General features: G+C 40.8%; 3 protein-coding genes across 4 annotated transcripts; 1 reads left to right on the top strand and 2 right to left on the bottom strand.

Moving 5' to 3' along the window:
• Positions 1-14,597: 14,597 nt before the first annotated feature.
• wnt4 (wingless-type MMTV integration site family, member 4) lies at positions 14,598-38,189 on the top strand. Its single transcript, XM_069677622.1, has 6 exons — positions 14,598-14,674; positions 34,240-34,321; positions 35,249-35,402; positions 35,733-35,864; positions 36,201-36,343; positions 37,281-38,189. Exons 1-6 carry the CDS (start codon positions 14,598-14,600, stop codon positions 37,749-37,751), a joined length of 1,059 nt encoding a protein of 352 aa, XP_069533723.1. The 3' UTR covers positions 37,752-38,189.
• A 12,102-nt stretch (positions 38,190-50,291) lies between these two features.
• Positions 50,292-63,740, bottom strand: LOC138606272 (cell division control protein 42 homolog). 2 transcript variants are annotated; one of them, XM_069678736.1, is made up of 6 exons: positions 63,668-63,740; positions 58,074-58,214; positions 57,626-57,698; positions 57,271-57,380; positions 56,767-56,964; positions 50,292-52,049 (listed from the first exon to the last, which is right to left on the bottom strand). In XM_069678736.1, exons 2-6 carry the CDS (start codon positions 58,176-58,178, stop codon positions 51,960-51,962), a joined length of 576 nt encoding a protein of 191 aa, XP_069534837.1. In that variant the 5' UTR covers positions 58,179-58,214; positions 63,668-63,740; the 3' UTR covers positions 50,292-51,959. The 2 variants fall into 2 exon arrangements, with proteins under 2 accessions (XP_069534837.1, XP_069534838.1); XM_069678737.1 differs by lacking the exon at positions 50,292-52,049 and adding an exon at positions 52,656-55,386.
• Positions 63,741-64,464: 724 nt separating this feature from the next.
• snrpe (small nuclear ribonucleoprotein polypeptide E) lies at positions 64,465-69,591 on the bottom strand. The gene is made up of 5 exons (XM_069678317.1): positions 69,434-69,591; positions 68,395-68,421; positions 68,232-68,294; positions 66,551-66,629; positions 64,465-64,672 (listed from the first exon to the last, which is right to left on the bottom strand). Exons 1-5 carry the CDS (start codon positions 69,485-69,487, stop codon positions 64,617-64,619), a joined length of 279 nt encoding a protein of 92 aa, XP_069534418.1. The 5' UTR covers positions 69,488-69,591; the 3' UTR covers positions 64,465-64,616.
• Positions 69,592-72,089: the final 2,498 nt, after the last annotated feature.

Raw genomic sequence — 72,089 nt, 5'->3', positions numbered from 1 at the left:
TTTGGGAGTAGAGAATTATCATGTGTTTAGAGGTGCGGCCTTTTCTTTTCTGTGGTTGGATACTTTGTTTTACTCTTGGTGGTTTTCCTACTGTTGGGTATCTCAGCTGTACAGTCAGCATGTTAACATGTTTACACTGACACTGCTAATGTTTCTTATCTTTGGCAATAACGTCCTGCCAAGTCTCGCCCTACTGTGCTGAGATTGGCTAGGAAAACAAAGAGATCAAACATGGAACTTCATCCAACATCCAGTAGACTGGATCCCGAGGAAAATAATTCTCCAGACACAAATACTGAACTGTACTTCAGGGTGAAAGAACCTTCCGGAAGAAAGCCCTAAAGAAAAACTTTGAGGCAACAAGTTCTAGCCAATCACAGCACATCAGGTTGGGGTTTAGGGGTAGCAATTCAATTTAATTTTGGTGCGGTGGTTGGCACTATTGCACCACAACAAGAAGGTTCCTGTTTCATTAAATGCATTTATTGATACCTATCCAATGACTGCCCTCCATTCTGAAGACCAAACAGTGAATTCCTATATACTTTTACTTAACTCTTACTTTATCCCCTACAGGGCAATATACCATATACTATGTGTGTACATAAGTGTAAGTGTACATGTTTTCAAATTTTCCACAAGACTGAAACTAAACATCAATCCTGCTGTCCCTTACTGGCAGTACTGTGTGTGTATTGTATGTGTGTGTGTTTTTGTTTTTGTGTGTCTGTGTATGTGCTGGTAATTGGGGATCGTAGGGTTGATGCTGCGGTTTTCCGCGGAACTGTGATTCCAACTGGAAATACCAGAGCTTTGACCTCACACAGCAAAGACTCTCGACCCTAAATCCCTGTCTGCCATATGATAGTCCAACACAGAGACACACAGAGGTGTACGCAGGAAAACCACAGAGAGCGGTGGTAAGTTGGAGATGTAAGAGCACAGCTGATGGGACAGAGAGCGATGATAAGAGCAAATGTTGCATAAATATTAACCATACTTTTAAATGACACATCAACACAAACCTACAATCATTTTAAGCATATTGCTAAAGATCTAAAGTGATTGTTGCCGACATTTGTTTTATTTGCATTTGTGTGCATAAGTGGGGAAGCTAAGTGAACATGCACATTGTTTATGTCTTTTCTGGTTCAAAACCCCAGAATACTGTTTCAAAACCATTTTTATGAAGCATTAATGGTAAATGGACTGTACTTATATAGTGCTTCTCAATTCTTCCAATGACTCAACGCCTCGCTTTACCCCTATCCCCCTAATAATTTGGGATTCGGTGTCTTGCCAAAGGACACTTTGATGTGGACTGTAGCAGTCAGGTATCGAACTCCCAACCTTCCGATTGAGAGACGATCCACTCTACCACTGAGCCACAGACACCCCAAATAAACCATAATGATTCCTTATTGACACCTGAGGCTGTAGGGAGGAAAACATCATCTGGTGCTCACACCATTAGGTACGAAAAAGTGTCAAAGACGGTGTCGCTGTGCCCACTTTCTCCCCAGCATACTCCATCCCACCCATATATAAGGACGCCCTCAGCAGCTTCAGAGGGCTCACAAATACAAACCAGAAAATGTTAGGAAAATCACAAAATCAGGAATAAATTTTATGCGGCTCCTACAATATTTTAATGATTATAAGTTTGGCTCTGTGTGTTCAGGTTGTGTCGCTCTGCACAGAGCAGACAACAATTTCTTTTTTGACTGCTGTCATGCTTCCCTGGGATTCACTCAACTGCTTATGAGCAGTAAGACAAATGTAAGACTTGATGAAAATCTGTATGTATTTTTCAATTACTGCACTCTCCGGTCATTGGTGTACTAAATCCTGCTTTTTTGCACTTTTCGTTGATGTAGTCAAAAAAATACCAGGTAAGTTTTGAGACGCCCACACACCACATGAGCCAGAGACCTACCACTTTAGGCTGGTAGTAGCACTTGTGCAATTGAAATAGAGCCCATTTTTATTTCAATCTCCTTGGTCCTCCAGACTTCTCAAACCAAACTGTAAGTGTAAATGAACTGCATGAGTGTGTGTGTGCAATCACAAGCCTGTGCAGAAAAAGAGAAGCACATTGTGGTAAATCCCTGACGGCTGACTTGTGGTGACAGTCAGAGGTGACGCGGTTCAGCACCCTCAGAAAACAGAGCAATGAACCAAATTAAATTCAGCTGTGTATGTGTGTGTGTGTGTGTGTGTGTGTGTGTGTGTGTGTTAGTATAAGTGTGTGTATGTGTAAGTATGTGTGGGCCAAAATGACACTGGGCTGGATGAGGAAGGGAAACTCGTGGTGAGAGGGAGGCAGGCTGGAGCTGTCGCTGTTGTTGTTTTCACACTGCTACTGTGGTTAATGCCTGGCATACTTGGACAAACCTTTGCAGCTCAAGGCAGCTAACAGATTTTCTGTCCGCCGAAGGACTCAACGAGTTTACACGTACACTTACTAAGCAATACGCCCCTCGTTGCCTCATCAATAGCATAGGGCAGCCCTGTCTATTTGCAAGGGTTACACTGGAACTTGCAGTACAAGCCCAGGCCTGCAGAACACCCAAACAGTTTTCCTCACTTTGTACCTGCAAGTTAGAGAACTGTACACTGCTGAGTGACGCTGGAAAATAAACATACTTGTGGCTTCTGTCACAGAGGAAGTCACAGCCAGTAAATATGATGGAAGAGAGGGCCAACCAACACTAGAGCCAGCACCTATGTGGTCAACATCGCAAGGGCCCACGCTCCCCTACCTAGTTTCCCTGTTTTTCTGTCATTGTTGAAAAATCAGTGTTTGTGACCCAAGCTGGATAGAAGTTACACCGAACTCTACGAAGCCAGGCCACAAGCCTGTGGGAGTGGTGAGACATTATGAAGAGTACAAATGGGGGTTGCTGGGGCACATTATCAGGCCACATCTCATTGAAAGCATCCATATTGCACTTACCCAAATAAAGTGGAGTATATTGTAACAGATTTGTTATTAAAGGGTAGCTTGCACTCTGCCTAACCTGCATGTCTTGCTCCAGGAAGAAGTCATGATTGTTAAAAGTTTGGAAATGTTATATTCAGATGCAGTCCCTTTTTTCCTTATTTTTGTACATTACAAAGTAAATGCTCGGGAAAAATAAGAACGTGAACAACTGTAGAGTCACAGATCTGCCACATCCAGCAGTCCCCCTGGCTTCCATCTTCAAATGAAATCGTGTTAACTGAGACGGTATGATGTAGCTATTATTTATGTCCAGTCTAATGCATCGACTCAGCATCATCTATAGAGGTAATTTTTTTCTTTCGGTACATTTTAAAAAATGTTTTAGCCATGCTAGTGGCAAGTCTCTAGGGATGTCATCAATGTTGTAAAGTGGTCAGTTTGTTGGTCCATTACCGTAGGTAATAGCCTAAAGGTCATAGGCTATAGCTACTTATCAATAAAAACTTGTATACAAGTTATTTCAACACTATTTCAATTTATTTTCCTTTATAAAACATTCAAAACACACACAATCAGCCTAACATCTGCTTTCAGCATGTCGAGTTTGCAATCCTGCTAGCTACAGGTGCTGTAATAGCGGTAGCTGGCAGCCTACGGTAACATTGATTGTTGTGAGGGTGGCGGCTGCAATGGCGATCATGACTGTGTCTGTGGCGAAGCATTAGCAACAATCGCTTAAAACAGTGAGGAAAACAGCACTGCGGCATATTGTAAATAGGAGACGTTGTAGCGACTCGGACAAGGAAACAGTTTAATCGTCTGGGTAAAATACGGTAACACAATAACATACCTCTCTGGATTTTGCACTGGTATATTGGTCGCATCGGTATATAGGACGCAGCCCACTTTTTAGATAGAAAAAATGTATTGAAAGTGCGTCTTATACACCAAATGTTACGGTACGTGGGTGAAGACCAAAACATCTTATCAACTATTGGTTGGAAATCCATTAAATTTGGTACAGATAATCATAGTCCACAGAGGATGAATCCTATCGTCTTTCATGTTAATCCTAATTAACATTTTACATCTTGTGTCATTATTTCATTTTGACCAAATACCTACACAACAGGTTTTTAGCTCAAAGCACATCTGTGCCTTAGTAAAGGCTCACAGAGACACTCGCATGGCTGCAGTGTTGCCACATCAAGCAAGGACTTTTTTGAAGAAATAAGGTCAAATGAAATGGAAAAGTTTTGAGCCTTCATTTTTTAAAACTGTAACAAGTGAGTGTTGTAGGCTAGCTAAAGTTGGAATACTGAAAGGACGCAGGGGAGAGTATTGTTTCAGTGCTCAGAGCCAGTAAAATGGCTAAAGTTCTCATTATGTCACATTTTCTGATTGTCTCCAGATTTCCTGTATGCTTGTTAGTATCATAGAAACATGATTTTCGAGGTCTAATTATAATTTGATCTGTTTCCACCAGACTGTGCAGGACTGTGTTTTGATTATTTTTGTGTCACATGTCTGAGCATGGACATCATTTCACTGTGGTGTGGGAGAATTTTTCTTTCAGGTCTATAAAACTTGCAGGGAAACTTGCCTCGCCCTGTCTGCAATCATAACTTCGAAAAATTCACCAGCATGACTGTCAGAGGAGAGTTTAAGTGTTCCTTCATGGTCAAAACCCTGTTCCGGGGCATTTCCGCCCGGACAAGAGGAGCACTCTTTGGCAGCTGATTTTTCCAGTCTTTATGCCAGCTTGAGTGTGTGCTCGTTGATTGAAGTGTGTGGTCAGTGTTGGCTTTTTGCTGAAAGCCAAAGCTCTTCCAAAGCCACAGACAAAGCCACAGCAGGTGGATGGGTAGCAGGGTGGAGGAGAGGAGGGAGGGGGCCGAGGGGTTACAGAGGGCTCAATGCCTCTCCTCATCACGCTCCTCGACTCTGAAGAAAAGGCTGATTAATCGGAGCCTAATAGGATGGAGGGGCCACACTCGTCCTTTTACTGATGCCGGACCGGCCTGCAGGACACCGACTGGCTGACAGAACAACAGACGGGAAAGTAAAAACTTCTGAGGATTTGAGAAAGGATTAGGAAAATAATGCTTCACATCAGCAGAGTGCATAAAACACTTTTAAGGCTTTATTTTTTTATTATGTCCTTTAAAATATGACAAACCCAATAGAACATTGATTAACCTCGGCCATGTGATATTGTTAAGTCAAGTACTATTTAGATGAAAAAGTTATATAAGTGGTTCGACACTACGAGGTAAATCTGATTGGTCCCTTCCATGGTTAAAATCTGTTTTTAACCGATTGGTTAAAGCTGAATTTTTTGGGGGGTCACTGGACCACCAACACTGACATATTAACACCTAATAAAGTTGTTTAACACTTGAGCAAACAGAAGCAACATTTGCATTTGAAGTTGTGTTTTTGGCCAACTTAATAATGTTAAGTCAACTCTTCACTCTCCTTTTAAGTGGTCGAGTGTGTTCCCCAGGAAGGTGCTAACTGGATCTGTCGGGACATTCGGTGGGTTTATTTGTGCTTTTCCACTGAAAACCCTGCTGCTGGTGGTGAGACTGAAAAAGCTGTTAAGTTGGAAGTTGGAAAGAAAAATTGGTGACAGAAACTCTGTAGAGCTGAGCGAGAATACGTGCTGGCAGCTAATTGTCTGTGAGTTTGTCACTATGACCAACCCCTTTCACAATACATAGTGATTAGGTCCATTGTTAAAATACAAATATTTACAATGAAACTTGTGAAAAACTGTGAGAATGGAAACAGATTTTTGCCCTTTCCGATATGTGACAAAATTTCCATCGCGCGGACCCTCGTAGTTGCACTGACATGGAAACATTTCAATTGCTCAACAGTGTAACTCTGGTGTTTTTAAGCCTGGGCCTCATTTTTCCATATTTTTTGGGTCTAAATGACTAATAGATAAACAAAGGATATACCCCAAGCCGACAGCCGAAATGGGCTGCGATGGCTTCAATGTGAACATTGCAGGCAAGAGGTTTATTGTGTTGTAATACAAAATGCGTATCATAGCAAAAAAAAAAGTACATTTAATTGATGAAGTTTGATTAGATGCGGTTCACAGTAAGGATAACGTTGTGGCCATTGCAGTCTGATTATTGCTGCTGGCTGAGGTGAGATACTGGACCAATTTGAAAACTTTTTTGTTCATATTAGACATTTGGACCCCAAAATATGTTCAGTCAATGTATTACCATTTATGTCAGAAAACCTACATGAAATAAAACACGCTTTTGTTGTGCTACTCCATTAATCAATTTTTAAAACTGCAAAAAAACTGTATTAAGCCTTTTGTGTCTCTAGAGGGACCTTTGCAAACTCTGATAAATGTGCACAGCTGACTCAGCATAGGTTATATCTGAAGACGACAAGTTTGAAACTGAAACAAAATTGGGCGTGTGGAGTTAGAAAGAAGTGACCTCTGTAGCTATTCATCTGAGCTGCAGGCAAGAGGCTGCATTAGCTGCTAGCATGAGACACATCTCCAATAAAACTGTCAAGATGCATTCTGGGTGACATTGGTTTTGGAAGGAATAAGAATGTGAATAATGAAAAATAAAATATTTTTAAGCTTAAACTAAACGGTCTGAGTGTGATGCTAGCTTGGTAGCATCGTCTTTGAATGAACAATTACAACCTTGTTGTACAACTGGCTCAAGTCAGAGACAGTCCACACACACAGTGGCACTAAATATCTCTGCACTCTGTAACAGATGAAAATCTTTTTCATCAACATATTTGCTGATGAAGCATCATCCTCCGAGGCTGACCGACGGAGTCAGTGACAGGCCCCAAGGGTGACTCATTGACTGCTGTGGTCCTGTGACGCCTGCCAGGCTTTGTAATGGGTCCAAGCTCAGTCTGGCCCTTGGACCCTTGCGAGGCCTCTGGGAGCCCGCTGTCGACTCCCCATTGTCTGTGTAAGTGTGTGTTTGTGTGTGTGTATGTGTATGTGTGTGGTGTGTGTGTCCAAAGGGGTCTTTGGAGGCCTCCTGGGGGCCGGTGACTCCTCTTTGTCTCCGGTTGGCCTGCTGTCAGAGTGTCTTTGTTATGACAGTTGGGCTGCTTTTATACAGACTAAATCACCGCTCTCAGCTGTTCATTTACTGGCCTAACCCCAGACAGCCCTCGTGACACCTAACACACACACATATACATAGTCACACACACACACACACACATCTCATCCCCTTCTACTTCATTGCATCCCCACTTCTTTCACCAGAAAACATGTCCACATCCACCCTGTGAAAATCTCTGCAGGTTCATCTAAGTAGAAAGAGAAAAGAGGAAGAAACGAAAAGGAGGATGAGGAGGAAGCGTAACAAAGCGAGGGAGGGGAGGGAGGAGGCCAAAGGGCGTCTCACCTCCGACCTTTGTGTTGTGGCTGGGGCACTGGGGGTCAGAGGACGCAACAGCCCAGGGTAATCAGTAACTACAGGCTCGATACGACACACAAACAGAGAGAATAGAAGCACAACAAAATTAAATCCAATTTAAATCTGTTTCATCGGTGTGACGGGAAATGCACCTGTGTTGTCAAAGCACTAAAGTAGCAATTAAAGTTATATTATAAGCATAGCAAGTACATGCTGATTCCCTCTAAGGCGTCTTGATCACTACAGCAGTGAAAGTACAGCTATAATAAGGCTCATTGTGAAAACAGAATATAAGCAGAGGACTTAAAAAAAAAACAATAAATTAAGAATAAATACGTCACTGACTTTAAATTAAGTCCCTTTTCTTGTCGCTTGCTTTCTTTCAAAATAAATAATACAATTGAAGTAAAGTTGTAATCAAGCTGTTGTTTTACTTGGTATTACCTGATATGATCTTCCCGTCAGCGGATCCTTTTCACTTGTTTGCAGGGTACTTAGACTTTAAGCTCCATCTGTATAATTAATGGCTGATGAGTCAGAGTGCAGAGAGAAAGAGAGCATAATGTCATCGCTGATATCTACAGTCAATATTGAACAGCTTCTTGTGTTTAAAGAGAGACGACAGGAAATGTCACTCAACATGTTTTGCCATTGGGGCGCTGGTTCAGCTCGGTTAGTAGAGCAGGCGCTCCCATGTACGGAGGCTATCATCCTCGTCGCACTGATCGCAGGTTCGACTCCCGGTCTGCTGATCATTTGGTGCATGTCATCCCCCACCCTCTACTCTCCACAATTCCTGTCTATCTTCAGCTGTCCTGTCAAATAAAGGCAAAAAAAATGAGTGTGTCTCTGAACACAGAGTGTGTTTACATGCACACTGGTATCCTGATTTAAGATACTACCTTCTTTATTTTAAAGTATTTTCAGGATAACTTCCTGTCCGTTCATCTACTTGTATACAGGATTCCATTCTGACATCAAAAGCGCAGGCATGTCTGTGACCCCGTTCACACAGGTTATTTGCTTCATGTTGTCAGAACCAGAATACGGTAACTTACAAACTAACCACAAAGAGTTAACACACAGCCATATTTTGTTTACTGAATGCATGCCTTTTGCCAATTTTATGCCTAACATTCACATTATTCTTATTGCTGAACCTGTAAATCAGTATGCACCAGGTAACAGCCGTTAAATGCTGTAGTGCAAAGTAGTTATATGTGACTTCCATATTCAGCCTGTAATCTGTCATTTGTGTTCCAGATGGTTTCCCAATGTCTGCACTATATTGCTGTACCTAGCACTTTGCTTCAGACCAAGCGTAAGAATAATTGGAGGAGAGGGCATTAGATTTATCCGGGGCTGGCACACTAAATATGTACTTTGAATTGCACCAGCAACCAAATATAAGCTCACAGCATATGCTTCATGTAGCCAGCCATAAAGATACATAACTAATACAACCAAATGAGAGTAATAACATTTCTGATTTTTTCAAATTATATGGGCTACCTTGGGCAGTGATTAGTGCTGTTGCCTCACAGTTGGAAGGTTCCCAGTTCAAACCCCGGTTCGGACCTAGGGGGCCTTTCTGTGAGGAGTTTGCATGTTCACCCTGGGTTCCCTCCGGGTGTTGCGGCTTCCTCCCGCAGTCCAAAGACATGCTCGTTAGGTTCATTGGTGACTCTAAATTGTCCGTAGGTGTAAATGTGATCGTGAATGGTTGTCTGTCTCTATGTCACAGCCCTGTGATTGACTGGTGATCAGTCCAGGGTGTGACCCCGCCTCTCGCCCAATGACAGATAGGCTCCAACCCCCAGCGACCCTGAACAGGATAAGCGGTAGAGAAAATGGATGGATGGGCTACCTAGAGATAAATGTAGAACCCCACTGTGTTTGAATTTTAAAAAGCAGTTATTAAAACACAAACAGAAAAACATGATATGAAACAAAAAAATGTAAACAAAATAATTAAAAGGTCGTGAAAAGTTGGAAAGAATAAATCACCTGTGAGATATGACAAAAAGTTTACCTTGTGGGTCTGCAGGTACCCCAGTCAGTAGGATTAAGGTTAACAAACAGTGGGAAACAGAGGGAGGAAGAGACCTGTCAGAGCTGTCATAACTCTCCCAGGGGTCACACACTGAGTGTGTGTAATTCACTTGTGCACGACTGTGTGTGTTGCCCGAGAATAAATGTTAGAGGGCCGAGCAGCATTAGTGTTACCGGGGTGATGGCACAGGAGTGTAAAGCCAGGGGCAATATAAAACCTGTGTTTTCCCAGAATGCCTTTGTGCCGGGCGTGTGTGCCAGCTCCTGTTGCCATGGGGATGGAGGGGGGTGTCGTTAGGGTAACATGTCCTGACTCAGACCTTTTCTCTCTCATTACTTTCTTTCACTTTGTCTCATGTGATCCACGAGAAAACACAACATCCCGGCCGGCCCGTCTCTCACTGTCATTACCTGTCACACACGGTCATGTGCACATTTGTGTCTGTGTGTGTGTCTGCGTGTGTGGGCTGCTTGTGCGCCGCATGTAGTGAGCCTCGATGTCGAGGGCTCCTTTGGAGATAATAGTTTCTTTCACAGGCAGAGTGTGTGTATGTGTGTGTGACGGAGAGAAGGAGAACGTGCATGAGCGTGTCAGCTGGTGTCTCCCTCAGCAGCAGCAGCACATGCTCCCAGCGATCTCACCTCAACAAACTGAATGGGAGTTAGTTACAGCACACACACACACACACACACACACACACACACTCAGCACTGGGGAGGAATCAGTGGGGTGAGACTGCTGAGTGTTGGCGCAAGTGCTCGACTCCTTGTGTGTTTTGTACAAATTAGATTTGATCCTGATAGTGAGCAGCAGAGGACACTTCAGGACACATCAGGAGCTTATTTTACAGCTGCAAACTTAAATTCAGTCAAAAAACTGTCAATTTCATTATTAGTATGTAAAATATGCAGATTCCAACACAGATGTTAATTGCACTAAAATGCAACGCAAGTCAGGAATGTGTCCAACATTCATAAATACTCTTTCTTTCCCTGTTTACCAAGTGAGCAGAGCAACACGAGTTCAGAATCTGTCAGCTTTTAGGGACGGCTGTGGCTGAGGAGACACAGCGGTTCATCCACTTAAACCCCGGCTTCTCCAGTCCACACATCAACGCATCCTTGGGTAAGATATTGAACCCTAAATTAATTATAAAGCATCGGTGTGTGAGCGTTTGTGTGTGAATGTGTCGATTAAGTTTGGTCCTGACGAGCAGTTTGTTACCATGCATATCAGCCATCAGTGGAAAAAAGTGTGTGCAGTCCATTCACCTCAAATTACCTGACAAGAGTAACAATTATCAGACATCAAATTGTTGCTTAAAACAGTTTCAATTTGATTCCACTTCTTTCCATTTGACAGGACGGAGTCTCTTTTAGATTAAAACTCTCTCATGAGCTTGAAGAGAGAAAAAAATATGCAAATTGCTGAAAGTCCACCATTTTAGAGACACAAACAACTTTGTCCTGTTATTGTGTTATGGGAAAAAATAGTTTTTATTGGTGGAACTTTGAGAATGAAAGTCTAAAAATTCCTAAAGTCTCCTCATTTTCTGAAATATCTCTCTCTGTGATTCTCAGTTATTTAAGAGCACCTATGAACTGTTGATTTCCCTCTAATCATAAACAAGCTCCTTTACTCACTTCCCCCCTCTGTTGGCCAATCAGCAGCAGAGCTGATGCATGTGACCTCTGGGATTCGACCTGGATGCACTCAGGGATGTTGTTCCCTTTATTACATTTCAGGGCTGGACGCTGAAGCCTCCACAGCAGCAGACTGCGCGGCGGCACTCGTACTCTCTCTGTAATACACGGTTTGCTTTTTACACACACCCTGAGTTCGGTGCAGGTGCCATCTGTCTCATTGTGAAGCAGGAACAGTTCAGTGGGAGCAGAAGTTTGGAAGAAGCTGTCGGAGCAGAATGTAGGTCAGCAGGTTCCCACACCAGCTCCGTTCTGCCGTCCAGAAGCTCCGACTCTGAGGAACCTGAAGACTTCCCACTCAGATGAGGAGAAACTTCAGCGCCGCCTGTCAGTTACAGTTTGCATTGTTTAACTGTTACTCTTTTTTGTGGGCTCATAATCGACTTTCTTCCACTGCCCAATTTATTTAGTCTGGCTGCTGCGGCACATCTCCCCGCAGGGATCAATGCACATTTATCTTATCTGTAAGTATCCAAAATCAGTCGGATGACTTGGCTTACCTAATGCTACACTGTGTGTGTTAGCGTGTGTGAGTGTGTGTGTGTGTGTGTGTGTGTGTGTGTGTGTGTGTGTGTGTCTGGCAGCCAGGAGCCACACTGCACACAGCTGGTGGTGCAGCTGCAGCGTCTCGTCCCAGCCTCATGTATTCTTAGCTCCCTAAAACCCAACAAGTGAAATGAGATTAGACTACACAGTCGCACACATAACCCAAACCTCAACCGCCAGCACCACACACACATAAACACTCACACACACGCACACTCACATACACACACACAAGCTTAAGACTGAGCCTGAGAGGAGAGAAGAGCGGCTGCTGCTGGAGTCTCCTGTCTGTATGTGTTTGCACATCTGCAGGTTGTGACTGAAACCAGCTCTGATGTCACACGTTGACACACGTGTTCATTGTCCTTTACCACAAAACACACAAACTGACTTGTTTTACTGACCCCTGAAGTAAATTAAGGGTTGGAAAATGCATCTTGTTCCACACTGACAGTATTATAAACTATATTCTCTGCATTAATTTGTTCTGGCTCTTCATAGAAGCTGTTTTTTTTTTTCATGGCTGCACCATTGATGCATTTTCAACAAAATCCCTCCTGACACACTTGGTATCTTTGTTTCATGAAATACCAGAATATCAAATAAGATTTTTGAACAAAGTTTGAACTGACACATCCACCGCCAAATGTGTAAGAGATGAACATAATTGATTATGTCAGGTAATATGTTTGTATAGTCCAATATTGTATTATTATTGTATTGTCTGATATTTTTGTGCAGTCTTATGGTTGTTTGCATCGTATTTCATCTGTTCTACCATCATACAATATTACATTAAGTGTCTAATATGTCACTAGTACACACTGCAATAGATTAGCAATTTTGTATGTATTGAGTATTGTATGTAAATTACTTAATTTGAAATTCTGACTTGTTTATCCTGTATTTGACTTGACTAATGTATGTTCTTATTGATAAGTATCACGTTATGTATGTTGTTTATTTCTGACAATATTTTCTAATAATTCTTTATTCTTTGTATTTGAGTTTTTTTGCTTCTGCAACACCCAAAACATCCTCTGGGGACCAATAAAGGCTATACATACATACAGTATATAGCATACGCATACTTGACACACAAACGCACTTCTCCACACTAGTTTTAGGAAAGTATACTGTCGATGTCTAATGTTTCTTTTATATATTTTTATTCTAATCCTATAGTCCTCCTTGTCTTCTTTTTGTGCGGTGTAACATTGGTGCCAGTGAAGTTTATTGTTGTCCAACCTTATCTTTCACATAGCACATTTAAATGTGTGTCTTGTGATCGAATCTCTCCTTATATGCACAATATCTCTTTTACTTTGAATCTTGAGGGTCTTGATCACAATAAAAAGTTTTTGTGTTAAATAATGTTTTTGTTAAATTTAACTCTCAGACTCTTACCTGTCAATCACCGTCCCTTAAATAACTTTAAAAGTACAAAAAAAAGTATCTCAGTGTCATTTCATTAAACCTTCTTTCCTTTTACTGAATCTAAACCTCATCTAAAGTCGTGCTCTTTATAGTTGCAATACGTTAAATAGAGATCCCCCACATGTTTGTGCATCTTTTTTTAGGCTACAACTTTCCTCATAATTCAGTCTGACATGTTTGGTATATTTGGAAACTTTGGGATTCTCACTGAGTTAAAAATAAAGTCCTGCAGGTTTGAAAAAGTAATTTGTACTGATGGACTAAAGCGGCGTGGATTCTTGTACAATAACTAAAGTACATGTTTTTTTATTTTCTCTAATTTTTTATTGTTATGTAAATATAATATCATCTTTCAGTGTTCAGTCCTAATTCTTCGCCAGGATCAGGTGAGTCATCCTCAGTGGTTTTACACAAGGCCAGTATGGCTGCCTCACCTTATTATCCTCCTACAATATTTTCATCAATCAATAGTGTGAAGCTGACATTTGTCATATTATTGGGATTTGCTGGTTTCAAATGCAGACGTTTTGCAGCCAAGCTTTAAATAGCCTGTTGACCGCAGAATATTTGGTTGAGTGTGTGACAGGCAGAGTGAGGTGCTGCCAAGAAGTGTGTGTGCGGTTTGAGGGGAGTGTGTATGTGTGTTAGTGGGAGAGCGTGTTTATGTGTGTGTTGGAGAGGAGTGGAGGGTGGCTGGGGAGGGCATTAGTGAATGGCTGTGCTATTGCATCCTCCCAGGAGACCTCTAAAACACACACATTGTCCCGTCCATAGACACACACACACACACACACACACACACACACACACACACACCACCTTAGAAGCGCACTAAACCCGCCTCCTCCATTCCCAAAAAAACTCCCATCTCGCTGCCATACCTCTATATCCTCGCACCGCCCCTCCGCTAAAGCAGCGCACACATCTCCACTAAGCCAGACGCACCGAGAGACGGTGGTGTGTGAGGAGGACTCGTGCGTATTTACGCTCAGTGTGTTCATGTAAGGTGAGTTGGAGAGCTCGCGTCGCGCAGACAGGAGAACCCCGCGTGTCTGAGAGCTGGACCTTCAGATAAGCCTTCAGAGAGAAGAAAGAACATTCATTTGGCTTTTAATTTGACTGCTTCTCCACGCGCTCTCCCGGCTGGCGTTAACGCGCAGCGGAGAAGGAAAGCAAACAAGTTGATTAGGAAGAAGGAGCCGATTCAGTCCGAGCGGCTCCAGAGTTTTGATCGTATTTTTAGCATCCCTCTTTTGCCCCCTCTGCCCGTCCCTTCTGAGTGCGGAGCGGCAGAGGGAGGGACGGGAGAACCGGGCGGACGGCTCGTGAAGCTGCGCGTCTCCCCGGTGGATGATCCACTGGATGCGGAACGATGGATTAAGAGACCTCCCCGGACACCGCCGCTGCTTCTTCTTTTTCACCGCCAACCCCTTGTGCACTTCGGGATTATTTCAGCTCTCGGCGACCTCCACTCCTTCCCTCTCGAGATGACCGAGGAATATGTTTTGCGGTGCGTCCTGATGCTCTGCTGCGCGCTCCTCTCGGCCAACGCGAGTAACTGGCTGTAAGTTGGACTCCACGTTTCTAACCATTTCAGAAAGTTGACCACATCTCTCAGACCTTTTTGCCTCTACTGCCACCATTCACCTGAATCCTCCTGTTCTCTCTCGTCCTCACATATCGACTCATCTTCTTCTGTCCTCTTTCTTTCCAGCTCAGTGGCCGCTCAGGTTAATTGTTAACCATCACACACACGCGCGCGCACTCTCCCTCTCAGACTTAATAATTATTCAAAACCGCTACATCCCCCCGCGAAGATTCTCTCAAAAACGTCACCCACGATGTCCCCTTTGAAGAAATGCAGGTTTCCATAGAGGAGAATTGTCTTAGTCTTCGATATGACATTCCATTGTGCACGTGGAAAAAAAGTTTTATTGCAGCAACGCACATCAAAGGCAGGTGGGATAATACATGTGCAGATGGAAGAGAAAACTTCTTAAAGTTGGTATCAGATGTGATTTTGTCTTAGTTAAGAGGTCTTAATAACACTGAAACCATTTATTTTATTCATATCTTTTTTTTAAAATTATTTTTACTGATAATCATAAAACATAATGTTCTTATTTGCTTATAAAAATGTTCCGAAACAAATGTAACATCTGACCTGCATCCTTGGTCCTAAGTTTCTTACTTTCTCACCACCAACCCACCAGTCTATTGCGGGTCAAGTCAAAGACATTGATGCTGTGAATATCAGGCAGGTGAGGGTCAGTTCAGCCGCTTTTAAGAATTTATTTAACAAGAACATACGCTCATTTTTAACTATTAGAAATGCATCAACATAAGAAAAATAAGACCACTTTAAGTTTACGATTATATCATGCAGCCTTACACCAAACAAGATATTGAGTTATCTCAGGAAATAATGTAAAATGTAAAGTTCAACAAGGTCGACAACATGTATGTTTTAATAATGTGTCTCATTTGAGGGAGATGTTAAAGATGTTGTTGTCTGTCAGACTACAGCGGCTCTAAATCCCCGTTGAGGGTAACACACAGAGTGACTCTGTAGTAGAGCTGCACGGTGCCACCTCTTCCTGGGGCCGGTCGGTTGGGTCGCATGTGTGTGCCTGCTCTCCCGGCAGCCTGTGGGAGGTGGTTAGGTGGGTTTCTGCATTCCTCCGCAGGCTCCGCTCCATTTTCTGCTGCCATTCATCCCTCAGAGCTTCAGCAAATTTACAAGCAGCGCTCATCATTTAAGGAGGACTTTGTTGTTTTCCTCCAGAGAATGGAAGCTCGGTGTGGTGTGAGTTATACCTGATGTTGATTGTTATTGTTCTCTTGATTTATAGTCTTTCATGAGCACTTAAACTGTTGCTGCTGTGCCAAATAGTGACTATAAGTTGACTTTCATGTTAGTATTTTCATCGTACTTCCCTGTATTAATACATTTATAACAGGATATCTACAGCCCGGTGCTTTTGTCTACGGATCGCTGCAGACAGCCTAACTGATATGGTTGACAGATTCATCAGAATAAATCAAATGGCAGCCTTGCCAAACAGCACTGCCTACCTTGAACTCTGTCACTGAGTGCAGGGTTAATTGTGCTGTTTGGGGCTGAAGGCGTGGTGACAGCAGTACAGAGCAGGCATGTACAGGCAGGCTGCCGAGCTGCCAGTCTGTTCCACGGGATTTCACTGTTAGGAAAACGTGTGTGGGGCTGTATGGACTGTATCTCAGCACTTCAACAAATCCTCAAGTTTCAGTTTCACCTTCACACAGAAGGAGATACAGTCAGGGTCAAAGGATGGAAAGCAATTAGGATAAAGATCGTTGATCTTAAGTTGGGCCATAAAACCTGCAGCACCTAACCTACTGTACATACAGAGCAGTTTACCTCAACAGCACTGTTAGATACAGTTACATCTCTCTATGTGGCTGTGTGTCTTCATCACATCGCTGTGATGCCATGCAAATGCAGGGTCATGATTGCATTGCACATTTTTAAAAAATGATTATAATGCGTTGAGCGTATATGTGAATGCTAAAACTCCTCTCTGTGCACAGTGGCAGTGGGCATGTGTTGTGTTGCTTCGTAGAATTTCGGCAGCTGCTGCTTGTTTTGATCTTCCATCTTCAATTTAATATTCAATATACATATATTGTATTTTTATTCCTTTTTATAACAGTATGATATAGCAACAGTTGTTGTCTGAGTGTGGCCACTCACAAAAAGGTGTGTTTAAATCAGGTTTGTAACACCTGTTTTGAACATACAGGGAGTGAATGAACTATTGTGGAACGTGATGAATTGTCCAGATATACTATGAACCATGCTGCAGCTTGAAGAAGGGGTGAGGTTGTTTTCTGGTGTCAGCTGTGACCTCTCCTTCTGCTTAAGAGAAATGTGCAGAGATAGAAGCAGCGTGAGCAGCTATTCAAACAAGAGACAGAAAGCTTAGCCTGTTAGCTGCAACACGGAGTGGGTTAAGACGTCTTCATGGAGGAAAACTGAAACAATCTAATTATTATCTCTTGCTCTCTCGTGTGCAACGCTGCCAGTTATAAATCAACTTTCAGAACAATGAAGCAACAATCAGCTGCTTTTAAGATCACTGGAGAAAACTGCAAATATGGTTTATTATTACTATTTTCTTATCTGATATGTGTGGTGGATTTGGTGCTGTCAGGCATATCATCTCATACATTTGGATTACGCTCCCAAGCTTGATAAATTTAGTATGAACCAATCAGATGAAACTTTTAACTCATACCACAATAATTTAAGTTTAGTTTAGTTTAGTTTATTAGTTGACAGGGCCTGTGCACAACACAACTGTTGGGCCAGAGTTAGCTTTATATCTAATTTACATCAGTGGTCCCTGGGCAGGAAGATCTAAAAGACACACAATACAATACAAACAATTATACAATACAAATGAACAATTTTGACAAACAGTATGTGACATAAAAGCAACATGCATTGCAAAGCTACCTTTCCTTCTCTCGATGTTGGTGGACGGTTCCATACAAAGGTTCAAATCAGTGATCACGACTGGTTTGCCTTCAGCCATGTTTTAAGTTTTGTTTTTAATTAAGCTCGTGCAGTCCCGGATATGGGTGGGAATTGAGTTCCACCTTTCTGTTGCTCTCACTGAAAATGCTGATTGACCAAAAGCGGTTTTCTTAAGTGTAGCTAAACAGTCCCTCTTGCTGATGCTCTGGTCTCTCTGGTATTGTTCCTGCAGAGTGGCACACATTGTTTAAGTGGTGGGGGTGCATGATCATGAACTAATTTATACATCAGACACATGTCTGCAAAACAAAGAAAACTGTCAAAGGTCAATAAATTATACTAGTACTAGTATTAGCAACTGGAAGTATAGAAACATGACAAAATGTGAGGGCAGCATGAAGTCCGTATAGCTTAAAGGGGCACTCAAATGATTGAGTATGTGCTTGCAAGCAGATGGAGGATTCTGAAAAGACAGATTCAAGAATTATTCGACAAAATCAAAGCAGAGGAGGCTGAGATGTGCTGACATAGAACCCAGAGTTTTAGTCAAGCTTCAAAAACACAGGATCCGGGGTGCTGCTGTTTAGCCAAGTTCTCGACGCAGCGGCTGCAGATTCGACCCCCACCCACGTTCCTTTGCTCCACATCATCCCCCACTCTCGTCTCCCAATATTTCCTGTCTCTCTTCAGCTGTCCTATCAATAAAGGCAAATATGCCCCAAAAAATCATCCTACAAACAGTATCCTACATTTCCTATATTGCAACGTTAAAGAAACCTTTAATTTGCTCATTGCTGCCTGTATAATGTCCATGTCCTTTTGGTAAAGTAGATGTATTTTGCTTTAAAATTAATGGATAATTTACATGAGATTAGTAGTAGTTTTTTTCCATGAAAACATCTGGTACTTGAACACTCTAAACTTTATGGAGTAAAGATGTATCAAACTGTTGCAGTCCTCACTAATGTTTGCAAAGCATCGATTAATTGTGCCAAACATTCCCTGGCTCCAGCGGCTCAAATTTAAATATTCATGCTTTTCTTTCTTCTGTAATCTAAACACCTTCGGGCCGTTGGACTTATAAAATAAACAATTACAACACGTCACCTTGAGCTCTGACAAATTATGACAGCAAGAGTCTATTTTCTGACATTTTATATAAAATATTGTTCATTTATTCGTTTGGAAATACTCAAGATCATGGTCATTATTGTTAGCTTTAGATGTGTTCATAAGCTGTTTGGAAGAGATCTGACAGATGATTATTGCTTCACACATTAAACAGTCTTTAACCTCTGCATTCCCTGACCGTGATTCACACAGTTAAAACATTATGCTACCTCTCAGCTGTTCTTACGTCACTTGAAACCGCAGCCTGAACCGGACTGTTTGTTTACCTCACCTGCAGCTCTCTGCCTCTGCCTGTCACCTGCAGCCCGTCAGCCAGGATGTGCTGCTTTGCCAAATCTCTGTGGCTGCTGAGTCCTGTTCAGCGTCCTGCTGTGGAATACGGATTTGCATATTATTTTTCATTAGTTTGTCACTCAACAAACCCCCCCCACCCTCACCCATCTTGCCCCGCTCCGACTGGTTCTGCTGCACCTGCACGCTACTCCACTTCCGCTTGCGTGTGTGTCGATCAGTGTGTGTGTGAGGTATTTGTTTGATGAAGCATGTAGGCTGGTATCTTCCCTAACGGTGGCACACGCACAGTAACTGCCACACTGATGGCTGACGAATGGCTGCCACTTCCAACGCACCACACATCTCCATTTTACACACAGACGCATGCACCACTGAACACAATGTCAGAGAGGAAGTAGGAAAGGAGTGTGCATGTGGATAATTAGGACTCAAATGAGAGGACTTCGCTATAATCTTTATACAAAATTAAATACATTTACAGAGTTTTGCAGTGGTGCAAATAAAGCAATCCAGACTGTGTATGTGACAAATATGTCCAGAAATTAACATAAATACTTTAGTTCTTTATTCATTTAACAACAAGAAGACTAAAGTGTATACTAACGACCCTGTAGGTTAACATCAGCATGCTAACAAAGTCAAAGGTAGACAAGCAGCCCCTGTGTTCAGCAAGTCTGGTGGCCCTTCTCCGGCTTCCTCCCACAGCCCAAAGACATGCATGTTAGAGTCATTGATGACTCTGATATTGCCCGTAGGTGTGAATGTGAGCGTGAAAGGTTGTCTGTCTATGTGTCAGCCCTGTGATTGACTGGGCAGCCGCTCGTCGAATGACAGCTTGGATTGGCTCCAGCACCCCCGCGACCCTGAACAGGATAAGCGGTATAGATAATGGATGGATGGATGGATGGATGGATGGATGGAGTCTGTGTACTGAGGCATAATGTCTGTTTCTGGTTTTAAAAAAAGCTTCTTACTCTTAAACAAAAAGGTCTCTTCAGGGATCCTTTCTTGATGTTTTCAGACACTTCACAGAATAATAATCTGGGCCTGTCAGAGGCAAAAAAAAGAAGCACTTTTTTCTGGCCATATTTTGATCAGGTACATTTGCCCTCAATGATTATATTGCAGCCAATTTCCCGTCTGAAGCAGTTTTTGGGGAAAAATCAAATCAATCAAGTTATTACAATTCAGCCCGAGGGGAACGTGAAGGGTTATGCTAAATGTCATAACAACCTGTTAGTCAGCCTGTACTGCAATTTGTCAGTACTTGCATTTTGTACAATGACATTAAAGCCAATTTAATCCGATCATTGTTCCTAGAGAATGAATCCAAATGATCCTCTTTCTCTAGTACCAACAGCAGGTCAAAGGTTTTCACCACAGAGAAATTAAAACATGAGTCTCGTGCAGGCTGATACATGCCTGACCTGAAAAACAAAACAGCCAGGCTGACCATTTCATGATGTTTAGACAGTAAAGGGCTCCTCCTCCTACTCCTTAGTTGATGACCACCAGCCATTGGCAGCTATTGAATCATCAATCAAAAAATAGATCCTTCTGTCTCGTTTATTCCATCTAACTTTCTAAAAAGCAATGTTTTTTTCTTTTAAGATTATTTGTTGGTCTTTTGCCTTTATTGCACAGGACAGTGGATAGAGTCGGAAAATGAGTGAAGAGATAGTGGCGATGACATTGTGTTGGATGCAATCTTGGATCCCATCGGTGAAAGTCTGAGACGATATAGCCTCTGGGGACACCGGTGAACGTGCCGAGCGGCAAGCGATAATCAACTTCCAATCAAGACTTCCTTTTCTGCGTGCTGCATTGTTGCAGAAAGAGGAACCGTTTTCTTGTGACTTACTTGTCTTACGTGTCTTACCTTTGCCGAAATTTTAACATCATGATGCAGATTTGTAAGATCAGGTCAGGTCTGTCCTCAAGAGGAGAATAACACTTTTAAGATGCTTGTTTGTTGAACAGAGGTGGGATCGATCTGATGCATTCGGGGAAGTCGGGAAATCTGAATGTGAACAGCTTTCATGACACAGTGTCAAGGGAATTCATCTCAAGTTAAATTTTAGATCTAGAACAGATTGTTAGCTGAACTACTGTGGCCTCTATACAAGCCCCCCCCCCACGCCCCATATACAGTTCTTGTCGCAGCAGCCGTAGGTTTGACTCGTGTCCTCGGCCCTTTGCTGCATGTCATCCCCCACTCTCTTCTCCCAATATTTCCTGTCTCTCTTTGGCTGTCCTATAAAGGCCCCAGAAGAAGATCTGAAACAAAAAAAGACAAGAAGGGCCTTTTCTGGTCTTTCTCATTTGTTTATTTAACCTGTGAAGAATCTGCTCTGAAGAAAGGATTCATTGAAGCTCATCCCTGTTTTTTGGATGTTATTTTCTGCCCTTAACATCAGTCAAAAGATTTGCCAGCAAAGCAACCAGAATATGGAAACAAATGTGGTCATAAATACAGTATAATGTACCAAACAGAGCATTGTGTCAGCAGCATCATAGTTATACTTATATCACTGCTAACTCACTAAGAGCATGTCATCAGTATCTGGTTTAAGATGTAGTCTCCTTGGTGTCTCTCTTTGTCTTTGCCCCCTTGTGTGTGTGTGTGTGTGAGTGTTTAGGTGTGTGAACATACGTGTATATGTCCTGGACATCCATGGTAAGGTGCTAAAGAGATGGCAGCTGATGGGTAACCAGAGAAAGCAGAGACCTTGGCATTGCAGTCCATGCTGGCGCCTCACACTCAGTCCGCTCACACAGACACAAACACACACACATGCATGAGGTAAAGCTGTGGCATGTTATTTCGAGCCCTATGTCACCAGAGTGTGTACAATTATCCTGACACACTTGGAGCTGCAGGATGATCAGATTATCACCAGGACAGGTCGAGCCTACGAGGAAACACCGAGGCCGCTGAAAGATGAGAGACAGTTCTGGCAGATCTACAGAGAGGTGCACAGGAGCTTTTAAGAGACAGAACATATTCTCTGGTGGTCATGTTGGAGGACTTTGGCTCCCGGGCAACAATAGATACAAACAGCTGATTACATTTCTGAATGTATACAGCATCTTCTGTGGATACAAAACAGGGACATTTATTGTCCTTAAAAAGATTAGGAAACGTCAGGACATGCTAACGCAAATCCCGTAAACATAAACCAGAGTTTCTTAAAACACTGAGGGGGATCTGGTAGGCAGGACACTAATGGAGACAAAGCTTTGAAGGGAAAGGTGCATGCCCGTGTTCCAAAAAACAAACTGAAGTTAGTTACTGTATGATGCCCTGCTCATCAGTATGGTCACAATTCCACAATTCCAGCTGCAACAGAGGAAATTGAGGAACTTTGAAACCCTCTGCACATGACTGCAGCTACGTGGGTAAAAAAAAATGCACAGTGTCTTATAGTCAGGTGACAAGACATGAGACATAAGATGGATTTAAATTATATCTTTTACTTAAAGTAATAATCTCAAAGATTTTCACTGAAAGCTTCTGTTTTTCACTGGATATGAAACATTTTTAACGGCTGAAATCTCTGATGGGGGGGTAGGTGTCAGACGAAGCGATTAACTGCACTCTGCCTTTAAGTCAGTGATACATATGACATTTTTTGGTTAAAAACCACCACTTAAGCATGTACAGGACAAAATCAGCAAAGAGATAAGAGGTATGGCTTTGTCCACAGGGGGCGCCAAAATCAACTCAAACCTAAAGTTTCTCACAGGAGCTTTAAATAAAAGTCACTATCTATCATAGAATGAGGTAACACAATGGTCATTGAGCCTTAGCCCATCGATGAAAGCCTATGCAGTTGCAGAATTACGCTGAATTATTTTGCAGAAAAAAATCACAGTTAGTGACGCGTTTTCCATCAGCCAGCAGTGGTTGTTCTGCCAGAGAGGGTAGGCGGAGCTAAGCAGCTGCTTTTCCGGTCTCTGCAAGTGTTGCGAGTAAACAGTAATCTACTATGGCTGAACAAACAAAGAAAAGATCGATGACTACAGATACAACTTCAACAATAAGTGAAAATCCAAAGAAAAAGAAACAAATTCGACAGAACTTGCATTTTTCCGAAGAATAAAAGTAATGCAATGCGAGTCATCTGTACATCCATGGGTACATTGCAAACATTGAAGGCTGTCAGGAGTAGTTGGAAAGGCTGGATACCAGATAGGTGAAAACCATGCTGAACACTCTGACCTCATACACTGACTTCTTTATACACACTTGTAAACAACTCATAGTTTATACATGTGTGTTAACTGTGTAAATAGAAAGCAGAAGCATTAACGGTGCATGTCCTAACCTGCACGCTGGACATGAATGATTCACAAGCAAGCTTATCTTTGTATCAGCATATTTGCTAACTCAGTTTGAAACTAAATACAACCATGAATTCACCTTTCCCACTGTTGAAAACTCATAACTAATGAAAAGACATAAAAATCGCATACTTTCAAATAACAATTAAAGACATAAAATCATCATTCTGCATTGTGTAAAGCCATCCTGTTCACTCACTCAGTTTGCTCCAGCTTCTTTTGAAACACTGCACTGAATCATTTTCTTCATATTATTAACTTGTTTCTTATAGCAGCTCTCTTGTCAAATAGGCCATAATAAAATCTTAAAAAAATAAATGACCTCAGGTTTACAAAAACTACAGACCATCTTCTAATCTCCCCTTTCTTTGCGAGCCACTGGACGAGCAGTTTTGAGCCAATTCTAGCCTCTTTAGCGCCCTCGAGCTCATGTTTTGGCTATAAAGCCCACACATCTCTCATGATGCAAAAACAGGATGAATATAACTACTGACTTCAAATAAATAATCTGATGAATTATTCTTCAGTCTGTGTTTCTGTGAGCTTTTCTGACTCTGTAATAGCAGTCAATTCTCCCAGCTTGTCAGATACGGCAGCTTGGACAGTGTTTCAAAATATAAAGTACCACACTAGCATAATTTCTGAGCGATGTCCTCTAGATTATCGTTTTGCTATAATGTTTAAGCAGTGTGGAGCGTGCAGAAGGAAACTTAAAGTAGCGTTTGGGAGCTGATTGATGACTCAAATAAACTTTCGTTCAGTGGCGACGATTTGAAACAAATAGTCAATGTTTCCTTTTGTTTAAGGAGTTGATGCGTGGTTAGTACTGGTTACATCACGTTGATTAGTTATCGTACATACATTACATACGTAATACACATTTATGTATATTATGTTTACAGTATGTTAGCTCTGTAATTATGTAACATTGATACTTATTTAAACCCAAACCATCTTCTCTTCTTTAACATAACCGAGTCGTTTTTTGAGCCTGAACAAAACCACACATAATGTTGCACGTCCAAACCTCATCATGTATTTTTCAGCCAGCTTTATTTTGAAAGTCTAACTGGACAATGCTTATTTCTTACTGCTAACTTGACCATGAATTTTGAAAGTATAACCAGATGTTGCATATGTGTTATTGCTATATGATTTATATAGTTTGTATGTTGTATCCTTTACCCTGCATCTCAGTAAGACTGACATGGGCGTGTCCAAGGAATTAAGTGACCCTCACCCTCAATCTGTTTGGAGATACAAGCCACTTGTCTCTGTTTTGCGATGCTCTTGCATGCCTCCATAGACAGCAGGCTGTCATTACTTTGGTCAAGGCAATTCCTCAACGACTAGGCCTTATGGATGGATTGCATTTTTGCATGGACATCAGTGGTTCCTGGACAATGAATCCTCATCACCTCGACTCTCACTCTCTAACACTCAAGGTTTCAACTTTTTTCCAATGATATTACGAGATATGATAAACTAAGATAGTGAACACTGTAAAACTGCCATCATGTTACATATATGAGCATTTAACTCACAGCACTGCTTCATCCCACAGAGCTGCTTGCTGTGGACTCTTAGTCTTGATAAAACCTGATTCAAAGGAGAAGATGCTTTAATTTTGTACTTAACTACTATAAACTCATTTAACAGAAAGAAACAGCAATTAAGGAAGTCATGAGAGAAACTCTACATAAGAAAATTTATTTATAACTGTATTTAAACACTGATTTGCGCTTTCTACAGCTGATATGATCAAGTATGTATTTCATCCTTCATCCTTGTCTTGTTGAACCCAGAACAGCACGAAACCATCGCCCCGCTTTAGCAGTATAACACATTTTGAACCAGCTTTACCCTCATGGTGAGCTTGCTAATAAGATGACTTTACCTAAACACAGACGTGCTGACAGGTACGCTGCACAGGACTCGGTTACATTCATGTTCTGCATTTAGAAACAATCAGCTGTTTGCAGCTATTGTTTCCCTTCAGCTGCAGACCTCCAACATGGCCGCCACAGTGCCTGTTACATCACCTGAAAGACCAAACAATAGAATACATGAGACAGAATCAGAGGACAGTGACATTAAAACAGGCTTAGGAATAGGGTTGGTATGCATAACATTATAGTGACACACACACACACACACACACACACACACACTAATTGATTCCTAGTATTTTGGGGCCACGGCACTAACCCCACGCAAGAGATTAATTTCATGGCTTTTATTACCTTTTTTCCCCAATGTGTGTGAACGTGTGTTTAGTGTGTGCGTGTGTGTGTGTGTGTGTGTGTGTGTAAGGGTTGTGGTGTTGGCAGAGCATGTTATTTTTAGGGGGAAATGAGCTCTAGTGGAGCCAGCAGCATATAAATACACCCAGACACACGCGTGGGCACACACGCACGCACGCACACACACACACACACACACACACACACACACAGTCTGTAGTAGCGCTGGCCTCTACCTGTTAGGTAACACTGTGGATTGAACTCATCATATAGTTTTCCCTTTTCACTCTTTCCTCTCTTATCTCTTCACTGTCTTCACTGAACCATGCTTAGTTTATTTCTCAGTGAATACAAAGCATGCTGTTTTTGCATAATATGAATCAAAATTAGATCTATGTAATCCTTTTAACAATAACCCACCCATTATTGCTACCAACATCCCCCTAATACTCCTGGACAAGTTTGGACATTTTCTCCATGATGATGATATGATAAATAAGCTTTCAGTCTGCAAGTTTCAACTCATGTAAAACCCTGGTCTGCAACTTCCAACTGCATCTTTGTAATAGTGTTATTCTGTGAGCACCAGGTTTTGTTAAAGATATTTAACCACGCAGTCTATTTACATTTTATCATTTTAACAATAAGCATGCACTACACCTTTACAGTTGGAAGGACTGGTTAGAGCCAGACACATTTTTGATCAATGTAAAAGGAGTGACATAAGAAAGGATGCAGCCACCAGCCTTAAAGACCCCCTCCAGTGAAAATCATCTCCATGTGGTGTTTCTCATGTCCTACAAGACATATCAGGGACAACATAAGCAGTCATCTCCATGGCTGGGCCTGTCTGCTGTTAAACTGCAGTGTACCAAGGACAGGCTGAACAACACGTTTTCAGATTGGCAGGTTTGAGACGTCACAAACCTAAGGAGCCAATCCCGTTAACGGATGGGGTGACAGTATGCATATCATTATGTGCAACCTATGGCAACCACTTCAGCTGTAACCGTCATGGTAATTTTTGCTAACTCTACTGACTACTAACGTTAACGTTACGACTGCTAATTAGATTTCAAGCTCACTAAGTTTCAACAACTTGCCTCTAAACGATGGCAGAGACATGTTTTGTTTTCGTGACGGAGGGGGCTGTTGAAAATGTGCATAGTGGGCAGGGACTATGCAGATTCAGGAATTATTAATGAGGGAGAAGGAGGAGAGGCCTTGGGAGGATTTTAACAAGGTAATTAAACATATTTTACAGAAAAACACATATCAGAGACAAATTATTATTTCAAGCAGAACATTTTATGTCTTGCTGCTGATGCTTATGAATTGATCCCGGATGTCGTTCATATGTCCTTCATACATGTTGCCAGCTTTTAAGATACACCTAGCGAAAATTGATATCTAATACAACACTCCTAAATTAAATCTTACCTTTGTGAAGGTCTGTCAGATACAGATCAGTTAAAAATGTGCCTCAATCGATCCATCCTCACTTTTTATTCCAAGAGAGAAAATCGTTAACATGTTTAGTATAGTAAAAACAATGTGATGAATGTGCTGAGATTGTCATTCAAGTACAGGTCAGAGTTCAGGACAGATTTGAGGGTCTTCTTCAAGAACACTTCTGCAAGGCCGGTGCTTTCTGGCATGGGACATTCAGACAGGTTCAACATACAGGCCAGGTTAACATAAACGAGGTGGTCAGAATTTTAAAGGATTTGTGTGACACTCATCTTCATCTTTGTTTTCTGTCCTTGAAAATAACTGAGGTCCTCTCTCAGCAATTAATGTTGATTGATGTCATGTATTCTACGTTTCACCTGCATGCTGGTTTACAGAAATGCAGATTTTAAGTGTTCCAATCGTTACTCCAAATCCTTACTTACATGTTTGTTGATCTCTTTGTCACTTCTAATAAACCCATCAGAAGCTGATCTTGTCATTCAGGTCTAGACAATCCTCTGGATCTGTTAAGATGATCATTAGGTAAGAAGAAACTTTATACACTGAATTAAAGGTTGCACTAATTTCTCCATTCAGAACGGCCCGATCAAATAAAGCCATCAGAGGAGCCACTAAAAGGTGCAAAAGGTAGGGGGGCTTAGTGCTGCGCTCTTGTTGTAAAGTGGCTGCAGGTAAACTAAAAGAATAGTGCCCTCTACAGGTCACTTAATGTTTTACATATTGTAGTTGTCCACTGCAGAGGGGACAGGGAGGGTTAGCTCAGGTCACACCTCAGTCACACTCGTCTTTTACAAGAAATGTAGAACTCTGCTGCCTGCCTGCTCTCTGCTAGCAGCACTAAATGTTTCCTGGTCACATGACTTTGTTGGCTCAAACTAAAGAAAAACACCGTCCATCATCAAGTCAAAGGTCGGCTGTGTCTTGCTGCTGCATTGCTTGCAGGGCTCGGCTCCTCAGACTCGCATGTGCACAGGGGCTCAGTAGAAAAGAAGCTTCTTAGACTCTTTCTTGCAGCGCTCCTCCTCGCACTTCCCATCCGTGCTATATTTACCTGTCACTGTGTACCTCTGCTGTGTGCTCAGTGCTGGAAAGGCAAACACCAGGATATTTTCATATAAATACACATAAGAGACGATGGAGGCACAGAGAGTATGCTACAGTTTGTGAGCATCTGTGTCATATCTGGTGTGTGCGCGTGTCTGTCTGTCTGTGTGCGTGTGCAGGAATCTGATGAACGGTCATGCAGATATGTAACAGTTTCTAAATCCCTGTCCTCCCCCACTTTTCACTCACCAGCACTGTCCCTAATTTCTCTTTCTTTTGGCCTTCATTTCAGCTGACTTTATACTTTACATGACATTTTACATCAAATGAAAACACTGAAAAAAGCTCATTCTCTTTAAATCAAGAGAAAGAAGAGCCAAATTTCAAAGTAAAATTGATTATGATAACTGTTCACTAACGGCGCTTTTTGTGCTGGCTGCACAGTTCAGCGTCCTCAGCTTAAAAACGTCCTCTGCATCAGCTGTTTTTGTCGCTGCACTCACAGAGCTCTCAGTTGAAAATAGTTTAACTTGTGGAACACCGCCACGCTAGTCTATGTCACTTTTCCCTCACCGACCAATTGAAATCAAGAAGGGGCGGGACTTCAGATATAAACTTTGTCAACAACAATGACGGAGGTGAAGCTAATCCTCTCGTTTTTTGGAGGGTCAAATTTCTGCTGCTAATGCTAGGACACGATTCCTTTCCATTGTTTTCTTTGTTTTAAATTGCTCTGTAAGGAAATTTTACACACTTAATGGCCACTACCAAGAGAAGTGAAACAACTTTTGTAACCTAGCAACATTAAGCGCAGTTGACATGTGCTCTGAAATTGAGGTGGTGGACGCTGCCAGCGCAAAAACTGCTGGACACGGGCCATTGACAAGCTGCAGAGGTACCTGTAGGTAGCTGCTATAAAGACATAAGAGTATTGATGTAGCGAGAGTGTATCAAAGTATAACTTTAATGAAGTTGATTCTGGACCTTTGGTAACAAAATGATGGAAGCTCAAAGATCCAGTTACAAGCTTTCAGAGCTTAACTGCATCTCATGGTCTTCTTTTAGAAGGAAGCTCTGACGGCTTATCAGTATTTATAATGTTATCTAAAATGCAGTCATTCATGTTTGCAATGTGTAACATAAAAGGATTCATATGTGACTATTGTGTGGTATTCAACATTTTTACGTTAGCCTTTATTTCCTGTCTCCAGATAACAACCTATGTCTCCTCTGTTTAGAATGATCTCTTATTTTTGGTCTCAGCCTCTCATGAGGCTGTGGGGGGCTCGGGGTGGGAGGTACGGAGCATTCCACCTGGACTGTGGTGCATTCGCAGGCCGCTGCGTGTTTGTGTTGCATTACACATCGCAGCCTTCACAACACCACTGGCTCCACTGGGCTTAGGCCCCTGGGATTTAAGCACGCAACCACCAAAGGCCGGAGAGACGGAAAGAAAAGAGGGAGAGGAGCGAGGATGAGATGTGGAATGATGGTGTGTGTGTGTTGCTCTGTCCTTCTACGGGTTGACTCCTCTGTCTCCTTGTTGAGGTGTTTTGTTAACCTCGTCTCTGGGAAGCGAAGGGCACACACAGCAGAATGAACAGATAAAGTGAGACACATTTCCCCAAGGCCTGTGCTGAACTTTTCCCACGCATGGATCCACACACACACACACACACACATCTCCACAAAATCACCTGAATAAGAGCTTATCCAATGTTTATTAAATGTTTCCAAGGTGAATGTCAGGCCAGCGGGATGCCATCCAGCTGTTTGTGTCTTTGTGAGTGTGGCGCTGTCCATCAGACGGGTTTCTGCTGTCGTCTCGTGTTTTCTCCATGGGTTGTTTTTATCTCTGTCTGATGGTCTCCCAGCTGGATGCCTATAGACCCAAACCTAGAGCTCTGCCCAAGGCTCGCTTAACAACAAAGAGGGATCAAACGCAGCACATGGCTTTGATGAAAGCCCTGCAACTGCACTGGAGCAAATCAGAGCGAGGCAGATCTGAGTTGGACTCGGTCCACACCGGGAGGGAGGCAGGACCTGTAGATCTGGGAAAAGAAATAACCTCACAGAGAGCTCGAGGGCAGACGGAGGGGTTCAGGATTCTTCCAACTGTTTAGACGCACTGCAGCTACATTTACAATTATTCCAGTGTTTCACATTTAAATGTTATCATATCAGTGACCTCCATGGTGATATTACTTCAAAGACTTCTCCATTATCAGTCGGAGCACTTCTATGAATGGTTTATTCATTCCAGGTCTGTTGAAGCTTTAAAGAGCAACAAAAAATAATTCCCTTGAATTCAAAGGTTAAATCCTAAACAATAAAATACACCCTTGCACAGTTAAATGCACTCAAGCATTTTCATGCTACAGCACTCTTTGGCCTGGACTAGTATTATGATGGCTACTGTTTGCTTATATTAGCAGAGTTTAGCTTGACATCGCTGCATGGTAAACAATCATTTAAACATTTTCTGAATTTATGATATGTATTCTAATATTACAGAAGAATATTTTCCTTGCAAAAATGAAGATAACAGAAAGAATATGTCTGTGTTTCCTGGCTTTGGCTTAAGTCATATTATCCTCATGCATGTTTAGCTGGAGTCTAAGTATGCTCAGGTCTCTCTCTTCACCTTATGCAAGACAGAACGTTTTCAGTGCTGATTTTGTGTTTGTCACTAGGATTACACAAAACACATACTGGCCCTTTTGTCATGTAAGTTAATAAAAGAGCGAAGCATAGGCCAAAGAAGATGCCATTCAGTTTTGTAGCAGATCAGGATCTGACTCACAAACAAGCAATAAAAGCGGACTAGTGGCTCTGGACACGGTCTGGGCTGGTGGCCTTCTGGTTTTATTTATGCACATTGGGTTCAGGTAGGGGCTGCAGGGTGGTGCAGTGGTTAGTGCTGTCGCCTCACAGCCAGAAGGTTCCTAGTTTGAAATCCAGTTTGGAGTGGAGTTTGCATGTTCGGGTACTGCAGCTTCCTCCCACAGTCAAAGGACATGCTCATTAGATTAATTGGTGACTGATCAGTACTCCGCCTCTCGCCCCATTGACAGCTGGGATCTTTTTTTCTACACTATTAAATCATTAAATATGTCAGCACTGAATCAACTGAACTCTTCATGCATTAACAGAATTTTGACCACTTGCTAGAAACACATTGATAACCCAATAATGACATGTTAACAGAAACAGTTGCCCATTTACACAAGCAGTAGTCGTAGAACATCTGAAAGCATTTGTTTGGAAGGATTAGCATTCATGAGTGTTATTTCTGTCTCCCCGATGGATGTAGGTCCATTATTTTCTTTGGATATGCTCTTACAAGCAACCACTTACAACCAGTCAGGTTATCCATTCTTAATGAAATATTAATAAGTGAAGTTTTTTAACAAAATGTTGGACATCTCATGACATCAAAACATTTAGAACTCTTTCATGAAATATGGGGCTTTTGTTGGTACATGTGAGGAAACAGAGTCAACCTTATAAGTGAGTGATGTCACCCCTAAGGGTGAATGTGAGCGGATGTGGCTGAGATGTGGTGGAGTGGCAGAAAGTGGGGTTATCGTAGTGATGAGTGCTGAATACTGACACTGTCTGGAGGGGAAGAAAGAAATTATGCCATCAAAGAGACAGAGGGAGATTATGTGAACTGTTGAGAGGAGGAGATGAGAGGGTGACTGGAGTGGAGGAGCTGTTTGACCTCTGGAAGCATGATATACTAATTATACTACCACATTTTTAAATAGTACGAAACTTAATGCACTGACTGTAAGCTTCTATCCATTTTACCATCCAAGCTCAGCAGGGTTAAATGCAGCTAACAGATCATCTGTACAAAATGAAATAAATACCTAGGTTGTCATAAACCCTTTTGCAAAACATTGGTAGCATGACTTTGTGTTGTGCAATATAGCTTTGTCAATAACCTGACTCTCTGCTATCTGGATCTGTGCCACCGCTCGATTGAGACGGGCTAACAGGGATTTACAGAGGTATGTGTGGTCTTGGGAACTCATAACCCAAGACTCATAAAACAAGCTTGAGAAACCTTAAGGAAAAGCATGTCTACTTGTAGAGAACGTTAGCCTGAAAGTTAATTCGGTTGGAATTTGACTTTATTAAGGGCCATTTTGATATTCAAACTCTGTCCACTGTAATGGGGAAATACTGACTTCATTCATTTGTTCATAGTAAAGAGTTCAGTTCAATATTGTTACATTTGTCTTAGTCCCTTCAAGATGCTTCTTTTACAGCTGTTGTGTTGTATTGGGGCGTCTGTGGCTTAATGGTAGAGTCGATAGTCTCTCAATTGGACTGTTTGCGGTTCGATTCCCAGCTCCCTCCGTCTACACGTCGAAGTGTCCTTGGGCAAGATATTGAACCCCAAAATGCTCCCGATGGCATAGCCATTGGTGCATGTATGTGATTAGTACTGATTGACAGTTGGGCACTTTACGTAGCTTTACCATCAGTGTCTGAATGTGACGTGTCATGTGAAAGTGCTTCGAGTGATCGCAAGAGTAGAAAAGCGCTATATGAGTACATTCCATTTATCATTTACATTTCAGAGTGGATGACAACCCACTACATACACAAGTACTTCAACATTTTGGGGAAAAAAATTATTTTTCTTTCTTTTTGAGAAGGGATGAGAAAATCAATGTCAATGTCTTTTTTAGTGTGGAGCTGGAGTCAAAGTGTGTTTAGCCTAGCTTAGCATAAAGACAGGGGGAACCAATTACCAAAGCAAAGACAACAAGTTAGTGTATATACACTTTCATTTCCAGCACACATGATAGAATAAATTAATTGCTGTTAGCTTTTTTTTCCGCTTCTGGTTTCCCCGGCTACCAGTCTTTATGCTAAGCTAGGCTAAACTCCTGACAACATTGTTGTACTCCATAACAGACATAACATAAGAATCAATCTTCTCACTCATTCTAGGAAAGAATGTGGAGCCTGTGTGTGTTTTTTTTTCTCCCAATGACACCTGCCAGGCTCCACAGAAAAGTGTGTGGAATTCTAAAGGAGACAATGGCCAACAACCGTTTAAATGTGTCAAAGCTTCATTATGATAAATTATCACAGCAAACTTGTAATTCTGCATTAAAGTTACGTTTAATTATTACAGTGTTTCTGTGAAGTGTTTCAAAGAGTGATCCGTCTTTTTGAGCCTTGTTTGAAATAAGCAACTCTTTGAGAAACTATGACTGGGTGACGTGAAACTGTACTAGAAATGAGGCATAATCTCCTCTCATCTGCAAAACGTTCCATTATCTAAAAAAACAAAACAGATTTTTAGACTCAACATTTGTTCCAGTGATTACACATTGAGTGGAGTAGACAGTACATAATCAGGGCTGCTCCCTCGGTGGGAGACTCACTGCCAGCTTATGAGAAAGCCTATTTCTGTCAGGTGCAGCTGGGACTGGAGATATGGGACTCAGATCCCAGCTGTCCCAGTGAGGTGAGGTGGATGTGTGAGGGTCAGGGCATCTAGACTGATGCCATTTTTTCTCACATCTTAGATTGTGTGTATGTGTATCTTCCTGACCTGTCTGGCCTGGAGGTGGTGCGTATGATAAGCCACTTTCCCTCCACTCAGTGTCCTCACAGCCAGACATGTATCCAAAACATTCCCACAACGTCATGGGAACCAACCCTCAGTTTCCCAGCTCTCCTTCATCTGAATGTGCATATCGTTAAATGTGACAATAGTTGAACCAAAGTACGTTGGAGATGATATGGAGCCTCTTTCTTGCTTGTATCGTATCTTCTATCACTTTAACCCATTGACACTTTCTCACCCCCAACTCCTGAAATAAGACAGCTTGGACTGTGCCTGTATATTTCAAAATATGATGATGTAGGTGTTAGTTTGGACGCTGTCCTCTAGCTTATTGCTATCTTGTGTGACATAAGAGTGCAAGAGTCTGCTTGGGGTGGCATTTGGGGGCGACAGAGGAGTCATCCAGGAGACAGGGGTTTCTATCCTACCTCTAAGGTTTTTCAGGCCACCTAATTTACACTAACGAGGTCCTGTTTGTTTTCTGTCAGGTACCTGGCCAAGCTGTCATCAGTGGGAAGCATCAGGGATGAGGAGACGTGCGAGAGGTTACGAGGTCTCATCCAGAGACAGGTACACCACATTCCTTTACCTAGTGACAATTATGACTTTAAAATCACATCTTCACTGTTGTTACATGATAAACACAAACTATTACTGTGCGTTCACCCTGAATACGAATAGACGCGAATCTGCAGCGAGATTCCATACAAAGTCAATGCAATGATGCGAGAAGATGCGATTTTGCGTCGGGCGGTGTGAACGACGCAAATGACATATGAATTTGCGTGAGTTGAAAAAAACTTCCTCTGCAAATTTGCGTCACATGGTGTAGTGAAGGCCTATCAACATCGGGATTCTCCTGACTTCCTTCGCTTTTCTCTCCTCCATTCCGGAAGCGAAGGGCGAATATTCGCCTGTTATTTAAACGCAAATTTTGATCCGGCTGTCAAACTCGAATATTCGCTTTGCGTTCGGTGTGAACGCACAGTTAGAGAGACATACACTATACAGCCTAGTGGACCTCATCCATTGACACTGAAGGCTTATAATCAATAAGTCGTTGAAGCTGTGTTCAGGTCAACTGCTGTGTCATAGCATTGGTTTTTAAAACTCTGGAAATGTGAAAGATTCAAAGATTTATTTTAAACAGCATTAGCCAATGAGACCATGTTATACATTTTTTAGAAAAGTCCTTTTTACAGTTTTAGTTAAAAGAGAAGAAAAATAGTTTATTCAACTAAAACTGATTGATGTATGCTTTTAGTCATTTTCCAATTATTGATTTTAGCTCAGGGGAAAGATAATTAAAAGACCTTTCTTCAGTTTCATGGTTGACTTTTTAGCTTCCTCATTTGACTTGATAATGATATACCAATACCTATGAGCACTGATGAATCTTTTATCTCAGGGACAGATGTTAAAAAGAAAGATGTCATATTTTGTTAGCATTTGTACTGCGTTCCTGGTTGAAGTAGCTTTTGTGTGTCTCTGCTGTAGGTTCAGATCTGTAAGCGCAGCGTGGAGGTGATGGATGCAGTACGGCGTGGAGCCCAGCTTGCTATTGATGAGTGTCAGTTCCAGTTTCGCAACCGTCGATGGAACTGCTCCACTCTGGAGACCATGCCTGTCTTTGGCAAAGTGGTCACACAAGGTAAGATTATACACACAATACACTAACACAAGATTATCAGTCAACTTAAAGACCTTTACGTCAAAACTGTTTCCTAAGCTGATTGATGTGGATTATTTCATTCCATCTTAAAAATAGTCTCACATTTTTCAGCCTGTTTCCATTTGTATTGGCTAACCAGCCAATTTCCTGCATCAATCCTGTTTCTAATGTCTGGGCTCTTTCCCATGGACGTCAATACACTCCTTATCTGTATGCTGTTCATTGCCATTAGCCATTTCAGTTACCTAATGAAACAATATGACTGTGTGTTTTTGTGCGTGTGTGTGTTTGTGTACGTGTGGGTGTTAGGCACCCGTGAGGCAGCCTTTGTGTATGCCATCTCAGCAGCCAGTGTGGCGTTTGCGGTCACAAGGGCCTGCAGCAGCGGAGAGCTGGAAAAATGTGGCTGCGACCACAATGTTCATGGAGTCAGTCCAGAGGGTAGGTCTCTCTCTCCTTTTACACACACACACACACACACACACACACACACACACACATACGGAGAGACCAACTGCTCCAGTTCATATAATTCAATCATTTTTAAGACTAAATAATTCAAATAAGTAGATATTTTTGAAAAGGTCAGACATATATTTTTGGAAGCATATGAATTATAACATATTTAGTCCATTTGTTAAACCAATTTTTTTACAATAATAATAAAATCAGGTCAAGCATTTGCTCCATCAATACAGAAATACATAAAACTTAAAGGCCGATGACAGGACTACATAGATAACCTCTTCCTCTCTTTATGTTAATATCTTGTCACAGGGTTCCAGTGGTCGGGCTGCAGTGATAACATTGCATATGGAGTGGCCTTTTCTCAGTCCTTTGTGGATGTGAGGGAGAGGAGTAAAGGCCAGTCCTCCAGTCGGGCTCTCATGAACCTGCACAACAACGAGGCTGGCAGGAAGGTAGCTCACTGCTCTTGATGTTAAATGTGACTGAACTCATCACTTCTTTTACTACGTGGCCCCAAAAGGGTCACAGTGGGGATATTTTTCTATTACCTTGTATTCAGCTTTTACTCCCCGTGATCAATAGGAACAGTTAGTTTGTTGGTCCTAGATATGATTATTGCACGGACAATGGCTGCATTTCTGTCGCCAACGAACAACCCAGTGGTTCAAATATTAGATATGGAATATGTTTCACTAACACACCCCAGGAGTTCAGGAGAACAGTTACCTTAATACAATGCCCAGCCAGCACAACTACATCAACTCTCTTCACACAATTGCAATGACCGCAACAGCCAAAGCTTCATCATCCCCTCCAGTATTCTCACCATGGCAGCAGAAGATGCAAGATCTACCTAGCTACAATGGCACAGGCATAGCCAGAGAGTTTGCCCACTCACACTGTTGTCACAACCACCAAAGGTCCACCACATCCTTATTATAGTAATTCTTAATAAATTACTGCTAAATCAAGTCAAGATTATTCAGGCCAAGGTACATCTCATGTCATTTGAGCAGTAGGTCATTTCTTTTGTCAATAAGTTCGGTCCAAGGCAAGTTTTAGAATCAAAGATAACTCAAGACTTAAATATGGTAGAGAAGGACAAATCAAGTGTGAAGTCATTTGAGACAAATCAAAGACATTTTTAAGTAATTCAAGAAATGACCAATCCAGCAATTCTAGTCCAGTTCATGTCTCCAAGTTCCTAAGATAAGTCCACAGACAGGATCAAGAAACTCAAGATGTGTGCAAGTAAAGTTTCAAGTCATGTGAAACAAGTCCAAGCCAGTTGTTAATGTAAGCACAAAGAGACAGTGTTTAATAGGCTATGCACAGTAATCATATTGTTTGTTACATCTTCTAACCCAAAGTTCTTTGGTATCTCTGCAGGCTATTCTGTCCCACATGCGTGTGGAGTGTAAGTGTCACGGTGTATCAGGCTCCTGTGAGGTAAAGACCTGCTGGAAAGCCATGCCGCCATTCCGCAAGGTGGGCAACGTCATCAAGGAGAAGTTTGACGGTGCCACAGAGGTGGAGCAGCGCAAGGTGGGCAGCACCAAAGTCCTGGTGCCACGAAACTCCCAGTTCAAACCTCACACAGATGAAGATCTTGTCTACCTGGACCCAAGTCCAGATTTCTGCGACCACGACCCACGAACGCCGGGTATGCTCGGCACAGTGGGACGCCAGTGTAACAGAACGTCAAAGGCCATCGATGGCTGCGAGCTGATGTGCTGTGGCCGTGGCTTCCAGACTCAAGAGGTGGAGGTGGTGGACAGGTGCAGCTGTAAGTTCCACTGGTGCTGTTATGTCAAATGCAAACAGTGCCGCAAAATGGTGGAGATGCACACTTGCCGGTGATTGGAGTTGGGGGCACAGAGGGCATGCTGATGAACAAAACAAACGCCCCACACTCCTGCTCAATTGCCAAGGTGAAAGGGAGCAAGGAGGATTGTGAAGTTCCCTCTTCTCCTGCTTGAAACCACCCCAACCTTCTACTACTGGTCAAAGGAATAAGTGGCTAACAGTTCAAATGTCATCCTATTCATTGTATGCCACCATATTGGATATCAGTAGATAATGCATGGGATTTCCTACAAAGCTATAGACGGAGTTTCTTCTCAAGTAGAGAGCATCTTTTACTTTCTCCCTCCGTCATTCTCATATTTGCTTTGTCATTGATGCTTCTTATTTTTCTAATGTTTAACTTATTTGTGGAGACTGAGGAGATTGATGGGGGGTGGACCTAGGAGAGGGAACAGATGAGTGGAGATAATAAGGGACAAACTGGACCCATGGGTGGGCAGATGTTGGGTGGGGATTAAGGGGTTGGGATGGGGTCAAGAGGAGGGGTGTTTGCCCTCTGTCCTTGCTGCTGATGCTATGGGGACTCATTTGAAGTGATGGATGTCAAAAAGGGAGACGCAGAGTCTGTTAGAGGATGGACTTGAACAACAAAGAGGGACGCCTCACAGACGGACTTTCTGCGATTGGCTTCCAGTGTACATGGCTGTGTTGCGCTGTGGTTCAGTTGATGTTAAGTCATTTATTTTTTTCCCCTGCAATGCCCTGATGCTGCTCCACGCAAACACGCTCGCTCTCTTTCAGTCAGAGGGAGGATGTTGATGGACAGGTGAAAGCCACAGTCAGCTCCTTCCTGTCTTTCCTGTATGCCCGAAGCACTAGCAGGTGATGGGCGTCAGACACACGGAACACACATACCCAGCAAACATTGCTTTAAAGCGACACCTGTATGTTGACAGCTGCTACCTACAATGGGGAATCAGAAAGCTGACATTAAAACAGCTTCCAGATCAGAGTTAAGATGATTGGTTCCCATCTCAGAGCATCATATTGTCAAATTCTTTCGTGCTCATTCTGATTCATGTTAATCTTGGCCTCCTGCTGCCTGTTGCCTTCAGCCCAATTCAACTTAAATGCAAACATAAGTAAACACAGAGACATGCATGCACCAGCAAACACACACAATGTAAACACACGCATACACAAAAGGGGTCTACCAGAGGGTTGCCGAGCATGTTCACCATGCATGATGACTGAAGCACTTTCTCTCCAAGCGCACATAGAGCCCTCGCCCCACAACGACAAACATCTGACCATGTATCTGATTGTCCCAGTTCCTCACACACACACACACACACACACACGCACGCACACAGTTTCCCATGCCACTGTCAGGAGTCTATTGTTGTCTTGCACCACCACCATAAAGCCAGGCTTTCCTATAAAAAATGTGCTATCATTATAGAGACATACTGTAGATCTGTAAAGACTTATACACTGAAGAAGACTATACTGCCTATGAATGTATGATAATACGGAATATATGCTGTGTCAAAACTGACTGTTCTGTCACTTATTTCTAAAGAAAGTGTGTGTTGTGTGTGTTTGTGTGTGTGTGCGAGAGAGAAAGAATGCCACAAAAACAATTTTTGCCCAGAAGGAAAAAGGAACATGAAGGGATAGAAAGATGGAAAGTGAAAGGGAGCAGATCCTATTCCACCACCAAGCCCCGAGACACACTCCCACACACAGCTCTGCTGACAGACACACACATATTTCAATAAAATCGTCCATTTCCCGTGTCTTTCAGCTGCGTTATTATCTGGCCACAGTGTGCACCGTGCAGTGTTTTGTGTGTGTGTGTGTGTGTGTAGCCTGTTTGTGTGAGGTACATTACACCCTGAGGTCCTTCCCTGCACCCCTGACACCTATAAACATAATTTATGCACCATATATCACAGCATACAGTATATCAAGCAGAGATAAATGGATGTGTGTCCTGCGGCACTGGGAACCTGGTAGTCTGGTTTTGGGAAGAACCAGAGCGGCCACTCGGGTTTCAGCGAGCGCCTGATTGGGTTTATGGTGAAGAGGGAACAGAGGCAGGAACACCGGGCTCGAACAGGGATTACAGTGAAATGCAGACCACATGGCACAAGCTTTTCCCTCTTTCTGTCTCTATCAATATCATACTGCCCCCCCTACTCAAGCTTTCTTGCTCTTACTCCTGTAATATCTCTGACTTACGCTCCAGTCTGCTCCCCCTCTGCGGAAAGTGTAACCCTAACCACTCGGTCTGCGACGGTGGGGATCTGTCCTTCATTAAGCCACCATGATGGCCCAGATGAGGTGGGTGGTGGTTGCCACTCTGATTGGGAATGTCTGTAAGCTTGTGTTCAGTCTGTCAGACAGCCAGATGTACACTAAGGCAGGCAGTCAGTCAGTCAGAGATCTCTAATGCCTTTTGTGGTCTGCTGCGGTTGTGGCAGAGACAAGAGGCTGACAGTAGGGTTTTACCACTTAGTCCATGTGTGTGTGTGGGAGTGTGCAGAAATTAAGATGCAACAAATATGGGTTTATGAAGGCTTGTACAAATATTTGGGGAATGAAACTACTCGTATATGATATTATGTGCTAATACCTAGCATCCACACAGACGGCTTCCAGAGCAAAAGATGTAACTGACTCCCCGTCAAGGACTCAAACCTTTGATAGCTGTACCTGAAGCAATATATATCCCACTGAAACCAACTGCTTCCTGCTTCCATGTGTTTCTTATTTGGTCATCAAACTGTGTTTGACAATGAGTTAGTATAGTTTAGCTTAATCACCGGATTAGGAGGCAGTTATGCTCAAATGCAGGAAAATGTTAGCCTAGCATTTATACGTTTTCATGAGAAGATTAAAACAATGGCAACTGACTTATTTTGTATTTGAACATACTACCTGTATATACACCCTTCCCAATTCAATTCAAGGATGGGTTTTGCTGCTGTAACTGTACATTATCTGGTAAATCAGTATCTAATGGTGGCTAATGTTTACTTTAGGTAGTTATTTCTGTGTAATTTACCAAGTCAGTTTGCTGACTTATGACTTTTCTCTGCTTTTACTGTACAGTTAAAGTAATAATCTCGAAGATTTTCTTTTAAATAAATGTCTGTTAAGTCACTATCTATCACCGAGTGAGGTAACACAATGGTGATGGAGCCTATGGCCCACTGATGAAAGCCTTTGCATTTGCAGTATTACAGGCTGGGTGTCTGTATTCACAGAAAAAATCACAAGCGGCGCCCAGTTAGTGACGCGTTCTCCATCACCCAGCAGTGGTTGGTCTGCCAGAGAGGGTAGGCGTGGCTAAGCGGCTGCTTTTCCGCTCTCTGCAAGTGTGGCGAGTAAACAGTAATCTACTATGGGTGAACAAACAAAGAAAAGATCGATGACTACAGATACAACTTCAAAAATAAGTGAAAATCCCCAAAAAAAGAAAAAAACCCGACGCTGAGATGAAGGCAAACAGTCTAAAAAGGAAAGCAACCGTCAGCGAGGAAAATCACGAGTTACAACCAGAGCTAAACATAGACGTCACACATGCAACGCTGCCTGGATATCTGGGAAGTGTGCTCCCGCAATTACCGTTGATCACCAAAGGTGCCGCCAAAGAAACGAAACTGAGATCTTTGAGATTACAACTTTAAGCATTGACAATTAACTCGCTTGTAATCACCGAGGTAACTGTTGGACAGAAGTAATGTTAGCTCACTTAAATATTTTAGTTAAAATTAGTTGCTTCATAAATAATTAAAGTAAAGAGAAACTGTCTTTCTCTGTGTCTGCTCACAGACTCGCCTCCTCTGTCAGGCTGAGGCCTTTAATCTGAGACTGTGTAAGGCTTTGAAAAGAGTTAGATGTAAACAGAAATGGTGATACAACAATAGTAGATCTTTTTGGACATATAGAGCAAGCAACAGGACATACTGTTGAGTTATGTTCCAAGGCTTAGATTTTGGAATTAACATCAATGAAACACTGAATATGTTTTTCTCACTTCTCAAACAGGCACTGGCACTTCTCTAATGAACACTTCCTGAAGGTATGAAAGATAAAACAATAAATCTTCCAGCTAATTCTTCTGGACTGCTTAATATGTCACATTACACCTCAGGTTAAAGGTTCTCTGATTGTGTCCCTCTGTCCTCGTCAGCCAGCGTAGAGAGTGTGAAGGGTTAACAGTGCAGGTTGTTTGGATAATAATGCCCCTCGCTCAGAGAACCCAGGAGAAGACTGGCTTTAGCCCAGGGCCCAGCCCTCCCAGGCCTCTCGCAAACTCCCAGATCTCTTCAGAATACTTCTCATATTAAAAGAAAACAAGTTACACAAATGAGACAGATGGTTCTTGTTTGTGATGACAGTTGCAATTCTTTCTCCTCAAGCCCTCCTCCCCCCCTCTTCCCTCCCGGCTTTCCTCTGGTGTCTCCACTGTTTTTGCCCTGAAACCGCCACGTTGTGCAACACAAGCAGAGAGGGCATGAGTGTCAGGCTGGTGGGCATCGTGACGCGGACAACAGGCTCTACATCTGACATGGCCACGAACTGGTGCAGAAGACTTAAATCACTGTATTTTACCTTTTATACTACTTGTAAGTTTGATGTCTTCTCTACCAACAAAGGCACATGAAGTTAATCGAAAGGTAAACTGAGACCTCCTGTGTTTTATTTTCAATATGGTTTTTCCATCTCTTCAAATACAACCATATCTTCTGTGAGTTGCAATATTAACTATTGTGCTTTGATCAAATATATTAGCTACAGAAGCCCTAAGCGGACATGCATCCGCGCATTTTATTTACTCTGTTAACAAGTAACTTCTGGTTGTTTTCTGGAGATCTCGGGATCACTAAGCTGGTTTTCTCTGGATAATTTAGTCTGGTCACTGTGAAATTACACGGCTTGCTACCATTACCCACACTAATGCGGTAAGACCATGTGACGTTACAGTGGTGCAGAGTTGTTATCTTGAGATAAATAAGTTGAGATCTCGAGAAAACATCTGAATTACTCATTATTACGGGAAAACGGAGTACATGAAGTGTATGGATGCATGTCCACTTAGGGCTTCCGTAGTTATCAGCACAAACACCATTACATTTCAAGTATGTTAAAGACCATGAACCATTAACCTCCACACTTTGAACTTGTGCGATATGAATGGTACAATACTGATGTAAATGAACATAATTTAGGGATGAAAAAAGGGTGGTTGGTAAATAACTTAGAACTTACACAAATTAATAACCAGCCCTGTCTACTAGAAACAACGTTTACTAACTAATTGACAAGAGCAAATAGCTTTCATGAAATGATATGCCAAATTACATTTCCTTTAACAAATAAAGAAATGTTAATTAACGTACAGGTAAGTTACAAAAATGTGTATATTTGATGCATTAGTGACTATACTTATTCATATTTTGTTAGGTTAGCAGCAATCTCGGATCCCATCGGCTCTTTTCTGAGACAATATAGCCTCTGGGGACACCTGTGAACACCTGTGAACTTTTTCTTACCTGAATCTAAGTGAATTCACTGCCTAAAGTTATCCACAGATCTAAGTGTTAACAAACACAGGACTCTGCTGTGACAGTCCTGCCTTCCATTCCAGAAACCTCCGGGTAACTCCAGTGCAATGCACATTTTCATTTAATCCAAAAATATTGTCTGTGAGCATAATTCAGGCAGTAATTACGATGTTGCCTCAACGTAAATAGGAAAACAGATTAGTAATATATTTAATTAGTATGAGACAGGCTTGTATTAACAGACCAAAAACTGGGTAAAAAGGCTGACAGAGTTAAAGAGGAGGTGAAGATGGTTAAATATTGATCAGTGTGAAGTCATTGTGGTGGAGAGAGAAGGGGTACAAACAAAAGAAGACGTGGATGATGGGGGTTTGGTGCTTGACGTTGAGGTGTAGGGTGATCCACGGCTTACTGTCTACATTTTCTAACCAGTCCTGTTAAACTGTGACAGCAGCCAGACAGAGACGCAGATAGTTCCTCAGCTATAGACAGAAACAGAGATTTAGTTGCGAGCTAAAGCACATTATACACATTATTTACTTTTATTATTAAACACAAACACATTACATTTCTCACTTTGCTCACATGCATTTCCTCACTGAAGGCAGATAAATGGCAGGGAATTAAGGATGGAGAAATTGTATTTACCAAACAGGACATCCTCACTTAGTCATCAGTGATGACCTGATGGCTGCTACTCAAGTACTCTAGTATAGATATTTTGCAGCATCACAGCATTATAGAATGTGACTGCATAAAATGCACTACACAAACAGACTCGCAAACAATTACAATATGTTTCTTAATAAAATAAGAAAGCAGGTGTGAAGGTGCAAGAACGGCAATGAATATTCTCAACTAAATCTACAAGTTAACTTCATTCTAAATAACCACAAGTAGAGTAAGTCTGGCATCTTTCCCTCGCCAGCTCTAAATTATATTAATACTTTTAATCAGGTAGTCTTCTTTTTCGAGTTTTTCAAGACCCAACAACTAATAAACATTTAGACTGAAACATCCAGACAATAAACGTACAACACAAGTGAAGGAACAATTAGCTTGAGGGCACTTGCAGTCTTGAAGTTAAGAGATGTATTTGAGAGGAGAGATCTGAGGTGGATTTCAGGTTATGTTAAAAAAAAGAAGAAAAAGAAAAGAAAGGTTTGATACATACTTTAAATAAAAAACATACATTTTGTATAAATCAAAAATCATATTAGCTTCTTTGTGAGCACTACTAATATAAATTATTAAATTATTTAGTGTATTTAAATTTGTATATAAAGTGCAGTATTAGCACATTGCTCATGTGCATATGGAAGTATGCTAGGTATATTTTAATTAAGTGTACTACCGTGGATTTTTTTTCCAGGGTCACCATGACTCATAAGCGCTTTCATCTCGTCCAAATGCTTTTAACAGACAGGACGACAACTTAACCTCTGCATATGCACAGATATGTAATATGCACTCTTTGCATCACATTCTCAAAGCTCTGCACATGTGTTTATCTGATAAATGAAACTGATGAAGACTTGCTTGTAAGACTTGAGAATTCATCAGGGTTTAATGATTGACAGACAAGCCTTAAATTATCCCGTACAGGTACAGTGAAATTGAATACAGTCCTTTCTTCAGACCTGGTTTCCCCACACACAGACTGGATCATGCTGTTGATGAGGGACTCCGCTGCTAAAGCTTCATCTCTGGATTCTGCTATGAAGGATCACAGTGAGCTTACCTCTCTACACACACACTCTCCATTGCTGCTTATAATATGTCTGTCATCAGGGAGATGTCAGCTGAACTGTCAACAACTTTCCTTAACACCTGGAAACTAAACACACACACATACACACACACACACTCACAGACAGACAACTTTAGATATGCACACAAATTTAAAGATGTGTGTGTGTGTGTGTATGCGGGTGAAAGGGGTTGGAGCGTGTGTGTGAAATGTATCCATTAGCTAACAGCAACCTGCCGTGTCAAAATAATCCTTGCAGTGACCAGAGGTAGCATCACTTTATGGTCGCCTGGTTGTCAGACATGTACTCATCCCACACCAAACACACAACCACCTCAGATTGTTAAACGCACACTCACACACACACACACACACACACACCCACACACACACACACACACACACACACACACACACACACACACACACACACAGCTGCTTTACTTGTGGGACAAAGACGTCACAACAAAACTTGGATTTGCAGCTTCAATAATACACATCTTGTTTGTTTACCACAACACAATGCAACCACAAAAATAACAATCTAAGATAAAAGAATAAAATGTCGGAAATGGGAGACTTACAGCAGAAATGGGCTTTCTGTGTGGCACCCTTGGAATCTGATTGGCCAGCCCTGGTACCATGTGATTGGCCTGACCATTTTTATTTACAGATGAGTATTGACCTGTGTCATTTAAAAAAAAAAAGCTTCTTATGATATCTTACCTATGGAAGCCTTAAGCGGACATGTATCAGTACATTTGATTTACTCTGTTCTCCCACAATAAGTTATTTCCGGTTCTTTTCTCGAGATCTTGACTTATTTTTCTTGTTATTTCGAGATAACAAAGCTGGTTTTCTTTTGATAACAGGAGAATTTTTTGCCAATCTAGAAAACAAAACAACAGTCTGGTTATTACAGACGAGGACATGCCATGCTGCTATTGCCCTCACTAATAAGGTAAGTTAAGCCTATTTCTATGTTTGTTTTTTGCTTTTGCAACTCTGAGGATATGAGTTATGATCATGTGATGTTACGGTGGTGCAGCGTCGTTATCTTGAGATAAGGAGATAAACAGGTTGAGATCTCGAGAAAACAACCTGAAATTACTCGTTATCACAGGAAAACTGAAAATAAAATGTATGGATGCATGACCGGCTTCAGTACTTATCAAAAGTTATGCACAAAGCTCTTGCATAGTCCTAAGACTGTGGCTGCAACAAGTTTTGATCCCCGGTCATCAATAATGAATATCTCTCTACGACTTCTGCCTTCATCTTAGTACAATGGAGAGTGATAGGATTTTGATGATGTTGCTGAAAGCAATGAAAGATTATATCTAAAAAAGTGTAACAACCTCTTTAGGCAATACAGGTTACAGTGCTCGGAGCACCACAAATGATTGTATTGGGCTGCCTGCGGAAAGAAACCTTGGCACATAGAACCAATCTGTTTGGCTTGACACCTATAAAGCAAGTGAGAAGATCTTTAATGAAATAGATGAACAAAGTATTTAAATACCGTACTTTCTGAATGGACTTTTTCTAACCTTGGACACATTGTGAGGCAAAAAGCAAGACAGAGCTCAGGACACCTTTCAGTTCATGCATTAGCTGAGAGATAAGTCTCCCCACGTGATTTACAATTTGGCTGAGGTCAAAATGAAGATGCATCCCTTCTCCATTTTCTTTTACTGGCGCCTCCTCATACCTGCTGGAGAGCATTTAGACCGGGCCGAGTGGGCCAAACCTGCACCTCTACACCACAGCCAACATCTACATGAAAACCACATTGAGTTCCATGCGTTGGCAGGAGCTTTGGACCCTGGAACAGCAGAGACTGTCAAAGGTTGAGTACCGGCACTACTAAGCAGGCTGTGTCCTGGCTGTAGCCAGCACTGGAGATTTATTTCATGCACACAAACAGATAGCAGGCATGATCTCGCACTGCATATATCTGAGATGTCTAAACACTGATTTACTGTTGAGCTCTAATAAACTGTTAAATCAAAAATGTGTTTTTCATTACAAGTCGGTATCTTTGCAGATCATCATAAATCCTCTCATTAAAGTGTCTGCAGCACACACAAGCAGTTCTTTACCAGCATTATGTGGTTATGTGTGGCCTGGTGGGTTGCCTGGCGGTTACATCCTCACCTCTGCCTGCTCGTCCCGCTCAGAGGAGACGCTCAGCTTTGCTCAAGGCTGATTGGACGGCCCAGATCAGCAAAACATTTAGACTCATTTGTCAAACATGATGAAGACCAATGGAGGCCAGGTGGTGTCTCTCTGCATTTCTGTGAGGATGTAGATGATAGAGGAGCATGTGTGTGTGTGTGTGTGTGTGTGTGTGCGTCCTCACCAATATTTCAGCAAAGAGGAATGCCCTTCGTTCAGCCTGTGTGATAATTAATGGCTGTCAGCGTCTCTTTAGCAGAAGAAGGCGCTGACAGACAGCACTCCAGAAACGCAGGGAATGTGTGAACGCCTCACAGGGGTGGATGAGGGTGGGGAGGTGGCAGGGGGGTGCAGTTCAACATCCAACCATCTGTGGCAGATGATCCAGGTCACCAAACCTGGGATATCACCCTCATTTGCTGCCATTTGAGGAATTCCTGGACATCTGTGTAAGCTGAGTGAAAGTGATACTGATCTCTCAACACCAACATTTCAGCTATAGAGATACTGTGTGTGCGTGTGCGTGTGTGTATGTGTGTGTGTATGTGTATGTGTGTTTGCGTGTGGAGAGACGTGAAATGTGTTATAATTTGAGAGACAGCTGTTGTAAAACCTTCTTTCAGTGTATTTTTCAGATATAGATTCACATCATTTGAGTCACAAGCACATTAAACATAGAGAAAAACATCTTTGGTAATAAATAAAAGATGATTATTTATATTATTATTTATTATAAGTAGTCAAGTGCACAATGTCAAAATGCACAAAATCTGAAAAGCGCATTGAATCCATCCATCCATCATCTTGCGCTTATCCGGGGCCGGGTCGCAGTGGCAGCAGGCTCAGCAAGGTGACCCAGGCTTAAACTTGCATATTTAAGAGCATGGGTGCTCTGAGTGACAGGTGGGTGCTAGATGCTGTTTCAAATCCTGTTACTGAACATAATCTTTCAACCATGTTTGTGCTGTCTGCACCTTTTGGAGAATCTTTCATGAAAATATTGGATAAATAATAAGGCTTGCTGTGTGGCTTATTGTACTTATAGGCTATCCAAAAGATGTGTGCTATTGCTTTTATGTGGAGTGATTTCTTATCGGTGCTACAAGCACTAATTAGCAGTGTCTTTTCACGTCTTACTACAGCTGCAAGGTGGTGCAGTGGTTAGCGCTGTCGCCTCACAGCTAGAGGGTTCCTAGTAGGGGGCTGTTCTGTGTGGAGTTTGCATGTTCTCCATGTGCATCTGTGGGTTCCCTCAGGGTACTCCGGCTTCCTCCCACAGTCCAAAGACATGTCCAGGTGTAACCCCACCTCTCGCCCAATGAGAGCTGGGATAGGATGCAGCCCCCCTGCGACCCTGAACAGGATAAGCGGTGTAACGGATGGATGGATGTTCTTTCTATAGCTGGCTTGTTAACTCATTTTGGCATACATACATACATGTTTTTTTTTTGTTGGCCGGTGTATGGGTGTAAGGATTATTGTTTGTATTGCCCTGCCATGCAGAGAATACTGGCAGTAGTGACGAGAAGACAGGTTGTTTTAACTTACCAGGTGTACTTTGTTGATCAGACACTCACTGTGCCACCGCAGATGTGGGCGAGCAAGCAGCAAGTTCACTGCCTTACACAAGGTCTTTTAGTTTAGTTTGTGCACAAATAAAATCTCATTCTGTGGAAAGCAATGTTGTTTACTGGCTAGTTTCCCTGCAAATAAATAGCTACACTTCTGGCTACATATAACATAATTGTAAAACTTGAGCCTTCATAACAAAATTTGTATGCAGATGATGCTGTAAGTCTTGGTTTCCTCTTGCCTAAATCAAGTTAAAACTGACCTCCAAACTGCTTTGACACAACAAACTACATTCACACATTTTTCAAGGATTAATGACCATTTATACAAAAGGAGGACAAGTTGAAATATTTACACTTTATACCCTCTTCCATATATCTTAGAAATATGGTTGGATATGAGATTAACCTTCCTCTCATAAGTGTTTTTTTGTTTAATATTTTCCCTTTGCAGAGAGATAAAACTTGTCAGTTTACTTCTGTATCTGTTCTGAATTACTCTGCTCATGCATGCATCAGGCTCACTACTGCTTAGGATGGATCATATTTATTTACTGTCCCTCCATTTTTCGGACGATGGTTCACAAGCTTATAACTGCTATTTATGTTGATTAATCTTTTCTTTTTTTAAACTATTCTTGGTGATCTAGATTTGAGTTTGTATCTTGTGTTTAAGCCTTGACACTTTGTTCTGCATTATGCTCCGATGTTTTCTGACTTTGATTACTGCTGAAGATTAGATACTCGCAGGGCTCGACACAGACCCACAGCCCCTTGCCGCATGCCATCCACACTCTCTTTCCACATTTCTGACTCTATCCACTGTCCTATTAAATAAAGGCACAAAGGCCAAAAAAATTATATCTTTAAAAAAATAAAAGCTTCTTTAATTGCTTAAACCTCACATCCATATAATTGCTTTTAAGTGCACTTTACTCATGTTAAAATCATCTTAAAACTCGATATATATATTTACCTTGATGATTTGGAATCAGTGTGACTTAATTTATTCTTGTATATTTATTATCATACTTTCTTTTTTTGATGATTGCGTTTTGTCGTACCTTAAAACTGTGGAGCATTTTTGTGTATATTCTTCACTATGACCCACAGCAGGGCTCCAACATCAAGGGTTTGTTGTGTTTGGGTGGACAGCGCCCCTTGCTGGCTGAACATGCAATGACAGGTTTAATCAGCTGGGAATGGAAAGGAAACAAGCTAGCGAAATGGGTGCTGTGGTCCTGTATTGCTCATTAAATATAGCCCACCTACAAGACATGGCATGCGGCCAATCACACATATATTACAGAATGTAAGTTACAGTGAAACCCACTTTGACTCCAACCGTATGTAGGTTTTACCTTCAATTTGACTGAAAGCTCTAGTGGACAAGTGGTTTCATCTGAGGTTGAAATATAAGGCACACCAGTAAAACACTGTAAATGAGATAACACACAGAATCAGTCATGTCAGTCAGAAAACAATAAACTATGAAAAAAAGAAAGCAAGGGAAAAGTAGTAAAGGCAATTAAGGTATAAGTTTAATATTTTTGAAAAGAATGCATATACAAAGAACAAAGACTTTAGACAAAGCATTTGGTTTTGCACCAAAACAACAACAGGTTATAATAATTATACTGACTTGAGCTGGACATCAACCCAACTCTAATCCACCAGTTAAGAAAAACAAGAGCCAACCAATCAAATAATCTTTAACAAACAGTATTCTGCCATTGGGTATTTTTTATTCAACTAAACCAATCAGAGGTTTTCTTGGTATAAACTGGCAGGTAAGAGTTCAGATGAGTTCCGACCCCTAAATGTAAAAGGAGTGAAAGTAACCTTTTTTTTATATATTTATATATAAAATAAAAAACACAAACAGAAATAATGAAGAAAAAAAAGATTTTGGTAAAAACACCTGGAGCCTACATCAACATTGTGTTCCAGCTTACATTATAATTACATCTGTTAAACATATTTAGAACAGAGACCAAGGCTCAGCTACATGCACCACCGTACAGTTTGAATGGTTACAACAGACCCGACAGCCAGCCTGGATAAAACACACTACAGGTAGGCACCAAATTCTGATCTGCTACAGAATTCTGGTGGTTCCTCGTGTTCAGTGATCAGTTGTCTGATCTCCAGATTTGGCTGCCAGTGCACGCCAAATATCTTAAGGTTTACACTGATGTCTCTGCTGTACCCACTCTAAGTGTAAAGTGATGACAATGTTCAAACAGTTTCCTGCTTCACCCTCCCTTGGTCCCTGGCAACGCAGAAAGAACACTCCGCTTGTTCTGCTAACACTGTTTAAGTTCCCTGCATCTAAAAGGCCAATTCCTGTGGTCGACTAGCAGACCCATAACTAGTGGATGTCTTTCGCTCTTCAAGTGGTGTCCACACTCCAAATGGACTGACTGCACTGTGAAGGTCCACACTAAAAGGACTGGATATTTACGAAATAAATTCTCTCAATGTAAGAGCTGTGTTTTAGCGAGATTGCCCTTCATTACAGTTACGTCCAGTCAGACCTCCACAGTTTCCTTAGTGGTTAAGAGCTTGTCTATATGGAACAAAAAATAAACATCTCAGCCTTGTCATGTGTTGGAGGAGAAAAGGGGTATTGGCAAACAAAAAACAAAACACCACTACTCTTAGCATTTCTTCTGGTAGTGCTGAGAAAGCGTAGGAACCAGCTGCCACCAGGCAGCTGGGAGATGCTAGGGCAGGGCTTGTATCCATGAAACCTTTACATTGGCTGAGGACAACTGAATTGCTGGTCATCCAAAAGTTGATTAGGCCACAGCACTGACTGAATCAAAATCAATCTATTAAAAGCTCGACAGAGTTAATTCTACTTGTATGTAAGCCTTGTAACTGGATCCCTGTCCGGAGCCATGCTTCACTTGCCCGGAGCCCACAGCAGCCAGGTTAGGTCGTTCCTCTTTCCCAAACTCAGACTTGAGAGTGAAGCTTCTTATTATTGCAGACAATTATCTAAAACTTGGTCGGTGGTTTCTTTCTAGTCTTCCCTATGGAGGACAATGCTGTCAACCAGCCTTAGCAGAGCAAAGGAAATGGGTGTGGGGATGTGTGGGGATGTGTGTGTGCTTGGTATGTATTTTAAGATGTATGTCTGTGTTGTGTGTGTGTTTCTGTGCTTTGAAAAGGTAGGAGCCTCTCATAGCAGCACACATTTGCGTTTCTTCTTGGGCTCTGGGGGCTCCAATGCAGCCAATATCGCCTCATCAAACACATTCTTTAGGCCTTTCTGTAAACAAAAACAGACAGACACACAGGCTAAATGAGGGGGCAACGCAAATACAAACAGTGCAAATAAAAAAGGTTGAGGGAAAACCAAACAGCTTAAACAAAGGTCAAATAACTGGGTGGAAAGTATCATAAGCTAAATGTGAGAGTGCTGTTGGGGACAAAATAAAATCATCACATTTTTAAGGACATTAGAATCTGCAAATAAAAAGCAAGAGAGTTTTCTGTTTTCCTATGAAGGTGGTTATTTGGAGTTAGGTGTGGAAGTCTAGTCTTGAAGTTAAGTGTCAACAACACAAATACATGCATGTGTATTGCAAGGTGCATTTGAATTGTGAAACTTAAAGTCAAAAAGGCAAGTCAAAAAAGAAAGTGGAGGAAAAAGAGAGCATAACCCCGGTGCAACAACGCAAAACAAAGGCAATCAGAGGTTTTTCATTCCACAGCGCCTTTTTCTTCTTTTGTATTAATATCACATCATTTGCTTTGCTGAGGACATCCAGATACAACATAGAAAAGACATATCTAAAGACAAGAAACTAGATCTATACTTAGCCTTAGTGATTTATGTTTGTTTTTTGCCCTAAAGCAGAGCAGCTTACACCATGAGCCCGGTCATGTGAAGTAACCAGAGCTGCTCTGACACAGTGCTGTATTATGAAGTACACCAGTAAGCCCCTCAGCGATGCTCAACTTTGTCGATTAGTCCTACTGAATTCTTCTCTGACAACGCACTGGAAAAAGAAGGGAGCCAGAGAAGAAAGCAAGTTCATTTGTCCTTTATTAATTAATTTCACAGGTCATTTCACACAATTATAGCTTATTTATTATCTGGACTTCCAAAACAACAGGAAATGCACCACCCACACTGGCACATTATTGTCATATTTAGAGAGAGCTGGGCAGAACATGTTTTCTAAAACTTTAAAGAAAAATCCTTTATAAACTAAATAAATAAGTCAGTACAATGATTGTACCAAACATGGAAAACCTAATCTAGTGGTTGTGTTGTCAAAATGGCCAAACACTCCCTATATATGACTTCAGTACTTAATACCATTTATATAAACATAGTAAGACTCCAGTTTCTGTTTAATCAGACTTCAACAGTAGTACAAAAAATATGCATTAGAAATGGAAGCTCTGTTAATGTTGAGATCAATCTCACCAAAGTGAGGCCATCCAAACCCTCCCACACGAACTACTACTACAGGACTGAGAAGAAACACTAATGAAACAAAGGCTGCATCATAAAAAAAACAACCTACATTAGGGGAGCATTGGATCATAAAACCCACGGTTCAGATTGTTTGAAGTTTGAGTCACTGTTCGGATCATTTTTCAGATCAGCAGAAGAAGCTAGCCGTGATCATCAATGTGCATTTAACTGCACGATTTGTGATGCATTCCCCTTAATATTTTATCCATCCTCAACATTCTTTACTGCACATTGCTGCATTTGCAATGATTTATACAAGCAGTCAGATAAATCAGTCTCTTGTATAAAAAAAATACATCTTTGTAAGACCAGTATCTATGTGAACCCTCAAAGCAGTACATCAACATTACAAACTCAAATCAGAAATCCTTCTGTAGTGAATAAATCATGTGCTGTAATCTACAGATGTAATATATATGCACACCATTCATTAGCAGATGGGTGCGTATCTGTGCACTGGCTACACCTGCACTGACGTGTTGTGTGAGACAGGTAAAAATATGTCATGATTTATTTAGGGATTATATCGTCAGTTCTTGGACCCAGCACAGCGCCATACAACAAAGTTTGGACAGATCTACAGGCTCCAGTAGGCTGTGGTAGAAAGTTAATAATGTTGAGCTACAGGTTGTTCTCACACACAACTGGCAGCAGATACAAAATAAATACAAGCACGGAGAGTGAGAGGAGAAAAGTCAATGCACCGTTTGATACAAAGTACCCAATTATGCGTAGAAATATCAAGCATAAAGGATCCATTTCTGTGTTAAAAGCTGCAGATTCTTTTTTTATTTTAAAAGAATACATTATCTTTACATCTGTACAGCGGATCTCTGTGGTGGACATATGCACCACTTAAGTGCTGCTGTGCTTAAGTGCTGCTTGAAGTTTGGGCTCAATAGCCCAAACTTCAACTTCACTATCCAGTGTAGCAGCATCCACTTTTTGACAATTTTCTTTTTAATTTCCAAACTTGTTGAGTGAAACACAACATTCTGTCTTTTGATTGCAAGTCTACATAAGGAATAATTGGCCGAAACGTATTTTACAGCATGATGATAAATTCGGCATCAATCTGCTGGTCACCTCTGTGCCGAACCATGGGGGGTGACCTGTACGGATCACGGAGCAACTATGATCTGTTGTACCCTACATCCTCATTAAGATGCCTCTCTATTGTTGGCCAGCCGCAATAATGAGTACTGGGTCACAGTAGGAAAACTCTGAGAGATCCAGTGATGTAGAGCTAACTAAGCTGACATAAACTACTCCAGAAAGTCCTCAGTAGTAAGTGACACCAGTGTTGCCCAATAACACGAGAATAGCAAAATTAGAATCTCGGCGTTCAGATCACAGCACTTTCTCCTTCTGTGAAATTCTTATGCAGAGGAAAGCAAAAAATATAAACATTTTCACTTTGGAAAACATCTCTAATGTAACCATTGTTTATGCTGGCCTCACCTCATTTCACCGTCCTGCTCCTGCCCACTTAAATAATATCTGTTGTTGCCCTACAATCTGCCTGAATCCATGTAAATGCAGTATGAGAGCTCTACAGATACTAAGCATCACTAGCGATCTTCTAAAATGTCTGGGGTATTCAGTAACACCGATGTTGTCAGAAGTTTAATGACTGTCAGGAAATATTTCTCAAAAAGGATCCCTACTCGAGCAGTTAAATATAAATCATATAAGCACACCAAGAACAAATGTCAGAATTTACAGATTAGATAAGGCAAAAAGAAAAGTCACTGAAGTTTAGAAAGGCCTTGAGCCAACGTATCAGGCCACAAAAGATTAGTTTCAATGCACTCTCAATACAGAGTAGTAGTTTGTGTCAGGAGTGAGGTTAGTAGCCAACAATAGATAGTTAGTTAGAAAGCTGAGACTGAGTTTGGAATAGATTTCAAAAGCAGCACATGTAAAGAGATATAGAAAATGAAGAAGGAGAGATTGAGTAGAGGAATTAAAAATGCAGCGAATAATGTCAATCTGAGGAGGATGGGGTATGAGCAGAGTGGCACACAGCTCAAAATAAACAGCATTTCCTCTTTCTCTGCGTCTCAGGTGGCTCTAGGGCAGCTAGGATAGCTTCGTCAAATACATTCTTCAGCCCTCGCTACAATGACAGGAGAGGGAAGAGAACAACAGCATAATTAGCAAAGCAAACACAGAAAGAGATTGATGGAAGAGGAGGCTAAGAGGAACATGGCAGAAATAGGAGGAATGCATTTGCGTGAAATCCAGAGAGAAGGTACAAGATGTACAGTACGACTGTGAAAAGGAGGTGGAGGCAAAAGGGTGAAGAGTGACGTATGATAGAGTGGAGATGGACTGAAAGGAGAAAGGTGCAGCTGCTGAATAGTGTGCTGAAAGTGAGGTGTGGACCGAGTGGGAAGATCCCTGACAGGAAACAGGAAATGACATCAGCAGCTATGCAACAGTGGTGCCAGGCAGAGAGGGGGGAGAGGAAGGAAGGGGCTGAGCAGAGAGGTGGGGGCTACATCGACACTATTGTTCTCATGCTGAATGAGGCAGAGCTCATCTGTTCTTCTCTGACTCCCTCAGCTCACCTCCTCCTTTAAGTTTGTAATAGTGATGCATCATATGATCAGGACTCAATGGATTAGATATACTCATAAAGGCACAAACTGACCTATTACGTCAATCCAACAGAAGCAATGGATACTACAATAATCAATCTAATAGGAGTAAAAAGTGTTTATTTGTCAGATCACACAGTGATCACAACAAATTAATTAAAGATGTGACATTTAAATAGTGAAATAAAAAGTAAGCCAGGCTTCTGAATCAGGTTCTGTCACAACCCCTGCTTCTCTTTCAAATTATAGAAGTTATGTTGTTATCTTTACATTCGACCTTTACAATCTTAATCAAGTTATTAATGTCTTAAAATATTTATTTACTAATCCAAGTCAGTGTCCTTCAAAGCTGCACTGTTCATGTACCAATAGGTACATGAACAAAGGCCAGGGCCGCGCTTTGCTGGGAGACACCCAGGAAAAAGGAGCAACAGTCCAGGTGAGTGTCACTCAAACTAGACCCTCAAACACTGTGTGTTTCAGAGGACCGTAGTTAAATGACCCTTTTCACATTAAACTCTCAATACTCCACTTTGATGTGTTACAGATTCTACTAAATACAACCTATACTGCTCTCTTATCTAGCACTAACACATCAGAAGGCAGACTTCTCAATATAACCAGGATACACTATGTTCTGAACCAAGGTTATTAATGCATATAAAAGGCATCTGATTAATGGCAATTGTCAATACCACTTAGCTTGTGAGTTTGAAAAGTGACCGAAACCAAACCAACATGCAAAACAAAACTCATCAACCATAGCGTGCACAGGCCAAGGGGATATTGACATGTTCCTCTTTCCTCCTTTTTCTTAGTTCTTGCCATTGAGGTGTAAATAATGTGCGTCTAGAAGTGTATATGTGTGTTACTGTAAAATCAGATCTGTGTATTACCTGTGTGAGGGCTGAGCACTCCACATATTTCACAGCCTTGAGGTCTCTTGCCAGCTTCTCGGCTGTCTCTGGAGTGATGGGCTTTTGCTTGTTCTTGGCCAGCTTCTCTATAGTAGATGGATCGTCCCGCAAGTCAATCTGAGTCCCAACTAGCAGGAAGGGGGTCTTTGGACAATGGTGGGTGATCTCTGGAACCCACTGGATACGCAAAAACACAGTATGAAGGAAATATTAGTGATTTTTTAATTATGAATTTAAGCATTCAATGGGCAATGCCAGGCACCTAGGTGCACTTTACAGCAACTGAAATGATAGTGGACATGCAATGTAGAAACATGGAAAAATGACAAATCAAATGCACATCACCGAATCAGACTATGTATATTATGTCAATATGAATTAAGGGTGAATTAATTGTGATGATGATTATTTTTAAATCTCTAAAAACATACAATACATACACATTTCACAAAGGAAAGGGGAAAAGAAAAAAAATCCACTTGCCTTTTCTTTGACATTTTCAAAGGAGGAGGGGGACACAACAGAGAAACAGACGAGGAAGACATCTGTCTGGGGATAACTCAGAGGTCGTAACCTGTCGTAGTCTTCCTGACCTGGAGAAACCACACATAAGCATGTTAAACTCACACAGTCTGGGCATGATGTGTATTACGTGTTTGTCCTACTGATGCAAACCAAATTGCCCCTTGGGGACAATAAAGATTTTCCAATCCAATCCAATTATGCAACCTGACTGACTGATTGGACAATGCAGAATGTAGCCTACCAATTAATTAAATAATTGTCATATAATGTCATAGAACAGAACTAAAGGGTAGGTTGGAATTACAAGACATACCTGCTGTGTCAAACAAGCCCAGGGTGTAAGGCTCCCCTCCAATCATTACAGTTACAGCATAGTTATCGAACACCTTCAAAACACAGAACAAAACCAAATGTCAATTATATACACTTTTTTATTACTACAACAGTTTGACATGTGTGTATTTATATTAAAACACACATTTGTTTTTTTAATTTCCAGTGCTGGTATTTTTTGTGTCACAATATTATACACAATATAACTGACCATCTTCATGCATCAGGTTCTAGCTCGGACAGTCTTATTTTTTTTTTTAGAAAGCTGTATTCTTAATATCACTGATGATCTACCATGGTTTGGTACTTTTTAAGTTCAGAGAAGAAAACAAAAAGTACCCACTGTGTGGAACCGTTATGTCCCAGGGTAAGGGTTTAACATTTATGTAAGATCATTCCCTGTCTAGCAACATTTCCCACACACTTACCGTAGGTACATATTCAGAGGGGAATTTGTTTGTGGTGTAAGAGATGAGCAGGCAGGTTTTACCCACAGCACCGTCCCCAACTACAACACACTTGATGGTCTGCATAGCTGCGTTTTACAGTCCTTGCTATTCATTCAAGATCTGAAACAGAAAACCAAAAAGAAAATGCAATTAATTAGTTAATGACATCACTTATTGGGGAACAAACTATAAATTAACCCACATGAAGGGGAAGAACTAGGTATACTGTATTCACCCACATTTAGCATTCTGCACAACCCAAGGGAGAACTTGAAAGGATGCCTTGTTCATGTGTCAATAATAAACTGTAGGTAAAAACTATTTTCAATATAACTGTAAATTGGAGCCCGACTTAATTCTGACAATTAAGGTGACCCATGCACTGAGAACATGTCATTATGTACTTTGTGGGGATGCTCAGAGAAAATATCCCAGTGGTTAATAACCGGACCTGCCTGATCTACCACAGAGTCAATGGTTGCCCATGTCCCAGATGTCTCAATGAGGTTTTAAGAACAAAGATGCAGCTGGAGACCCGTTCGTGGAGCAAATGAAACACTGTAAAAGTGCCTCACATGAATACATTGTGTGGCCATGGTACCACCTAATTTAGAGCATTTGGGTGAAGGACAATGTGGACAGAAGGGAAAAACACTAGAACAGGGATGACTCATTTCCACATAATTCCCAGGAAAAAGATAAGCAATCAAATCAGTACTAGAGTTAGCCTAATACTACAGAGGTGCCAAGGAACACAGGTCATATGGTCTTCAGCTACTTTTTAAATAGGTTTTATGATTTTAAACAATAAAGTGTTGGCAATGAGCTCACAACTTGTCAACATGTAAAAGACTGCCCAATGACTGCAAAAGTTATACACGTTCAAGCTAAGCTAACAGAACTGGGGCCAAACACAGTTTGTTATCTCTTACTAATTCAAGGATATATTGAAGCTGTAAACAACATTCCTTTTAGTAAAATGAATAAATATCACTGTAAGTGATGGTGTTACTATTCCGGGCATCTGTGGTTGGAACATGCAAAAGTGAAGTGCGGTTGTTTTTGGCTTATTCTAAAGGGACCCGGGTTTTGGCTTTTTCAGGAAACAAAAGGAAACATACTCTGCAGTATTAGTAAATAGGGCAAAAACAAAAGGAATGAGCAGATGGCCTCTAAGCTGGGTCAACTTTCACACTAGAGGGCTATTATCCTTAAAAAAAACGTGAAATTTTAAGGATCTCGACAATGGTGAAAAATACAAAGGATGCCACCAAAAACAATCAATATCAGTAGCCTGCATCCATTTGGGATTTACATAATCACCAGCAAAGGGTCATTTGGAGCAGTGACAATTCTATTAAACACAATTGATCTTTGAAACTGGAATCGGGACAAGTCAACTGTGATACAGGTCAAATGGTTACAGAAGCACACAGAGAATCTAAATCTGTATATAGCTGAGACATTAAAACAAATAACCCATTACTCTACAGACAGAAAATTAATGACACTATTTTAATATTCCTTGTTTCCATCATTTCCTCTGCAACGATGCCAAATGTCACCGGAGGATGATGAAATGAGAAGCCTGCTGGTTGTCTTTGCCAAATAATTAACTGAATATCCTTGGCTTTGGGGCTGTTGGTTGGCCAGATCAAATAACGTAAAAGATCACACCTGGCAACTTTTAATGAGCACTTTTTTTTTTTTTTTTTTAAGACATTTTATAGACCAGTTAATCAAGAATATAATCTATGGATTCATCTATAATAGTTGTAATTTGTAGCTGCACCCTTAAATTCAGCCATTATACATTTTATTATGTACACCAAGGCTTATCCTGTGACATACGTTTTCAAACGAAACAGACAAAAAGATGGGGATTGGCGAAATAATAAACCTTGCCCTTGAATAACTGCGAAAATGGCATTCAAAGACAATACAATATAAGTAGTATGTGGACCATAGTATTCCCCCGTTTCTCCTCCATAAGTTCCAGTATGTCAGCGCTAAGCCACTGCAGAGCTCTGCACCACAGGATGGGGGTGGGGTTGTCATTGAGGGAAGCAGGAGGGACAAAACTTAATGCACCAAATATTACAGTGCAACATGCAAAGGAGCAGAACACAGGATGATGTCCTGCAGAAACACAATGAACACTATGGTACTGATTTTTTTCAACAAGGCAATGCCTTTGCAACATAGGCTGGAATTGCGTTAAATAGCCCTCCCTTGTTCAGTGGAAATGACAATCTGAAATATGATACTGATACACAACTGTTTTTAAAAGAAATGTAGATTTGTATCTCGTCAACATGAGTGTGTCTTGCAGTAAAGCAGGGAGAGAAAGCCAAGGGGCATTTCTTACTCGCTCTACTTTAGATGCACAGTATGACATTTTTGTGTCTAGGGTTTCTTTGAATAAAAACTCAAACAAAAGACGTAGTTTGACGACAGAGTAGCATGGCATTGTGTGAGTTTTTGTCTTCATTGTTACACAGCCACTGCCGATAACAATACACAGCTCTGAAAATAATTAAGAGACCATTCCAAAATATCCTTAAATCAGCATCTCTCTCTAAATGTCATATCCAGCCCAATCCAGATCTGAACCCCATTGAAAATATCTGGATTGTGATCAAGAGAAAGATAGATAGTTACAAGCCATCAAACAAAACCGAGCTGTTTGAATTTTAGTGCCAAGTGTGGCATAATGTCACCCAACAGCAATGTGAAGACTTGTGGAGAGCATGCCAAGATGCATGAAAGCTGTGATTGAAAACCAGGTAATTCCACCAAATATATATTTCTGAACTTTTCCCAACTTAAAACATGAATATGATGTTGTTTAAAAATGAAGTCTAAGTCACATTTATTCATGCTTTAATATTTCATTCTAATGAAACAGCGAAAAGTAGCATGACATAACATCAACTGTTCTCCAACTTCCTTCCTCACTTTCTGATGTATCACCTAATGTTTCCTGTGTTTTTCTGGTAGACATGCAACCAAATGAAAAAAAAATATTACTTTGGACAAAATTACAGATTTGTCTGGGTTTTTACATTGTTGGAAACATTTGGGCATGTGTGAGTATACCACTCACTAAAACATATAATATAGGTCCAGCTGTTTTTAGACATTTAAATGTGGAAATGGGCAATACAAAGATTACATAGTGTAGTTTTAAAGGTCCTAATTTGATTTAATCCAACTAAGGCTTGCTATAGTCATAACTCTCATAATGCTAATATTACAAATTTTGAACCCGAAATGATTTTTCCATCACTACCCATCAATCATATATTATATCGCCCCCAAGACAGCAATGTCAATATGGAAAGAAAACCATGTGAATAATACAAAATATTACTGTCCAAGAAATGGTTGTGGTGAACATTGTTGCGTAAGAGTAGGGCTGCTTCGGATATTGTCAAACTAATAGATAATACCGTACTCTTGAAAAGCATAGACTCAACCGCTTGCAACCTTGACGAAAGGCCCATTAAGTTAGGACTCTGGTGAGTTTACTTTGACTACGGACAAAACTGTGCTGATAGAAAGGAAAAAAAACAGATATGAGACAACGAAACAAGCTATTGCACAGCAAACTAGGAATTTACAAAAAAGTTCACAAATCCAAGTCCACAAAATAATGTGCCAACAATGGAAAAATCATTTCTCTGCCTTTCTTAGTTATCTGTCTGTTGTCTGTTATATTTAAGCCTGTCAAATGGTGTGTGTACATTCAAAAAAAAAAAATCGTAAGATGAGCACCTGAAAGTCTCAACTCTATAAAATCTTTGCAGCACTCGCTTTGAATTTGCAGGTTATGTCACTGTATAAAATCTAAAAACTTTTTGCAATGGCACTAATTTCTAGTCTAGTAAACTGATGGCCATGGGTGACCAGGGGCTGCCACTGCTGCAATAACCCTGCCAGACTTAATCCACACATTTGTGTTTGTAGGCCAGCAAGCACTCTGAGGACAGGCCAGCTTAAAGACTAGTAGTGAAAGCAGCTGAAACTCAGTGTGTTGTGGCCATGTCCTCATAATACAAAGATCCTGATATGAAATAACTTGTGTCAGGCAATGCATTAAGTGCTATTAAGTTAACAACCACAGAATCAAACATCTCTGCTTCCAAACAGCTTCACACTTCCAAGGTTTCAACTGAAATTACATGGGATTTAGCAACATATCCTCAAAGATTGGACACAGATTTCTTCTCAACCAAACCCTCATTTATGCGCAAAAACAGACTTAACTTGGAAAAATCCTTAGATATCTGGATGTTTGAAACTTGATGCAGACAAACTGCAAGTCAATGAATCAATCACAAACATTTTCTTTTGACATACACAGGACTACATTACATTAGTGCCCTCACATTCTACATGTATAAATGTGTGGTGTAGAATCATATTGTTGCCATCAGCCTGTACGTGCCATTATCACCAACAAAATAACACATTTTTTAAAGATGACAACTAAGAGATGACGACCACTGAGAGCTGAAACGGAATACAATTTTTAACAACCACAGAATCAAACATCCGCTTCCACACAGCTTCACGCTTCCAAGGTTTCAACTGGCATTACATGGGATTTAGCAACATATCCTCAAAGATTTGACACAGATTTCTTCCAAGTTTATCTCAACCAAACCCTTATTTATATGCAAAAACAGACTTAACTTGGGAATCTGGACGTTTGATTCTTGACGCAGACAATGAAGTCAATGAATCAATCACAAACATTTTCTTTTGACATCAACACAAAATCTATTACGATGGGTTACACTAGTGCCCTCACATTCTACATGTCCAAATATGTGGTGTAGAATGGTTTTGTTGCTATCAGCCTGTACATGTTATTATCACGAAGAACATATCACTTCTAAGCGATGACGACCACTGAGGGCTATTACTGTTAGCTTTGAGGCATAAGCCTTAGCTTCTGTATTTCGGCCACATCCCCGGCCTCAATCTGGCCTAATTTCCTGCCGACTGGTAAAACTGCGGACATATTAAACACCCTATCCGCCCAGTTCATAACCCGGGTAGCATTGTGAACCTTTAACAACTATACTGTACGACTACAATCCGAGAAATTACTTTGGTTAAAAAAATTACCAACTTGGTGTTTCTTAACGGTTATCCCTTTTTATTCAGTTCGTCAACAAGCTAACCGCTAGCTACTATCTAACATATAACATAAATCTTTTGATATATTCTGATCTTACTTAAGGCCAAGAACTGTGAAAGGATCATAGTACTAAAATACAAAAATAAATTCCATGTGAAATATAGTTACTATTCAGTCTCAAGAGGTTACGTTACTAGCCGGTCCAATGTTACAGACTGCACCGTCTGCTTGCTTTGCTAACAGCTATGCTGATAGATTTGCTAGCTAACTGGCTGAGCTTATGTTTTAGCTAAATACTGTACCTAATATAACAAACAAAACTAATGTACCACAAACGTACACTGCACATGATGTTGCGAACATTAAAACATAAAATAAACCACAGTTAAATCAGAATAATACAGAAATATATATTTTCCCGTACCGTTTCCACTGTTTGTGTCTTTACGCCGGGCGTTGGCAGCTCCGCGCTAGGGGCTTCCCAGTCAACAGAACAGGGACCCGTTGCGTGCGTACTCAACTACTACGTCATTACGTTAATCAATTTCATTACAACCTGATCATTTTTCTCTGAAAGTAGGTCATTTTGCACAAGCCAAAGCCAAATACCAAATACAAAGCATAAATAGTTCAACAAGAAGGGTTTCACCATTTAAGAAGAAATGTGATTCATGGAAGTCTTTTAAACTGAGTTAACTTCTGATAATAAAGCTTGACTGTTTCCAGCAGTATCTGACGTCAACATAGAATAAGTATGTCCAAAACACTTTGATAGAGAAATAACACTTTACATTGTCCCAACAAATGTCTAAAGGTTAAATACATTTCAGCAAATTTAATGTTTAGAACATTCTAAAAGTGTCCTTCAATTACTTAATACATTTAGATGGAATTGATTTGCTTTTATGCATTGTGCAGTTACTATGCTTTAAACCTTTACTTGTATTATAGTGTAGTTCATAATGACATGTTTGTTTCACAACACACACAATGTAGCAATATTGGAGCAGCACGACTACAATTTCACATATTATCTAAAAGGGACTACGTCTTCTGTTCTGTTATACTGCATTTGGAGCTGCAAGTTTGACCTACATAATAAGTACAATGCAATGTAGTTGTCTACCACTAGATGGCAATGCAGCACAATGACCCAAATACTCATGCAAACAACTGAAGGGTTAGAAATATTAAGTGAAATCAGAATAAAAAGACAACAGCTGTTAGAAAAAAAACTTTATTCTCAAAATGTAACCATGTGGTAGAAAGAATCAATTACAATATTCATGTATAATTAACATGAACACAACTCAAAAACAGTTGCCAAAACAAGAAGGGAAAATAAGGAGGATGATTTGTTGGTCTCCATTGTCCTAGTTAGACACACTCTGCAGCAAGGTAATGTTGTCTCCTTTCAACATGATCCTCCCTGGGAGACATGGATAAAGAAAGAGGGAGAAACCCAAGTAGAGGTGGATCAAAAGAGCGAGATGATGGATGGGAAGAGATACAAAGTGTCAGTTCACTTTTGGACAAGAGTGTTTATCAACTTGGCTACAGATGTCAGGGTATCACAGTACATGCAAGATAGGATACCCATTTGAATTATATACTAATCAATCCCCCCACATCTGAAGAGTGTTCCTTTTAGAGTCAGAGATTTAACACTCAGAAAATCTTATGGGGTGATTGGTCCCTGTCCAAGGTTTATTGGTAAACACTTATTTTTCAACACATAATGTAGAAAATAATAATTGAGGTTATTTAGAAGTTGTTTATCACAGTTTGTTCAGCAGAGCACACTCCAAATCCATTATCTAATACTCTCAGCACTGGCTAAAATCACATGCATCATAATCACGTAATCCCAGCTGAGCAAATCATGTTCCGCATTGCCTTGTCAGGTAGGGTTTTTACGTAAAGTTGCAAACTATTTTATGAAATACACACTGGAGGGTTATTAAAAAGTGACAATGATGGCCACAATACTGATGTTTTTTTTCCCTTTTAAAATCAGTATCCATCTTAAAAATCTTACACACCGATCAGCCAGAACATAATGACCACCTGCCTAATATTGTGTAGCTCCCCCTTTAGCCACCAAAACTCGTTGAGGCATGGACTTCACTAGACCTCTGATGGAGTCCTGAGGTATCTGGCACTAAGGCGCAGCAGATCCTTTTAGTCCTGTAAGTTGCAAGATGGGGCCTCCATGGATCAGACTTGTTTGTCCAACACACCCACAGATGCTCGATTGGATTGAGATCTGGAGAATTTGGAGGCCAAGTCAACACCTTGAACTCGTTGTCGTGTTCCTCACACCACTCCTAAATCATGCTAAAAGGGGCCACTGCGATTAGGGAATACCATTTCCATGAAGGGGTGTACTTGGTCTGCAACAATGTTTAGATAGGTGGTACGTGTCAAAATAACATCCACATAAATGGCAGAACATTGCCCAGGTAAGCGACCCACACACACTCAGCCATCCACATGATGTAAAAGAAAACGTGATTCATCAGACCAGGCCGCCTTCTTCCATTGCTCAGTGGTCCAGTTCTGATGCTCACATGCACATTGTAGGCGCTTTCGGCAGTGGACGGGGGTCATCATGGGCACCCTGGCCGGTCTGCAGCTACGCAGCCCAAAATGCAACAAATGCTCTGTGTGTTCTGACACCTTTCTATCAGAACCAGCATTAACGTTTTCAGCTATGTGAGCTACAGTAGCTCTTCTGTTGGATCGACCACACGGGCCAGCCGTCGCTCCGCATGCGCATCAGTAAGCCTTTGCCGCCCATGACCCTGTCACTGGTTCACCATTTTTTTTTCTCTCTTGGACCACTTTTGGTAGGTCCTGACCACTGCAGACCAGGAACACCTCACAAGAGCTGCAGGTTTGGAGATGCTCTGACCCAGTCGTCTAGCCATCACAACTTGGCCCTTGTCAAAGTTGCTCACATCATTACGTTTGTCCATTTTTCCAGCTTCCAACACATCAACTTTGAGGACAAATGGTCACTTACTGCCTAACCTATCCCACCCACTGACAAGTGCCATTGTAACGAGATAATCAATGTTATTCACTTCAACTATGAGTGGTCATAATGTTATGGCTGATCGGTATAGGTCGAGCTCTAATTTCTAGTGTCTGCTCTTCTTTTTTCAAAGACAGGGTTGACAAGGTCAATAAATGTCTGGTGAAATTTTTTGGCTGTCGCTATTCCTTATTACAAATATGTGCCAAGCTAAGCTATTAAAAAAACAAAAAAAAAAAACACATGTATCCAAATATGAGGGGCCCTTACCCAGTGGCTTTCTGTTCTTAGTCTTCATGTGGACTTCCTCAGCGTCATCTAGAACCAGGTTCATGTACTCATCAAATCCCTAAGACAGCAACAGAACAGCCAAAAATTAATTTCCAACGGCCTCATAAAGGAGCATTTTCATTTTGTTATTCTAAATCAGAGTAATTTGATTCTTAAAAACTTCTTGTTACAACAAAGTAGCCCATAACCTAGACGAGAGATGATCAATGTTAAATTACAGTCAAAGAGATGGAGGAGAGAATATTACACTGCAGGTGATGTTGCACTGTTGGGTGAAAAAGATGAGGTTTTTTAAAGAAGCCATGGGTGCATTTTACCATTATCTGACATTTGAAAGTAGCAAGAGAGAAATTAACCATGGACGTTACAGTAAAGTGGCATATCTTTTAATAAAAAGGCGACCGGATCACCTGCTAAAAAAGGATGTTACTCTGGACCGTGACATGCAGAAAGACCTTGAGTCAGATATAGAGAACTGCGCAGGTTGCCAAGCTCAAGTACTGCAAAAAAAGTTCCCTAAAATCATGATTAAATGCAACTTTAGAAAACCCAATGTGTACAATTTGGTCTTCAGTAGGAGGCCCATTTATGTAATTGGGTTGGTGATTTTTTTAAATTGAAATCAAAGATAGCATTCTGGGTATGCCATCATGAGTTATAAAATGAGTGTGCAAATCAGTTCCAGTCAAACGTTACAGAAATTGTGTTTAAAAAAACAACTTAAAAAGCATTGTTCTGCATTCTGATAACTGAAATATTTTAGTTGTTTTATGATGTTTTAAAAAGCAAAAAGGAGGTAATTTGCCAGGTTATCCAGAACATACTTGGATTTGTTTTACGGTACACTTGAAATAATTCCGGGAAATTTAGTTACATTTTGGAAAACACACCAACTAAAATAATATTAACAAAAAACAACAATAAAAAATATGGCGTCTTGCTTATATGCTTACATGCTCACACGTGTAAATACAATGATATGGTGGTCACTGGTGAGTTGATTTTATACATGTTACACTAAGCCGGTCCCATTTCCTCATGCAAACTGGAATAATTCATTTTGCACAGGGCCACAGACCTCAGGAAACAAGCCGATGAATCACTTACATTGATTATTTTAATATACTGTACATGTGCTGTATTTTGTTTGTTGTTGTTTACATTAATAGGGCTGCAATTCAACACCGTTTATGTCCTCTGATCTTACATATTTTTGCTGCATCTTTGGAAGTGTAGTTAACTTTAGTTTCTTCAAAAGTTCTGTTCAGACAAAAACAGAGCTCTTAAAAAAGGACAACATATGCCCACTCAGACACGACCAGACACTTTGGGCAAATCATCTTTCTGCTGCTTCCAACTTTCTCCACAAATGCTTAACAATACCATACAATACAGTTGTACCATATTACTGTATTCAAGCAGCCTGGAGGCTTGAAAACCATAAAATGGTGATTTAATCTCAGAGCAGCCTTTTATGAGTGCATGTTTACCAAATGTTTATTATTTATTATAATTAGTATTTTTCATTGAATGCCTTTATTGGAGACATGGTCTCAAAATCTCAGGCCATTCAGCCTGCTTTCTATAATTATACAATGATTGTCCACGTGTTTTGATCCAGTTCAATGAAACAGAAAAAAATAACAAAAAGATAACTTACAATGATGCAGCCCTCTATCCGCATGTTCACCTGTTCATACAGCCAGACCTGGATCCGTGAGCGCTGGGAATGAGATGATGAACAGGATAAGTGACGTCTATTATATTCTTACTTCACACAAAATCACATTAAATCATGGAAAATGGTTTTAGTAAACACTTACATTTTGTAGATACCTGAAAATCAGGTTCTGACAAATGGAGTCAAGGAAATGCAATATTAAAAAGCAAATACAAATACTGATACAAGCTCAACTGGTTCACAGTTGACAGTCACAGATAATGTTGCCTGGTTGCTTTTTGGTCTTTTCTACTCTGGAAGCGTTTGAAAAACTACACTGAAGAAAGGTAATGTAAAGCCTACATCTGATTAAAGCTCGAGTGAGGAGTTTTTTGCTGGTTATGAAACAGACTGAAATTGTTTATGATTACTCTAGTCTATAGGAGCTACAAAAGCAAACCAGACCATAAGCAACAAGATTGAATATTTCTATATAGTTATCTTTAATGCCTGAAACCGCTGGTGGGGGGGTAGGTGTCAGACGAAGCGATTAAATGCACGCAGCCTTTGTTTTACATTTTCCAGGCAAAAAAATTAAAGTGAGCGATACATATGACTTAAAGAAAGCAGGATAAGAGTTTTTGTTAAAAACCACCACTTAAGCATGTACAGGACAAAATCAGCAAAGAGAAAATATGTACAGCTTTGTCCACAGAGGGTGCCAAAATCAACACAAACCAAAAGTTCCTCACAGGAGCTTTCAATATAGGGATACTAGCTACCCTTTAACGAAAACGCATATTTATTTCGACGTTGAACTAGCAATTTAAGCAGTTATTTACGTAAAGATCATTGGCATCGAACATACACCACAATGTAACGTTCACGTTACAAAACCGGAGTTTTATATGCAGTTCAGCGCGCTATGGGTAGGTAAAGTTAGCGTTAGCTAGCCTATAAATGCACGTCAAAGACTCACAACAGAAAAGAGTTCTATATTTAAATCTATATTTAAAATAAGCATGTATGATCCTGCTTGTAATCAGTCCTTCTAACAGGTCAAAGCTCTGTACAAACTGTCCTCATTCTTACTCCAAGGAACAAATTACGAGACAGCTAATGAGAAAGGGTTAGCCTCGATGCTAAGTTATTGTAGCAAGTAATTCATCAGCGTCAGTGGTTCATTGCCGTAAAAAGGATACAATGGGCTGCACCATAACCTTCTGGACCTTCTGTCCTTGTCCTCTATACGCCATTTCTCCAAAAATACAATACCAGCGATTGGTATATTATGAAAAAAATTGCACTGCTTTCACAGAGTGCGCTTAAACGAAATGCTCACGTTGTGAGATTGCATCAATGGCGGGTTTCCTTCCGCGTGCAGGATCCGTTAAAAAAAAAGATGTGATATAATGTGAACAGCGCCCCTGCAGGTAGGAGGTAATTACTGCACCCCCTTGTTACTCAAACATTTGCTTGATTGTGAAAGCCATGCACCAGTGCACGTATATACATTTAATTTGGCAAACTTACAACAATAAAGATATTATATTAATTTATTTTATTACTTTATCTAACAGGGACAGTGTACATTCAGGAACACTGCTGTAAATGTGCCAGAGTTAGCCAAGAGGTTATTTTTCAGCTGTAATCCCTGGACTGATGTTTTGAGTCAGCCTAACAAACTTAAATACATAAAATAAAATTTAAATTTAAATTACAAAGTTATTCAAATCAAACGTTATAAAAACGTGCAACACAGAGGCTTGCAATACATGATATGCAACAAAACAAACACATATAATAATGTTCATAAATATATGGACTAAATGATACTACATTGTGCTGCATTTTTAGACAATGTTACAAAAATATGCAAAGCAGAGGCACAGACATAAAAAGAAAAAAACATGCATTATATTACATAGTGACAAAAATATTATCAATATAACCTTTTTTCTATTCATGAGCAGGCTCTGAATATAGATAATGTAATATTTTATAAATCAGTGTAAATCATATAATCATCATAAATCATTTATTCAAACTTTAATAATGTTTAAAGACCCAAGTGAAGCCACATTTTTAAATGACTAACCACTGTTGTCAGTAGCTCTCAAGTGATTTTATTATTTAGAACATGTTTACATGACATGTTATTTACATCTGTTCCTTTCTTATAAAAATACAACTCACATTTATATTACTCATAAATACATCTCCAGTAGAAATTATTGTTGTAAGGTCGAAATCCTGACCCGTGATAAATGTAATGAGAAGGGGAAAAAAGGTGGTAAATCCTGTCAGGAGTTAAAATCCAATGCAAAAGGTTGAAACCTATTTTGTATTATACAAATGGCTTCATTGGATTGGATTGGATTAGATTTATTTCGAGCATGTACAAAAGAAGGTCATACAGAAAACAATAATTACACAAATAGAAAGCATAATGCAGTAACAGATTGTCGAATATTTGATGACTCTGTATACACATCCGAAAGGGAGTGGGAAGAAGTACAAACTTATTTAATCCCACCCCCTCTCCATAAGTCATTTTTCAATTATTTTACAGCTTCCTTATATATAAATCTCCATAATTATTTACCTAAACTTACATATATATAGTTTTAATACAAATATATTACTAATATGTTCATATCAAATATATAACATCATTCAAGTAATCAAGTAATTATTTATTGTAACCAAAAATATGAATTCACTATCGATATAAATGTATAATGTATATAAATAACCAACCAATAAATAAAAAGGAAACAAACACCCAGTTATAATCAAACACCTTCATCCCTGTACCTTGTGAAAATCATATCCTTATACCTCTTTTTGAATTGGTTTATGTTTGGACATCCCTTGAGGTCATCATTCAAACTGTTCCATATCTTCACCCTACAGACATAAATACAAAAACTTTTCTTGGTTGTGCGCACCCTAACATTTTTGAAATTAAATAATCCCCTTAAATTGTAACTTCCTTCTCTTTCAGTGAACATTTTTTGTATATTTCCTGGTAGTTCCTTGTTTTTAGCTTTGAACATAATTTGTGCAGTTTGAAATTCCACCAGATCTCTTCTCATCTTACAAATGATTCATGTGCGCTCACCTATGTCTTTGTCATTTTCTGGAGTCATTTTATATTATTTTTCTGATTTATTAGACACATGTTTAAAACTTTGTATTCTTAATCTTCAAGAGGGAATAAAAGGGTCACAAAAAACTAAATTCCCACATATTGGCCTCTAGAGGGTGCTGTACCCTATAAAATGGCAAAAACTCGGGCACCGTACTAGCAATTTGTCAGATTTTCTGAACTGTTTGTTGCTGTGAACAGGAGTTTCTCTGGACCAAGGGGAGATGAATGGACATCAGTATCCTCTCCTGATCAGGCATATGTCTCTACATATTAGCTATTCTTTTTTTATACCAAGCCTCTAGAAAGATAATCTCTCCCTTGACCTTTCACCTCAGAAAACGGCAGTCAAAACACACATGAGGCCAAGAAGAAAGCCTTTATGTCTGCAGCCAGATCCATCATGACAGTCTAACCATAATTGGCCAAAGCATTGCCTCTGATATATATAGAGTGTTTTATATAAAGCAGGATTGGCAATTTCTCTGTTGTACACAATATACCTGTAACATGATGAGTTAAGTCAGGGAGGCCAGCCTTGAGTGTGCAGTTAACAATAGTATTAATAACATACAACACAGGCTTGTCCTACTGCTCGGGAGAGAAAGTGTGACGGAAATTAGCAGCCGAGGACAGACAAGATTCCGCAAGTGGGGGGAAAGAAAAGACCCAAGGAGCCTCGGTGGCGCAGGCCTGGGTGTCACCTT

This window comes from Semicossyphus pulcher, unplaced genomic scaffold (assembly GCF_022749685.1).
Source record: "Semicossyphus pulcher isolate SPU_LCO1_2020_fin unplaced genomic scaffold, fSemPul1.0.p SCAF_3, whole genome shotgun sequence".
NCBI classification, from domain to species: Eukaryota; Metazoa; Chordata; class Actinopteri; order Labriformes; family Labridae; genus Semicossyphus; species Semicossyphus pulcher.
The sequence above is the reverse complement of the archived record's forward strand: the minus strand, read 5'-3'. Positions and strand labels throughout refer to the sequence as shown.

What these genes read in the sequence shown, in the direction of transcription:
- LOC138606272 (XM_069678736.1), bottom strand. Translation starts at nt 58,178, where the DNA reads ATGCAGACCATCAAGTGTGTTGTAGTTGGGGACGGTGCTGTGGGTAAA. An exon ending in GGGCTTGTTTGACACAGCAG is followed by an intron (nt 57,381 to 57,625) that starts GTATGTCTTGTA and finishes TGGTTTCTCCAG; the next exon opens with GTCAGGAAGACTACGACAGG. An exon ending in AGTGCTCAGCCCTCACACAG is followed by an intron (nt 52,050 to 56,766) that starts GTAATACACAGA and finishes TTTTGTTTACAG; the next exon opens with AAAGGCCTAAAGAATGTGTT.
- wnt4 (XM_069677622.1), top strand. Translation starts at nt 14,598, where the DNA reads ATGACCGAGGAATATGTTTTGCGGTGCGTCCTGATGCTCTGCTGCGCG. An exon ending in GCCAACGCGAGTAACTGGCT is followed by an intron (nt 14,675 to 34,239) that starts GTAAGTTGGACT and finishes GTTTTCTGTCAG; the next exon opens with GTACCTGGCCAAGCTGTCAT. An exon ending in ACAACGAGGCTGGCAGGAAG is followed by an intron (nt 36,344 to 37,280) that starts GTAGCTCACTGC and finishes GTATCTCTGCAG; the next exon opens with GCTATTCTGTCCCACATGCG.
- snrpe (XM_069678317.1), bottom strand. Translation starts at nt 69,487, where the DNA reads ATGGCGTATAGAGGACAAGGACAGAAGGTCCAGAAGGTTATGGTGCAG. An exon ending in AGGTTATGGTGCAGCCCATT is followed by an intron (nt 68,422 to 69,433) that starts GTATCCTTTTTA and finishes TCCATTTGTCAG; the next exon opens with AACCTGATTTTCAGGTATCT. An exon ending in GGATAGAGGGCTGCATCATT is followed by an intron (nt 66,630 to 68,231) that starts GTAAGTTATCTT and finishes TTGCTGTCTTAG; the next exon opens with GGATTTGATGAGTACATGAA.